Raw genomic sequence first — 60,948 nt, forward strand, 5'->3', positions numbered from 1 at the left:
CTGGTCCTGTCCTGTCCTGAGGCTGCTCCAGTGGCCAGAGAACAAACAAGGGACACACCTGACCCCAAATCCCACTGCAGAACTTCCAACAAACCATCCCTGCTTGGTCTGAAGCCCAGCTGGGTCCACCTGGCCTTGAAGGTTGGAGGAATTGACGGAGAAAAAAAAATCAAAATAGGGCATCACCCCACCCAAATTCTGAGCTCAGAACCCTCCAGTCCTTGTTGCCACCCCCAAAGCTGTCACACCACCTGAGAAATGTCCCAGTTCTTCACCCACACGGGTGAAATTCCACACTGTCCTGCTGCCACCCCTGGCTGACAGGGACATGAACTCCCTTTCCCAGCTCACGCCTGACATTTGCTGCTGGATTTGCTAATTGCAGTAGTCAATGATTTGCCACGCAGGGTTCGCCCGCGCTGTGCCATTATTGACCTGCCACGGCTCAGCAGCTTCCAGGGCTGCAATTAAAACCCAGGAGTTGACTTTAACCTTTTTTCCCTTTCCTGGAAGGATTCTCCTGCTGCCCAGCATCTCCCTGCTGCTCGCACACGCCGCTCACAGCTCCTGCAGGAGGGAAGAGCTGATCCAGCCAGGAGCCAAACAAATCCAGATTGCAGCCTCGCAGCGGGGATTGATTCCATCAAATCCTGATTTCCACGTCAACACTCCGGCCCACGCAGGGCCCCGCACTGTGCAGGGCCTCCTGGCCAGATTGGAGAGGGTTTTGATGGACAAGAGGAATATTTTCTCTGAGATTTGGGGTTGATAATGTGCAGGGAAGCGTGGAGCAGGCGGTGTTTGGAGTAGAGAGCCTGGGATCACCTCAGCACAGATGAAGGGCTGCAGGTTTTAGCTGCACTTTGGGATTAGAAATACACTCAAAAAATGCAATTACCGGGGTGGGCTCTGTCCCATTCCCTGGCCTGGCTTTGGTGTGAGCAGCTTTTCCCAGAAGGGACTCCTGCAGGGATCAAGGACTGTGATCTCCCGGAGTTATTCCGGAGGAAATCACATCCCCCGAGACCCCAGAACAGCCAGGACAGGGAGTGCTCCTTACCTTGACAAGGAGAAGAGCTGCAGGTGCACAAATAACCTTTGAAAAATGTCCTGATAATGGCTTAGCCTGGATTTGCCCCCATGCAGTGACCTCGGTTTGTTGGTGGAGGACAGGAGATAACCAAATCCCTTATCAGTGTCCAGATACAGGGCGCTGCTTGAGATAAACATCACAACACAACATTTCCTGCCTGCCTCAATCGAATTAATTAATCCCTTACTTAGGAACCAGCCCTGTCTCCTGCCTCATCCTTGGAGTGCTGACTGGAGACTTTCTGTAGCTCCACATATCATTAACCCGAGTGCATAAAGGCCTTTCCTGGGGGAAGGAGCATTTGTTTGCTGAGAAGCAGCAGAAACAGGCAGGAAAATCAATTTTACACTGCAAGATTTAGAATTGAATTAAAGAAATCCTTCCTGAAGGCCATGTCAAATAAAGACATCAGCTGTGAGGCAGCTGAGGGAAGTCACGGAGCAGAAATATTCTGCTTCAGGGCTTGGTTTTATGATCTGAGTGCTCGAGTGGCACTACAGGTGCCAAACATGACACACACTCTCCTGAGGGGAAAAAAATTCCAGTCAAGGCTGCAGTTCCACCCCCTGTTCAGAGCAGTGTCTATTTTGGGTATTTTATGGATTTTATTGGCTAACGAAAGAAAAATACTATCAGTGTTTATATTTTGGACAGTTTGTGGCCAAAACAAGTTTCCGATTTTACACCTAAGCTGAGGCAGGTCTCAATTGAGACCTACAAAACATCCACCCCTGATCTCAGATAAATGCCTCTGCACACCCATGGAGGTGCCCAAACATGGATAATTAATTAATATTAATTTACTGCCATTTTTAAAGCTCGTTTGAGACCCAAGAGCAGCATCCACACATTGGTATTTTATGTATAACGAGTCAAATAAACTGAGAAAAACACACCTCATCCATCCTGCACATCAGTGTGATCAGGAAAACAAACTGATGCATGAGCCACAAATAAAAACCTTCATTTATCAGATTGTCTCAAGCCTGAATTTTTTTTTTTTTTCCCCAAGCTACAAATCTTTGCTGAAAAGAAACTTTTGATCATCTGCCTCAAACCAGAAGGGCCCAACTGGCAGTGCCAGCAGCGAAACGGCTCCGGAGGGGCAGCACTTCCAACCCCTCCTGGGTGAAATCCCGGCTGGGACGTGGAGAAGGGAAGGGCTGGGATGTGAAATCTCCCAGCTGGCCTTGGGAAAGAGCCCCATCCATCAGCTGGGATCACCCTGGGGCTTTTTGCTGGGAACCAGAGAGCTGAAAGCGTGTAAAGGCTGAAGCTCTTGGCATCCAGAACCAAAACCGCCTTTCACCCCTCCAAAAGGGGACTTGGAATATGAAAAAACTCCAGGAGATCATCAAAATTTAAGATATAGACTAAATTTCTGGGCAGACAGATTGCCTGTGTGTGTGCCAAGAACCTGTTTAGGGATCATTTATTCCTGGATAAGCGTTCATTTCGGGCAGGCCCAGCTTTAGATCACGCCGTGAACCCTCCCCTTATCTCCCCCAGCTGCTTTTCCATCTCTCCCCAGGATATTGAGCAGGAAGCTGCCAATTGCTGCCACAAGTTACTGTGGGACGATTCAGAACAGGTGAAAAGAAAGTGTTTGTGTAAATCAAAGCAATTTTATTCGACCTCCAGGTGAGCAGGAGGGGCTGGGAGCGATCCTCACCCCGGGAGCAGCTCTGTGGCTGCTCTGCCAGGGCTGTGTCAAGGCTAGCCTTTGGGTAAGTTTGGATTCAGGCTCCAATCCAGTGATTTTGCCCTTGCTCAGTCCTTGTTTAATTAATTACCTGCCATTCACTGAAGCTTGAGTTAAAGCCAAGCCCCTTCTCTGCCCTGCGCACATGTGGAAATCACCAGCTCTAAGCCAAAAGCTCATTAACAACCTGCCAAAAAAGGTCTTTTCCCTTCACCTTTCATCTAGGAAAGAATTTGCTTCTGTTTTCTCAGCTTCCCTTGGAGCCACTGGCCCCAGCCTGGGAAAGTCTTTGACTGATTATTGCATCTCTCTTCCACCATCTTTTAATTTATTAATGTTTGAGTTCTGTCTTGGTAAAGAGAGAAGAAGCTGAGTTAAAGCAGGCAGCAGGAGCTTCCCCGGTGACCTGTGAAGAAAACCTTAATTAACCCTTGGAAAGCCCTCACATCTCTCAGGAAAGCTCAGGCTGCTGCTCCCAGCCCTCCAACAGAGGCTGCCAGCTGAGAGTCAGAGCTGGAATCAGAATTAATGTTTCTGTTCAGAAAGATCCCAACACCCCTTGTGCCCAGGCCGGAGCATTTTCGGGGCTCACATGGGTAGGAACAGAAGTGTTGGGCCAGCAACGTACAGCAGAGAAGCCTCTGGGTGCCGCTGGGCCATGATGAGTTTTTGGTGTTTGAGAAGCCACCGTTTGGCAGGGTGAGTTCTTCCTGGGGGTGGTGAGTCTGTAAATCCCTCATCCTCCGTTCTCCTGCCCCAGAAAGCAGGGATGACCCTCAGCCACGGCCTGGGCACTGCTGGAGCAGGGGCTGGCCTTGTCCCCAGGGTTCCCCCACAAGGTTCTGCAGTCACCAAGCTGGAGATCAGGTTTAGTATTTATCCAGACTCCAAAACTTACACAGGTAATTACATTTATTACACTTTCTACAATTGTTAAAATTGTTTAAAAAGTTTATTACCTTGTTACACTTATTACAATCACATTTGGTAATCCCTGCATTACCCAAGACCCTCAAAACTCCCCCAGACCCTCAGGGATGCTTCCCTGCCCCCAAAATTGCACAGCACTGCCCAAAATCCAGGCTGATTTAAGGGGCTGTAGCTGTTCCCAGGCAACAAACAAGGAAAATCACCTTGGAAAAGCGCAGCCATGCTTCGAGGTGCTGCAGCATCCCCAAAAACCCCAGAGCTCCCTGGATCATTGGAATAAATGAGCTCCCACCCATGCAGAGGGATTAAATACCCTGGAGAAAGGTGGCAGAGGAATAAATGCAGGTGGGAAGGTTGGGTGGGTCAGGACTCCCTGTCCTGGCGCTGGGTTAGAGATAAAAATGGTGAGGTTTGGCTGGAGATGGGGTGGCAGTGAAGAGACTTCAACAAATAAACCCCAAGGAATATCAAGCTCTTCATATGGACGCCTCCAAACTGCTGTGAAACACCAACGTCCTTCAAATATCCTGGAGTCAAAAGTTACATTCCAATCCCGGAGCAGTTTTTTTCCCAAGGTCAGGAGTCCGTGGATGCTCTGAGCCTCCTTTGTTCTCATCTCCACCTCTAATCACTTTTTTTTAAGCTTTCACGGCTCCCTCAGAACACTTGGGGTGTTAAGCCAGCCCAGACAAGAGAGGGGATAAAATAAAACAGCACTGAAGTGACATTCACACAAATAAACAATCGAACAGGGGAGGCTGCATCTGCCTCTCTGCTTTATCTCCTTCAGACTGGTTCAGAAAACCAAACAGACTCGGTCTGGGCACAGCAAAATAGGCTCAGTCTCCTTTCATTCCAACCCATGGATGTCACATCTCCCTTTCTTGCGCTGCTTCCTCGTGGATTTAAACTTGGATACGACAAATCCGCTCCGAGCTGCAGGCTGGGTCTTGGCAGATCAGTTTGATAGCAAAATGCAGGGGTTTGGCTCTCTGCCTGAAGAGCAGGGCAGACAGAGCAGGGGAAGTGTGGTTTTTAGGCTGATTTGCATTTCCACAGCCCTGGAATGAAACGTTTTCAGAGGTGCATTTTCCTGGAGGTGAATAGAGTTACACAGAGTTCATTCCTCGCGTGCTATCTGCGGCTCCTCAGCCGAATTAGGAAGAGTCTGAGTGTTTAAAGACACTGAAATTCAGCTGAAAGTCACCTGGAAAAACAAGTTCAGTGCAAGAAACACTCGAGGCTCTCTGGCAAACCTCACGTTATGGTCGTGGGGTGGCTGGTCTGCCTTTACACTCACCCAAAACAATTAAATCCTGCTTGGGACGAGATTTGGGCTTTATTTTCAAGCAGCCAAAGTGCTCTGCACACACAGCCCCCACCTCTCCCCTCTCCTCTGCTTTTCATCTCTGTTCACTTCCCCTTTATCACCCCCAGAAAAAAGTTCTGAGTCTCACCCCCCAAGCCAGGGATGATTTTTCTCCGGCCCCAAGTTGCCAGGGGTGAATACACCTCACAGAAAGCCCCTGGGCTCCCATTCCAGCTGGATTTGGAGCCAGGCTCCTCAGGTTATCCTAATTCCTCATCTTCCTTCAGCTGTAACTGCAGATTTGTCCCTCTGAAGTGGCAGTGAGGCGGTGAGGGGTATTAATAGAAGCAAATGATTTTACAAGCTTGAAAAAGAGCCATAAATCAACCCCTTGGAGCTGAATGTTCCCAGCAGTCGGGGGCAGCTCCAGCTGAAAATGAACCTTTTTCCTCAATGGATTTGCTCACAGAGGGTGAAATAACAATTCCAGGGCAGAGGCTCTCCAGAGAGAGCTTCAGTGAGGTTTTCTGGCCCTCGAAGTGCAGCCAGGCTCCTGCTTGGAGGCTTCTGTTCTTCCTGGGCTCCAGCTGGCCAAGCTCTGGCCAAATTTGTCACCTGCCAATGCATGGACAAGCTCCTGATGGTGACACCTCCCATGGGCCAGAGCCAGGCCATGAGGGGTTTCTCCCCCTCCAGCGCTAAAAGAGAAGTAATTTCCTTCTTTTTTATGGTATAACTCCCAAATTCCCATCAGGAAAAGGGCATTTGAAGTCCCTGAAGTTGATCTGGTTCGGGGGAAGGGCCCCATGGAAGGGAAGTGACAGCACAGGGGAGCCCACGGATCACCCCAACACAGCCCCAGGATGATCCCGCAGGAAACGCCCGCTGGAATTTGTGCCTCCTGAGCAGGAACAAGCGTCTAAACCCCGATGCTCTCACTTACAACTCAATCTTTAAATGTCCTGTGCGTACTCAAACCCTTCATGTCTAATTTGTCTCCTGAATCCAGCCCCGCAGGCAGGGCAGGAGCTGGGAGATGAATGGCTGGAGCATCCTGGCAGCCTGGAAGCCGTGGAGCTCTTCCCTTCACCTCCACTTCCCGAGGACAGTAAACACATCCCCGTTCCCATCAGGGCCCTGCTGATGCCCCATTAATCACCAGAGGGGTGGGCAGGCACCAGGGAAGCTGATATTCCTGTCCCTGCTGCAGCCACGAGGACAGCAGGGGACAATTGGGAGCTTTTTCCCAAATATTAGAATGCAGCCCGTGGCTGGCTGTCAATTAAAGCTCTAATTCCATCTGAAGGGTAACGAAGCTGAGTCTGAGCAGCAAAGGAGTTGAGCAAATTGAGAAATCAGAGTTCAGCCTGACAGGGGGAGGAGGATGGTTCAGAATCCAAATTTCCACAGCCTGGCTGCGGCTCCCAGGAGTTTAAATCTGCTCATGTGGGAGTTCAGAGCTTCTCATCCCAAAATGTTGCTCAGATAAGGTGGAAAGTTTGCAAATGGATGCACAGGAAGGGGATCTGCCTTCCCTGAGGTCCGGTAACGAACAGAGGATGTCCAGCACCAGGGGCTGCCAGGGCATTTCAGGACGGCCATGGAGAGATTCCAGCTATTTGTGTGGAATTCCTGCTGCTTTAATGGCTTTGAACTGACAGAGAGTGGGTTCAGATGGGATATGGGGCAGAAATTCTTCCTTGTGAGGCACAGGCGTGAAAACCCTTGGCAGGGGGGTTGGAACAGGATGAGCTTTAAGATCCAACCAACCTAAACCATCCCAGAATTCCAGAAAAAAACCCCAACAACAACAACAAAACAAAAAACCCCCACAAAACAAAACCCCAAAAACCCCAAACAAACCCCAAAACAATAAATCTGAGCACTAAGAGAAGAATCCAGGTGTTTCTTGTGTTTCTCATTCCTCCATCATGTCTGGTGTGATGCCAGCTTTCACTTGGCTTCAGAAGAGCCCAAATCCAGTGGCACTAAAGGGCTTGGAAGCTCTGTGACCAGAAGAGCCCAGAAAACAGCACAGAAACCCAGAATTAGGGAACATCCTGAGCTGGGAGGGACCCAAATGAACCATCAACCCCAAGGCAGCAGCGGGGGAAGGTGGGGAAGCTGCGTTTCCTGATGCCCCGGCTGCAGCGCCACTGGCAGCTCCCGGTTTTCTGGCAGCTCCTGGTTTTCTGGCTTTATTTGCCTAAAAAACCTCAAAATCCAGCAGAACGAGCTGTGTTTTGCCTTCAAGGTGTCCCAGTGGCAGGGCTGAGGTGAGCAGTCACCTGGACCGAACATCAGCCCTTCCCGTCAGATTTTCCAGGCAGTTCCTTTCTCTGGAGCTCAGGGATGCTCTGCTCCTGGCCTCTCCCCTCGTCAGGAAATCAGGGATGTTTCTGCACACAAAGGAAAATCAAGGAGCACAAAGCCTGCCTCCAACCCTCTCCAGTGGCTTTATTTTAGAGCAGCTGGAACCCACTGCCTGTGGAAAACACGCTCCCAAGGAGCTCCTTTCTATTATCTCCATTATTTCCATTATCTCCATTATTTCCATTATTTCCATTATTTCCATTTTTTCTCTTATTCCTCTTCTATTTCAGCGGCCTGAAGCACAAAGCTGGAGATGAACAAGTTTCCTCCATTCTCTAATTTTATGGAAGAAATAACAACAAACCCCAAACAGATGCAGGTTTCAAAGCTCAGATCCCGTTTGTCATTGCAGCCCCTGCACTTTCCACCAGCAGAGCCCGAATTAGCTCGGATATTTTGCAAACACATTTATTTTTCCGTGCTTTATGTGCTCCCCATGCTGAGGATTGAAACTTGAATTAATATTTATGAAAAAGCTCTTCTTGATGTCAGAAGTACCTGGACCAAGCACATAATTTCTTGACAAAAGAGGTTTTTTTTCCGGTATTATCCTTTACAAATATGTGGCATAAATAACATAAAGTGGATTAAAGTGTTTACAGCCCCTCAGATAAATTCAGGTTCCTGTGCGCAGGAGCCTGGATAATGAAAAGGAATATTAAAATATGAGCAGCCATTCTGGTGATTAACATTGAGTACCAAATAAAGATTGAGATCGCTGAAGGATGTGGAGTCTAATGGGCAGAGCTGACAGTTAATTTAACCTGCAGGAGAACTGCAAATAAGCTTTCACCTCAAATTTATATTATTTTTTTTTTTACATTTTTACCAGGCACAAGTCCAAGAAGCGAAAATTTAAACCCGAAAAGCAACTCCAATGCCTTGTTTTAAATGGGTTTTATGATAATAAAAAAGAAAACACATTTTGAACAGCAAATCTGGAATGTTGCACTGCGAATGCTTTACAATTATTAATTTACTTGGATCTTTGTGAGCTCTCAGAGAGGTTGCTGGGAGTGAGAATAACTGGGAAATATGGAGATGACGCCTGAGAAGAAAATATCCCATAGAAATCCTTGTGGAATTTTTTTTTAACACATTTTAAGCAGGAAACACGAGATTTAAGGCAAAGCAGAGCATTTTAAAGGATGAAAGCAGACACAGGGAATGGGTCTGGCTGTGCTGCCGCACCCCCAGCACTGGGAGCATCAGGAAAATCTTCCCCAAGGAAATTTCCTTTGGAAGGGAGAGGAGGAAGGGCCTGATCAATATTCTTAGTCATAGCTGGGTTATTTAATTACGTGCAGATGACCTCGGGTTTAACCAGATTTTTTCCAACTCAGGCTATTAAAAAGCTTTTCCTATAAATATCCCCGAGCCCTGGGGGAGGGACCCTGCTCTCCCAACCTCCAATTTCACCCAAATCCATCCCAGCAGGAAGTTCTGGAAGCTTCCCTGGCCCCATCCTGCAGCTCCCGGGATCGCAGGGATCCTTTTGCCCCCCGGGAATGTGCCGGGGTGCCTGGAACGCTGTCAGGAGTCACTTTGGATAATTGAAACCCTGCCTTAAAAGCATCCAGGGTGCGGAGCAGGAACCTAATGCAGGGCCAGGGGTTAATGCAGGGCTGCAGGAGAACATTTCATCTTCACAGAGGGCCAGGGGCAGGCATTGATTTATTTGTTTGTTTATTTGCTTGGTTTGGCCCCTTAAAAGGGAAAAAAAAACCCTGTTCCACAACCAACAGCAGGATGAAAAGGAAAACCCCTCAAATCGCTCTCTCTGTGCAGCTCTGCTCTCCCCGGCGGATCCCTCTGCTCCTCCTGCGTGTCCTGGTGGCACTCCCGGGACAGGGACAGTGGCACAGCCCCAGCCCCGAGCTCGGGGGGTCCCTGGGGGAGCACACCCCAAAAATATCCAGAAATCGGGCCCAAGGGGCCGGGCTGCTCTGAGCTGATCCGAGCCCGCTCCTGCTCCACACAGAGAACTCCCGGCAAGGACACCCCGGGCAGAGACGGAGCGGGGGATGGATGGTGATCCGTCCGCTCGGGAAGGGCTGGGGAGCAGCAGAGCCCTTCAGCAGCGGGAACCTGCTCCTGGGCAGGAGCTGCGGGAGCTGAGGGGACTCTGGGTGAGCTCTGCTGGGTGAGCTCTGCTGGATGAGCTCTGCTGGATGAGCTCTGCTGGATGAGCTCTGGGTGAGCTCTGCTGGGTGAGCTCTGCTGGATGAGCTCTGCTGGGTGAGCTCTGGGTGAGCTCTGCTGGATGAGCTCTGGGTGAGCTCTGGGTGAGCTCTGCTGGGTGAGCTCTGCTGGGTGAGCTCTGCTGGATGAGCTCTGCTGGGTGAGCTCTGGGTGAGCTCTGCTGGGTGAGCTCTGCTGGGTGAGCTCTGCTGGATGAGCTCTGCTGGGTGAGCTCTGGGTGAGCTCTGCTGGATGAGCTCTGGGTGAGCTCTGGGTGAGCTCTGCTGGGTGAGCTCTGCTGGGTGAGCTCTGCTGGATGAGCTCTGCTGGGTGAGCTCTGGGTGAGCTCTGCTGGATGATCTCTGCTGGATGATCTCTGCTGGATGAGCTCTGCTGGATGAGCTCTGCTGGGTGAGCTCTGGGTGAGCTCTGCTGGATGATCTCTGCTGGATGAGCTCTGCTGGGTGAGCTCTGGGTGAGCTCTGCTGGATGATCTCTGCTGGATGAGCTCTGCTGGGTGAGCTCTGGGTGAGCTCTGCTGGATGATCTCTGCTGGATGATCTCTGCTGGATGAGCTCTGCTGGATGAGCTCTGCTGGGTGAGCTCTGGGTGAGCTCTGCTGGATGAGCTCTGCTGGATGAGCTCTGCTGGATGAGCTCTGGGTGAGCTCTGCTGGGTGAGCTCTGCTGGATGAGCTCTGCTGGGTGAGCTCTGCTGGATGAGCTCTGCTGGATGAGCTCTGGATGAGCTCTGGGTGAGCTCTGCTGGGTGAGCTCTGCTGGGTGAGCTCTGCTGGATGAACTCTGGATGAGCTCTGGGTGAGCTCTGGGTGAGCTCTGGGTGAGCTCTGCTGGATGAGCTCTGCTGGATGAACTCTGGATGAGCTCTGCTGGGTGAGCTCTGGGTGAGCTCTGGGTGAGCTCTGCAGGATGAGCTCTGCCCGGGCAGGGACAGCTGAGCAGCGGCTCCCAAGGTTTTCACCCACTGCCTTCTAAAAGTCTCTGCTTTGACCTAAATCTCATGTTTTGTCCTTAAAAACATGTTTTAAAAAAAAATCCACTGGGATTTTTATGGGATGTTTTCTTGTCACGCATCATCTCCATGTTTCCCAGTTTTTCTCACTCCCAGGGACCTCTCTGAAAGCCCACAAAGATCAAAATAAATTAATAAAGCATTCACGGTGCAACATTCTGGATTTCCTGTTCAAAACGTGTTTTCTGTTCTATTATCACAAAACCTGTTTCAAACAAGGCATCGGAGTTGCTCCTAAATGACTTCTCTGCTTTAAATCTTCACTTCATGCCCCAGCCGAGCACCTGCTCCCTCCAGCCAAGAAAGAAACCCACAGATTTCTGCTTTCAGGGAGTCTGACCCGAAACACGTGGGGGACTCCGAGGTGACAGCCGCTCCCTGGGGCCGGGTCCTGCTCCGTCCCCTGCATTCATCTGCGAGCTTTACCTGCTGTGCCCATCTGCTGCCAGCCCGCGCTCCGTGGCAGGCCGCTGCTCTGAGCTCTGCACACAAAGCCCCGCAGTCAGTCAGAAAGTTCCTACGATTGCGTTTTCCCCACCCCTGGGCTGTCCCCGAGCCAGGAGGAAGCCTGGAAGCGCTGGCCTGTCCCTCCTGCACAGCTGCTGTGACAATGGCAGCAGCCCCGGTCCTCTCCTTCGGGACACGGAGCCTGTTCCATCCCGGGAGCACCGGCAAGGGGGGACCCAGGAGGGGGGGGGGTGGAAGGGCAGCTCCCTCAGCCCCTCTGGTTACCGATTCCCCAGGGAAAGACGAGCCCCAGCAGCGCAGCCAGGAGGAATTTTGTCTGATGGAAAAACACCAAAAATTCTGAAGAAAGGAAAAAACGCCTCAGCACCCGGTGGAAAAGGGATGCAGCTGGTCCAGGATGGAAAAGAGACCCAGGAATGCTCTGCTGGTTTGAATTCCATCCTGTCCTTGTTTTATCCTCTCCCCAAACTGGGCATGGATCTGCCCTGGGCACTGCCAGCTCTGTCTGAGACCTGACGCCTACCCACAGCTCCTCATGGTCAGCGGCCGAGGGTGACCCAAACATCTCTGATTTATGGCAGGGAAAAGCTGCTCAAGAAAACACAAAAACCCTGAGCCAGGAGGGGAGTTTGGGCCTGAAACAGGGTGTAAAATCCCAAGTGGGGATAACCTACAGGAATGGGATCTGCTGTAAGCCCTTGTGGAGGGAAGTCATTACAAACCCCAGCAGGACCCAGCTCCTTCCAGGGCACCTGGGCTCCATCGCTCTCATTTCTCCTCCTTAGGAGAGGATTCCTGTGTTGTGCAGGCAGAGATTTTGGGTTTATCCCCAAGAACTCATGGAGCAGAGCAGAGAATGAACCCTCAGCCCCCTAAACCAGAGTTTTATGTCTCTGAGGCTGGGCCTTCCCCGTTCCCACAGGGAGCACAGGAGGTGAGGGAGCTGTGAGCACCCTTCACATCCTCCCCTGCACCTCCTGCGGCCCTTCTCACCCCAGTCATGAGCCCAAAACACGGGGCTGGTGGGGACATGCTCTCCCAGAGATGAGGTGTGGGACAACAGCAGCATCCTGAGGGGATCAGGGCCACCAGATCCTGCAGGACTGAGCAGAGACTGGAGATCCTGTAGGACTGAACAGAGCCAGGAGATCCTGTAGGAAGAGCAGAGCCACCAGATCCTGAGATCTGAGTGTCACCAGACCCTCTTGGATGGGCAGTGTCACCAGCCCCTGCAGGATGAGCAGGGACTGACACCAAGCCAGAGGGGCTGCAGGATGCCTCACAACACCCCCAATTCCCCTTTCCCGACGGCTGTGACCACACCCGAGCTGCCGCCAGGCAGGGCAGCAGCACCGGCTGCCTCCGAGCCCTCCTGCCCCTCTCCTCCCCTGCATTAATGTCATTTATTGATGTCATCGATGTCATTAATGTCATTTTACACCTGCCCGTGTCTGACCGCTGCAAGGATCCCACCACAGACGAGACAAACCCAGTCTCTGCTGCCGGAGCTCCCATCTCTGCTCCTGACGGGAACATTTCCCCGCTGAAAGCCGGGCTCGCCTTCCCCTCGCGGCTCTGGCGGCTCCGTCCTGGCCATTAGCGAGAGGCGGCTCCCACCGATGGATTTCTGCTCAGGATCCTCCCGCATCGATCCCGGAGGGGCCCGGGGGCAGCTGCGCTCCTCAGCTCCGGCCCCGGAGCCTTTGCTGGGGCGGCTGCGGGGGTGTCCGGAGCCGGGCGGGCGCGGGGATGCTCCAGGAGTCGATAAAACCCTCCCAGCCGCCCCCGGCCGGCGCCTGCGGAGGGGAAAGGGGGGATCAGCTGCGCTCTGACCCTCGCGGGGGTCGTTTCTGTCGGGGAGTGAGGCTCGGGGCATGCGGGGCAGGATTCCCAAGGGGAGACAAAGGAGGCTCCCGCAGTTTGAGAGAAAAGGAGCTGAGACAGTTCGCTTTAATAAAACCAAACCAACCAAACAAAAAAACAAACCCAAAAACCAACCAACCAAAACCCCAAACAAACCAACCAAACAACCCCCCCAAAAACCCAGAGGAACCAACAACAACAACAATCATAAGACAAAAAAAAAAATCTCAGAAACCCCCAAAACCCCCCAAAAACCCCCAAAAACCCCCAAAACTCCCCAAACCCCAAAACAAACAAACAAAAAAAACCCAACCACACTTTTGTGGATAGTTTGGTTCTAGAAGTGCCGAAGATAACAGAGGCATTAAACTCACACAGAGAGGCGATGGGGACAGGCTGCCCCCTGCCCACCCCGGAACACTGGGATTTCATTTGATTATTATTATTATTACTATTATTATTATTTATTATTTTATTATTTGTTGTTTATTGTTATTTGCTGTTTGTTATTATTATTTGTTCATTTATTTTTACGCTAAATTTGAAACAGCTCGGAGGGAAACAACTGTGGAAGGAGAAAATTTGGGGATTGAGATTTGGAGGTTAAAACACAGCCCTCGAATATCCCCTAAAGGCACCCACCCATCCCAGCAGCCCCTCAGCCCCGTTCCGAAGGCGCTGCTGGGTGCTCTACCCTCCCCGGGCCCACGGGACACCAGCGCTGCTGCACACGCGATAAAAGCCCCAAGCGCACCCTGGAGGGTATTTATAGCCCGGCAGCGGTGCCAAGGCGAATGTGGGTTACTGTGACATGTGAATCAGCCGCCGCAGAGCCAGCCTGGAAACCCGGAGTGTGACAGAGGGTGGGGGCAGAACGGGGATGAAATCCCGCCTGGAGAGCCGGGCTTTGCCAGCAGCCTCCAGACGGGAGGATGGAGCGTGCGAGGAGCTGTTCCCACCCTGCCGGAGAGGATCTGCCCGAAATTCCCGAGCTAAGCGCCAGCAAAACGCTGCGAACGTGCCAGCACTGACAAGAGAAAGCAGAGCAGCTTCTCTGCTTGGAAAACCCGTGCCTGGTTCCCCACCAAGCAGATGGAAATGTTTCCTGGTGGGCAGGGCACGAGACTCTTTCCTTCCTAATTCTCATTTTTGGTGTGTGTCTGTGGAAGGGGTTTAAGGATATTGGTCCCTCATTTAAATCTCTTCGAGGCTGAGTGAAGAGAAGTGAATAGAGAGAGGTCAGCACCACCAGCAGGGTCAGTGGGCACCAAGAAAAACCCAGAAATTCTGGGGAATTTGGTATTTTAGTTAAACCCACCCCACTGCAGAGGCAGCACCCCCAGGGACCTGGTGCAGGTGAGGCACTGAGGCGTCTGTGCCATTCCAGGGGTTTTATGGTGAATTTGCAAATGAGGTGGTCCTGGGGCTGGCCCTGGGGCTGGCACCTCCTGCCTGGAGCTTTTTTAATTGGCATGGTCAGGAGTGAATGAATGAATGACTAAATAAATACTTACATACATAAATACATAAATAAATAAATGTGTGCTTGCTACCCTCTCCTCTCGGGGTGATTGGGTTTCACACCTGGCAGCTGCAGAGTCCCCTGAGCTCCGAGCATGGAAAAGTGGGGGAGGAGAGGAGAGGAGAGGAGAGGAGAGGAGAGGAGAGGAGAGGAGAGGAGAGGAGAGGAGAGGAGAGGAGAGGAGAGGAGAGGAGAGGAGAGGAGAGGAGAGGAGAGGAGAGGAGAGGAGAGGAGAGGAGAGGAGAGGAGAGGAGAGGAGAGGAGAGGAGAGGAGAGGAGAGGAGAGGAGAGGAGAGGAGAGGAGAGGAGAGGAGAGGAGAGGAGAGGAGAGGAGAGGAGAGGAGAGGAGAGGAGAGGAGAGCACAGGGTGAGTAAAAACAGTGGGAAAAAATGTTGATAAGCAGGGCAGAGCTTCTTTCAGGAGGCAGGAAGGGAGGGGAGAGGTTTCTGTGCTCATGCACCAGAGTGTGGAAGGAGAAGCAGGAAAAGGTCACCGCCTGAGCAAGACTGGCCCAGCCAGAGCATCTCTGAGCGTTCAGAGAGGTAAAGCAGGAATTCTGCAGGAAAACAAGCACCAAGTAAATAACAAACACAGCAAATAAATAACAAACACAGCAAATCAAGCCAGAGGCAGGAACTGGGGCACAAACTCCCCTCCAGAGACACCTCCGAGAAGGGCAGAGCTCGCCCAGGGCTCACTCGGAGCTCTGCGCCTGGATTTGGCATTGTTTGCTGCCAGAGTCTCCCCAGTGCAGAAATCCAGAGATGTGCCCAGAGGAAGGACAGGAGAGGGGAAAAGCTCCTTCCCTCTGGAAGGGAAGGGTAGCTCCAACTTTGATGTCACAGCCCTGTTCCAGCTGCTCTTAGAGGCACTGAAAGAAGATTTTTGCTGCTCTTAGAGGCCTTGAAAGGTTTTCTCTCCTTCCTGGATTCCAAGATGTGGGGCTGCTGCAAACGTTGTGGGTTTGGGCATTTTCCTTGGCACCTTTCCATGACCCAGCCTTTAGCATCAATCCCACTGGAAGGTTTGAGGTACCTCAATTCCTGTTTACCCCAAGGACGTTGTGCCATCAATGCTGCCCTGCCAAGGCTTTAATTAACATTTGCTCTGCAAAACTGAGCTCATCTAATGCTAAACCTGAGCTGTTCCTAATCCCAGCTCAGGCTTTGCTCTTTAGGGTCAGTGCAGGGCGATCTGTAAATGTTAATGGCCAGAAACCATCCATGGAAAGGGAAAGGGTCCAAGGAACTGGATTCAGACACCAGGAAAAAAAGATCTTTATTGTTATTTGCATCACCTGCTTTTCCTGGGCCATTTAATCCTTTCATTATTTACCTTTAATTAATATTTCATTAATTTGTCTGTGGGTTAATAGCAGCTCACCCATCCAGCAGGATCCTCCTCTGTGTTTGGAGGACTCTGCACCCTGTAAGGTCTTTTCCCCACTAGGATTGATGGGGAAAATGAGGAAGAAATGGGATTTTGTGGCCTGCAACAGCTCAGCACAGCAGTAAAAGCACTTTTGGGATCATTGTGGCCGTGAGGGACCAGCACTCAGCACCTGGCTTTCCATTTAAACCCCAAAAATCTCTTCAGCCCTATTTCCAAAGTCCTTCCAGGAATAAACGGGAGCTCTTGCTCAAGGACACAGTCCCTGAAGAGGGGGACAAATCCTTAGCAGCTTTGTTTTTCTCTAAAATAATACTGAAATTAAAATTCTGAAGGTTTCAATACAACAAAAAAACCCCAATTCCTCATAATATCCTCATCAAGCTCTACACCCATTTTTCCCTTTGACAAAATCCCCAGCCCTGCACATTGGGCTGCAAAATTCCGTGTAATGGAATGTTCTCCATAGGAGGGAAATAGCCTGGGATCCAGGTGGGAAATATTCCTGGCAAGCTGCAGTCCATGGCATGATGATGCAGCTGGTGTGGGGTCTGTAGAGGGATCTACAAAGGATCTGCAGAGGGTCTCCCAGAGGATTCCGGGTCTGTCTTCTTCTGGCCGTAACTGGAGGTGGTTGCCTGGGCAGGGGGTTCTGCTGGGAGTTGTGCAATCTCCTGATCTCAGCAGGCCTCCCTCCAGGGCACAGCCTGGGCATACCCCACCACAGCACTTTTGGTGAAGGATCTACATTAATAAACTGATGCCCAAGGAATGCAAAGCAGGGCAGGAAATCGGGGGTTGTGCAGTGGGGCTGGGATTATTTCAGGATCCGGGCACCTGGATCTTTGTGTCTTGGGGAAAGGAGGGTCTGGGAATGTGGCCACTCCTTGTTTTTTTCCCCCTCAGCTCTTTATTTTTGGTTTTATGGTTCTGGCTCAGATCATTTCTGGTGCTGCATTTCAACACAAAACAAAAAGCAATCTTTTCCTCCATATCAGCCACGTGGAAGGAGCAGCCCTCGTTTGTCAGGACGTGAAAAAAATGAGGCCACGCTTTTCCCAGTCGCCACAAGCTCCTCAAGAACCAGGTTTTTCTGCAGCTAAAATGGATAAAATAACTTCAGAGCAACCCTGGTGTCTGGTCCCTGGAGTTTAAAGCTTCATGTCTCGGAAAAAAACAAGGATCTATTTTGGCATCAGCGTCTCAGAACTGTTCTTCGCATTCCATGGAAGTGCTATCCATTACCCATTGCCGCTAATTATGATCCCAGCCCGTCATCCCCCAGACATCCATCAGCACCCAGAGCAGCCTCCACGCCTCTCCCCGATTCCCAGACGCCTCTGGAACGTGCAGCAGCTCCGCTCAGCCGCTCACTCACTCCGGGAGTTCTCCACATTTCCCGAGGATAAAATGCAGAAATCCCCTCCTCCTGCAGCAGGAATTTCAGGAAATCCCCCTCACCCCCAGCACGGCTCTGCCTCCCCTCAGAAATCAGCGTTCCCTGGAATTCCACCGAGGATTTCCCGAGTTCTGCCTGGATTTCCGAGGGTGGAACACGAGAAAAGCCTCGAAGGCAGCGCAGTGGGGGCTCGGAGGGAGGGAGGCAGGGCTGGGCCATGTTTAATTCAGCAGCGGGTTTTGGAAGGAGAAGCCTCGCACAGACGGTGCTGCTGACTCACGAGAGCATTTCAGGCACAGGCTGAAGGGAGAGGGAGGAAAATGATCTTTTTATCCATCCGGAGGGAGAGGGAAAGGGATGATCCCATATCCATCCATAACAAGAGGAGGAGTGACCCCAAAAATGAGAGAGAAAGGAGTGACCCCAGATCCCCCCCAGAGACAGCAGCACCCAGTAACACAGAAAGGAATCAAGGGATTTTATTGCTGTTTAAGCTGTGGCTTAACCTGGGGAAATCCTTTTTTTCCTCCCCTACTCCCCCTCTACAGAGAAAACCAAGTTATTTTTATGTTAAACACAAAGTGCTTTAAAATATCCTGATAGAATGAGGTGGGGAAAACGGGAAATCGACCCCTCACGGAAAGGGAGCTCCTCTAATGCCTCACAGGTGGGGAAATAAAAATTCCCGATCCCAGGAAAAGCTGTTGGGCAAAGCTCAGGTCAGGGCTCGGGGCTGAACCCCTCCCAGGGCAGATTTTTCCTTCATGAACCTCTCTGACTCCTGGATTCATGCAGAACAAGTCATTTGCCAGCACATTAAAATCCTGATTTTCAACCTTAAATACCCAAACTGCTCCAAAATCCCCCAGCCTGAACCAAAGGCAAGAAACCCTCCTGGAGCTGCTCCAGAATTACCTGTGGCAAACGGGGATTGGGGTCTGAGAGGGAAAATAGCCCTGGAAAGGGAAAGGGAACATTCTCAGGAGGGGTTAATAAAGGGGTGGGAAATAGGAATGGGCCCCAAACAAAGCCCAGGGATGAACAGGATCCCTGTCCTGGATTTCACACTTGGCTTTGGTCAATCACTCGTCCCCTGAGATTTCCATGGAGAGCAGGAGATTTTGGGTGTGTAAAGGGAAATATTTCACCTGGGAAATGCATCTCTGAGCACCCTGGGGTGGGAGGGGGCTTTGACAGCACAGGGCCTGATTATCCTGGAAATACAGATATCCTGAAAATGCAGATATCCTGAAAATATAGATATCCTGAAAATACAGATATCCTGAAAATGCAGATATCCTGAAAATACAGGTATCCTGAAAATACAGATATCCTGAAAATGAAGATAACCTGAAAATGCGGATATCCTGAAAAATACAGATATCCTGAAAATACAGGTATCCTGAAAATATGGATATCCTGAAAATGCAGCTATCCTGAAAATATAGATATCCTGGAAATACAGATATCCTGAAAATGCAGATATCCTGAAAATACAGGTATCCTGAAAATACAGGTATCCTGAAAATACAGATATCCTGAAAATGAAGATAACCTGAAAATACAGATATCCTGAAAATGAAGATATCCTGAAAATACAGGTATCCTGAAAATACAGGTGTCCTGAAAGTATAGGTATCCTGAAAATGAAGATATCCTGAAAATACAGATATCCTGAAAATACAGGTGTCCTGAAAATATAGATATCCTGAAAATACAGATATCTTGAAAATTAAGATATCCTGAAAATACAGGTATCCTGAAAATACAGATATCCTGAAAATGAAGATAACCTGAAAATGCGGATATCCTGAAAAATACAGATATCCTGAAAATACAGGTATCCTGAAAATATGGATATCCTGAAAATGCAGCTATCCTGAAAATATAGATATCCTGGAAATACAGGTATCCTGAAATTATACGTATCCTGACCATGTAGATATCCTGAAAGTGAAGATTTCCTGAAAATACGGAATATCCTGAAAACATCCTGAAATCCAGAGAAAAAAAAAAATCCACACTCTCCAGAGGGAGAAATGCGTTGCTTTCCAGCATTAAAGAAAAGGAAGGAGAGCTCAAGGAGAACCTGTCCCAGCCCTGCCAAGGCCAGGGAGGGCGGCAGGGGCTGAAATCTCTGCGGCACCACGGGAGAGCAGAGCTTGGCCGTGGAAAGCAGCGAGGCTGCAGCTGCTGGATCCCGGCACCAGCGCGGAGCTCTCCCCAGCCCCTCTCGGTCCCTGCCGAGCTCCCCCAGGATTTATTTTCACAGAAACATTTCAAAAGCACAGGCAGGGGCTTTGTTTTGGGACCTATTGATTGCTGCTCTGAAAGAGAAATTTGTGCTCACCAATATCCCTGGGCCAGCCCCTCCACAGAGTTCTCTCTGCAGCTGCTCCAGTCCTGCCTCCACTCCCTCCACATTCCACTCCCAGCCTCTTCATCCCAATTAAAAGATATTTTTCGTCTTAAAATCTGCGAGGGAAGATCAGATCTGGCACGTAGAGCGTTTCCTTTCCCTGCTTGAAGGAGGTAGCTCAGCTCCTGTGAGGGGGAAAATAACGACCTGAGAGGATTCCAGCCCTTCCTGCAGATGGGAATGGAAAGAAAAGCTGCTCTTGGCATGCGGATTTTAACGCTAAAAGGGATTTTCTTGGGCTTGGTGTCTGTGTCAGCAAGTTTGGGCTGTGTCAGCACAACTCCAGGCTGGAAGCAGCAGTGGGGTGACCTGGGGGGACGATCCCAGTGGCACCAGGGACAAAGGAAATGTTTAAAACGATCCCACCCAGCTCCTCTTTCTGGATGGAAAAAGGTCTGGGGCTGAGGGGAGCACCAGGGAAAGAAGATGGGGATTCCTCCAGACAATAAATCAACAGTGGTGAGAAGTTTCTTTAAATATTCCTGTAATTAAGGGCAGCAGAGAGCTGGAGAGCATTAAAACCTAATGACTACACCACACAACAAACAAATGATTCTGTTGGGTGCTGAGCAGTGGAATTATCACCTGAGCAGCCCCAGGGGCAGCTGCTGGCCTGGGAACGCAGGAAAATGGAGCAGGAATTCCTTGGGACCGACTTGAAGGTTTCCTGAACTTGGACTTGAAGTGTAAATTTCGTATTTTAAGTATAAATTTTGTATTTTAAGTATAAATTTTCCATGCTGTATATTCTGCTAGGAAGTACCAAGATGTTCATCCCTTCTTCCGAGGGGAGCAGTGGGGGTGATGTAATAAAGTCACCAAAATATTCAGGAGAAGGGAGTTTTGGGGGTTTTTTTTAAACCCAGATTTATTTTAGGGAGCCAGGGGACCCTTAGGAATCATTTTTGTCCTGAGCTGTGGCTGTGCTCAGGGGGTTCCACGACCTCTGCTGCGGGACCCGGCAGGGTCAGAGAGTGGTGCTGGAGGGGTGAGAGAGAAGGGGAATTTCTTCCAAAGAAAAATCACTGGGACTGTGGATTTGCCTGATAAATCCAAAAATAATTGGCTGCTCCATCCCTGGACGTGCCCAAGGCCAGGCTGGAGCACCCTGGAACAGTGGGAGGTGTCCCTGCCCATGGCAGGGGTGGGATGGGATGGGATGGGATGGGATGGGATGGGATGGGATGGAATTTAAGGTCCCTTCCACCCCAAACCGTTCCAGGATTCCCCGACTTTGCTGTGGGGGATGAAGGTGACACCGAGGCACACCCAGAGCCGAGCATTTCACACCCGAGTGGTTTCCACCACTGAGGGGTGATAACAGCGATAAACAGCCCCTCCCTTATCTGGGAGCAGCTCGAATCCATCCCAGCTCCAGCAGGGTCCTTATCTCCACGGGAAATGCTGGGAGATCCAGGGAATGTTGCCACGTTCCAGCTGTGGGACTCCATGGCTGCATTAAAGGTTTTCCTAACAGGGATTGCAGTTACTGAGACGGGAGCTGCTCGGAGAAGAATTCCAAAGTCCCACAGTGCTGCACCGGACACATCAAAAAGAGAATCCCAGAATTCCAGACTGGTTTGGGTGAGAAGGGATTAAAATCCCATCCCATCCTACCCCTGCCATGGGCAGGGACACCTCCCGCTGTCCCAGGCTGCTCCAACCTGGCCTTGGGCACTTCCAGGGATCCAGGGGCACCCACAGCTCCTCTGGGAATTCCATCCCAGCCCCTCCCCACCTTCCCAGGGAAGGATTTCTTCCCAAAATCCCGTCAAAATCTCCAGCTCCAGGCTCTATCCCCAAATAAAGCAAATGTAGGCATCTCCCTGAAATGAGTGCAGCACCACGAATTTTAAATGTGATTTTTTTTTTTTTTTTTTTTAAATTTTTAATTTAATTAGTGAAACGAGGGAAGGAAGCTGGGGAAAGTGTGGTGGGTCCTGGCCAGATCCTCATCCCAGCCTGGCTTGGAAAGGCAGATTCCTTCCTTTCCCTGTCCTCAGGAGGCTGAGAAGCCGCTCCTTCCCTGCCCTCCCGACTCCCCCACCCTGTGCAGGGCTCTCATTTTCCCTCTGCCGGGAGCAGCCCCCCGGAACCTCCTTCCCTCTCCACGGCGGCTCTGCAGAGCCTCACCCCTGCCAAAGGCATCCAGCTGCTCCTGCTTTCCCTGGGATGAGCAGGGAGAGTGTCCCAACCCCAGTGCCAGGCCCATTCCTGACCCGGAATGACGCCTCACTTCCCCTCTGAAGGGGATTTTATCCGGGATTTGCTGCTCCTGCACTCCCCAGGATGAGTGTGTGGGGTTTATTCCACACCTGCCAGCGGGAGCAGGGGAGGGAATTTCATCTGGAAAAGCCCATTATGGAGCCTCATTCATGGCCAGATCTGACTGAGTGCCAGATCCGTCCCACCAGCGGGGAGTTCTGTGGGAAAGGAGCACGAAAATCTCAGGGAAATCCCGGCAGCTGCCCCAGGCTGTATTTGGGGATTCATCCATGGAATTCCAACCAAAGAAGGAGCTGGATAAGGCTGTGCCTGGTCTCTGAGCTGGGTAATCCATAGCTGCTAAGGGGAGCTGGGGATCCAGGGAAAACCGGGATGCAGGGAAAACCGGGATGCAGGGAGAGGGCAGGGATGTGACCAGGGCCACCCGGGTGGGGCGAGCTGTGAGTGCGGCCACAGCACGAGTTCTGTGTCCCTGCTGGAATTGTAACCACGGGACGCAGCTAAAACGGGGAGAAACGGCGACATTTGTGGGGGACTGAGAGGGGAAAGCAGAATCTGGGGGATGGGGGTGGTTTCTGCCACTGGGATCACATCAAAACAGCAGGAAAAGCGGCGTGAGCCACGGGAATGGGTTTGTTCCCATCCTGGCCACTGGTGATGATGGAGAGGTCCCTGCCAGGCAGAGACTCGGGAGGAGGGGATGCAGTGAGGAGCAGATCTCAGAAGAAATGAGATTTATTGGCCAAAGCTTTCCCCCGTTCTCCACAAACGTCCAAAAATTCCACTGGGCATTTGAGACAATCAGGGATCAGTTGGGGCAGTTTTGTTTTGCTTCACTTTGTGATTCTAAACCCCGCACCTGAGAGAATTCCAGCCCCAGCCTGCCCTGGCAAGGCCAGGAGCAGCTCCAGGGACGGTGCAGAGTGTGTTGACCTTGAGATTTACAGTGATAACTTGGAAATTATTTTCTCCAAGTCTTTTCTGGATGCAATTAATTGACAAGGCGTCAGTTAACGAGAGCCAAGGTCGGTCTGAGGCTTGGAATGAAAAAGGAAGGAATGCAGGAAGCTCATCCATGGTCTTGTGGCATCACTCTCAGCACAGCACCCCTGAGGGCCGCCTGGAATTCTGAATACCTGGAGTTCTGGGCTTTGGGGTGTTTTCTACCACGGGAGGTCCTTCCCACACTCCTTTTCCATGGGGATTTTAAGGAATTCTGTGGCGAACGTGCTGGTGGAGGATCCATCACTCAAAGCCAAAAGGAGGCTCCAGGACCGCGGTGAATTTCATCATTTCAGGGAACGTAGAATTGCATTTGATGCTGGCGAATTCAGAAAAGCACATTTTGATGGCCTTTCCTTCCATCCCAAATGGAAAACGAGCTCCTGCTTTATGACAGACGTGGAGTCTCTGAGCTAATCCAATGTGCAGCTGCCCAGAACAGGCACTGATTTAAAAAACAAAAGAATGAGCACTAAAAATTACCTCTGGTTTTGCCATTTTAAAATCAGATTATGGAATCATTTCAGGATTGCCACAGGCAGTTCCCTGTGATCATCCCTCTCCCTCAGGATTTGTGGCTTTCCCAGGCTGTCCTGGGTTTATGTCCTGCATGTTCCAGCTTTGACTTGGTGCAAATTCACACAATTTCTTTTAAATGTATTTAAAATTCTGTTTTTTACCCCATCTGAGGACTCTGAGACAAAAAAGGAAGACTCCCAGCTCCGGCTTAATCAAGACTTGAAGAAGCTGTGTGTGTTTTTTCCTAATAACATGAGTTTAAAAATACATCACTGAAATTATTGATTTTCTTGCTGGGAGTCTCTGCATGATTCGATTTGATTTGTATTTATTGCTTCCCTCCTAATCAGCTTACAGCTACTTTTGCTAAGAATATTCTTTAGATGTTAAGAGAACAAGACTGGAGAAATTGAAGTGAAATTCCAGCCAAAACCAGCTCAGATTTTTGTACAAAGTTTGCCCAGGCTCCTCTGAGCTCTCGGGCCAAAGTGATAATTAATATTATTAAATTCTCTCCTTTTTTTTTTCCCACAATAAGCACGAGGTGAACCCTCCAGGTTCTTCTGCTTGGACAGGCCCTTCTTTCTTAATTTTGCTGCGCAACTTTCTCACCTGCAAAAACCTCTCCAGCTCTGCTCAAGGTTTGCATCGGGAAAATAAACCACATTTATAGGCAGCATCTCCATAAGAACCGAGCCTCAGAGGGCTCAGCAGCAAGGTGGGCTCCTCCTTCTGCACCAATTAAAAAGAAAAATCAGGAGTCCCTGCACCGCGCGGAGCTGTCACCGAGCTGCAGCCTCGCCTTGCTGCCTCCACGCAGATCAATTAAAGCTCCAGCGGGAGGGCAATTAGCCCAGACACAAATGAGACCGGCGGCGGCGATGTTTCCTTCATTGCAGGCAGCAGCGTCACCCACGCTGGAGCGCGTTTCTCCTTCGCTCAGCGAAGGGCAGCAAAGGGGCAGGGGAGGGAGACGGAGCACGGATCCACCTGGAGGGGCTGAGCCCACACAGAAAGCACGGAGAGCTCTCATCCATCACCAGGAGCTGCTGCAGAGCCGGGCTGGGCATCCCAGAAATCCTGGGAGATAGGGAATGATGGAATGTTTGGGTTGGGAGGGACATTAAAGAGCATTTCATCCCAGCGCTGCCGTGGCAGGGACACCTCCCCCTGTCCCAGGTGCTCCAGCCTGGCCTGGGACACTTCCAGGGATCTGGGGGCAGCCTCAGCTCTTTTGGGAATTCCATCCCAGCCCCTCACAGGAAAGGATTTCATCCCATATCCCATCTGGATTTACAGTTCAGGGTCTATTCCCAAATAAAGCGTTTGTAGGCATCTCCCTGAAATGAGGGGAGCACCACAGATCTTAAATTTTGTTTTAAATTTGATTTTCGTGTTGGTTTTAAATTCGATTTTAATTTCGATTTTAAATCCACTTTCAATTTACCCAAGAGCTCCCCAGCCTCCGAGCCTGGACACGACCCAAAGCTCTGAGCTCCATTTACCCCACCAGCAGTTTTACTGTGTTAAAACCCACCGGTCCCAGAGTTTCCAGGATATTCTGAATATTCTGAGCAAGCCAGTCTGGAGAGGAGAGAATTTGGACAAACTGATCACAGATCTCAGGGTTGTTGCACACGAGCCCAGGCAGTGAGATTTCCCCATCCAGGTGCTGCCAATGTATTGAAAAATCGGACTTTTCTCCCAATAATTCCCGTAATTATTGCTGGCGTGACACAAGTGAGCGACGACAAACGTGACAGTTGCTGTTGTTGTGGCTGACTCCCTCTAATTTCCAACCTGAGAATTCATCTCCTTTCTTTCCTGGGAAGCAACGCCCTAAAAACAGCTTTGCCCCATGGCAGCGCCGTCATGGGGGACGCAGAGCTCCAGGAAAAACGGTCAGAAAAGGCACAAGTGTGGCCACTTCTCAAAGGGATATTTTTAGAAAGGGAAGGCTGCAAAAAACCCCTCTGCAAACGCAGTAGGAAGAGCTATTTCTGATCACTCTCTCACCAGAAGATCGCTACCCTGACCTGGATTTGTAATTTTCTGGGAGGCAATTTTCAGCTGGAGACAGCACATGTGGGAAAGGGAGCAGAGAGCCCGGGGGCAGCGAGGGACAAACCCACGCTGCTTCCTCTGCTTCTCATCCAGGCCAGTTAAATCCGAGTTTTCCGTGGCTCAGAGCTGATGCTTGGCAGGGGTTTTGTGCCTGAACGCTGCCGCTGATGGTGCAGAAGAAAGGAAACTGAGGCTCAGGGGATTCCTTGGAGTTCATTCTTTTCCTTGAATAAATGGGAGCTTGTTCTGCCCCTGCAAACTCACCTCCAAACTCTTCCTGCCTGGAAGAGGCTGTTCCAGGCACTCTCATCTCTGCCCTGTCAGGTTTTAGCTTCTCTGACACCGGGATCTACAAAGGAATTCTCTGGTAGGAGCCAAGTTTTCCAATATCTGTCCAGGGAACGTGGCCATTGCTCCAGAAACGTCCCTGAGAAGGGTCACGGGTCATTGGTGTGCTGAACTGGCTCTTTAAGCTGAAGGAGGGCAATTTTAGATTGGATATTGAGGAAGAATTCCTCTCTGTGAAGGTGGGGAGCAGCTGGGATGGAATTCCCAGAGGAGCTGTGGCTGCCCCTGGATCCCTGGCAGTGCCCAAAGCCAGGGTGGGATACCCTGGGATGGTGGGAGGTGCCCCTGGGCATGGCAGGGCTGGGATTAGAGGATTTTAAGGTCCCTTCCCACCCAAAGCATTCCAGGATTCTGTGATTCCATGATTCACATGACAAGTTCATCCCAGTTCTATAATTAATTGGTTAAAGGGCAGTTAAAAGAAGCAGTGGAGAGGAGTTCAACACCCAGTTAAGGAGCACAGACAGAGCTTTTGCTGGCCAAGGATTCCAAAAATTGCTGGAATTTATTGGTGGAAAATCAAAGCCGTGAATATCAGGGAGCTGGAGGCACAAGATCTCCCTGTCCCTGCCACCCTGTCCCTGTTATCCCAAAGAACAGCTCACAAAGCTGCAGGAATCTGCTCGAATACATTTCGGTTATTTCTATTATAATTCAGCAGACTCCAGGCTAAGCCCTTGATGGAATAATTCAGCATCCTGCTCCTCCATGAATTCCTCCAGATTAAAGAAGTGGCCCTTGGAACCACGGCAGGAGGTGGCCAGGAAAGAGAACATCCCAGGAGTTATAAAATCAACGTGCAATGCAGGGCTTCAAAAATGCAGGGAAAACACCCCAGGAAAATGTGGGCGGCCTGGTAAAAGTTTCGTTTTCTGAAGTGAGTAAATGCCTGAAGTGTGTCTGGAGCTGTGAAATTATTCCTGGTGCTGACACTGCAGGAAATTTCAGGGTGAATATTTAACGAAGCCAGGCTGGATGGGGCTTGGAGCCACCTGGGCCGATGGGATGGGATGGGATGGGATGGGATGGGACTGAAGGTCTTTTTCCAACCCAAACCATTCCATTGTTCCACGAACAGCTCTTGCAGCAGATAAATCCAGGAAAGTGAAAGCAACAACGAGCTCAGTGATGATTTGTAGAAATTTGCAAGAAATTTTCCTTCACTGGTCAGTGGAATGACAATTCTGCCTCAGGGCTGGGCTTTCAGGAATATTTCACCCTCAAATGCAACACAGAGCGTTTCTGCATGAAGAAAATAACCCGGGTGTCTGGCAGTGCTTGATTTAAGGTCCTGGAGTACCTCAGCCGGCTCAGAGGGAATGATGAAAAGTGGGCTGCGTTAGGAAAATGCTGCTGTGTTCCAGCTCTGCCCGGAGAGAGTCCAGTTTCGAGCAGAAATAAAATGAACACATCAATTTTTCAGAGCACAGGCGTTGCCCAGCAGGACCTTTGTGTTTGTGCTGGAATATCAAAAAGTGACATCCCCACCGCAGCCCAGGCTCCCCGCCCCCCCCAGCAGTACAGAGGGGAAGTGGAATCCTTGAGTGGTTTGGGTTGGAAAGGACCTTAAAGAGCATCCCATTCCAACCCCAAAATGCCCAGGGCTCAGTCTCTCCCCTCCATCCCCTTCCCTCTTTGCTTCAAACCTCCCTGAGGATGCTGAAGATCTTTTGTGAATGGGAAAATCCATTATCAACCCACTCACCCCAAACCCGATCCTTCAGACCTCAAGATCCTGAAGAAATGACAAGGAAGAAGCAAATGCTGTTAAAATTCCAGGGAGGAGGGAGCAGGAGGACGCCAGCCCTGCTCAGTCCTGGGCTGTCCTGCCCTGTGCTGGGCACTCCTGGGCTTCCTTAGGGATGAAATCCCTTCTCAAGGAGCATCCAACAGTGCAGGACGAGGCTCTTGGTCCATAAATCCCCTTTTTCCTCCCTGGCTGCGGCCGTTTAAATGTCTCAGGACACATCCTCAGCTGGGCTGAAATGTCCGTCCTTGCTCTCCTGGCTCAGCTGGAACCAGACCAATTTCACCCGCTGATGCCCTGGCACGTTACTGCTGGTGAGTTTGGGGTGACCCCACAGGACAGCGGGGGCTGCGGGGGCACAAATGGGTGCAAACCCAGCGGCTTGGAGAGTCACACCCGGTTACATCACTGCGTGGTGGGGAACAAAAATGGACCAAATCCTCATTTCCTGACTCCTTTTCCTCTCTGACAAAATTCCGTCTGATGTCGCTGTTCACCCTCCTTGCACGGGTATCATTAAAACCTATTTAGGCTTGGATTGCTTAAACTTAAACCAGGCTTATGTTAAAAACTGACCAAGACAAACCCCCTTAGAGCTGATAAATAACCTTTAATAGTTCCAACCATGTTGCATTTCCTGCCCTGTGTCTTCTTTCTGCTGCCTCTCAACACCGTAAAAAACCCCGCCCAACCCCCCCTCTTATTCCTCCCGACTGATTCAGTCTGTTTTTAATATATTCAAATTAATTCATTATCATTGGCTATGTTTTGATCTCCTTTCCCCGGGAGCAGCCAGGCTGTTGTGCTGCTCCACCTTCTGTATTCTCCTTCCTTTTTCCTTCTTTTTCAAGGGAGCTGCAGGACTCAGTTTCCCCCTGCCATCCCTGCAGGTTTGTCAATAGTGGGTAATTAGATGAAATCAATGCTGCTGCTCTCCCTTTCCATGGGAGTGTCCCTTCCTCCCCTCCTCCTGCCTCAATCCTGAGGCATCAGCTTTGCTCCGAGGCAGCAGCTCTTGTTTGGTCAACTTTGAGGAGAAAAAAGTTCTCCTTAGGCAGAAATATCAGCCTGAATTCCAAAATCTCCAGAGCGGAGATGGACAGAAAGGGAAGAGGGATTAATTACTCATCAGAAATGAGGGAACATCTCAGACTGATTTCCCTGACTCACTTTATCCTTCAAATCACCTTCAGGATAATGTAGCAGGAGCCCTGTCCCCCTGCATCTGATCAGAGATCAGGAATTCACATGCAAGGCTCTCTTTTCAATCAAAACCATGAATTTTATTTCAGAATTTCTGCACGGAACACCTCTGTGAATGCCAACTTCTCCTCCTCTAAATATCTCGGCTTTTAAAGCAATCCATGTATATATATATGGGATGTATTGTGTTCTAGAGAAGTTTGCATTGCTTGGTATCACTGTTAAAGAAATAAGTCAAACCTAGCCCTGCTTGATTATAAAGCAACAATTTATTTTGCATAGGGGGTAAAAGGATCTCAAACACCGAGGTGTTGAGTGAGAGGGAGCTTTATTACAAAGTTCCATCTGCCACTCCTTGTTTTCAGGAGATTAAAAGGATAATAAAAGCTGCCAAGCACCTCTGTTAACCGTGTGGTTCCTCCTACAGTGAGTTTTCCTCAAGGATAAAACCACGATCTGTTCCCCCCTCACAATCTTTATCATCAGGGGGAAAAAACCTCATTAATAAGCCAGTTTAAAACGCATCTTTTTCCCTAAAAAGAAACAAAATGCAATGCCCCGATAGGCAGGAATTTTATTCTGACTCCCAATGAAATCCGAAGGGGTTTGTGCCCATGGCAAAAACTTTCAGTTCAATTAATGAAGCCGGTTTAGAATCCGTGATTGCTTCATTAGCATAAAATCCTTGTCCTGTGTGGGTAATCTGAAGCTCCAGAGGTGAACCGGTGGCTGGAGCTGCCCGTGTTTGGAAGCCCAACCCGGCAGATCCGTGGCTAAATCCGAGTTCTGCTCTGACTGCAGTGCTGCAGTCCTATGACAGCATCATATTAATGAGCCAGCAGAGAGGTGCGAGGCTCCATGTGCTCGGCAAAGTTTAACCCTGTCCCTCAGACTTCCCCAACTCTCCCCAGCCGCACACACCTCACCAGGAGCTGTCCGGGCAGCCCGGGCTGGAGGCACCCCGGCAGTTTGTGAGGAGGGTTTTGCCTTTCTCGAGATCAGCTGCTTAAAAATTCAGGCTGTGAGCACAGACAGAGCCTTCTCAGCACCTTCTGAGCGAGGAGTTAGCCCTCCCCCCTCAGCATCCCTCTGCTTTTCCATGCGAGCTGTGGCAGGGATTTTTCTAGCACCAGCAGTTTTGGGGTTTGGGGGTTTTTTTGTTGTTTTATTTTTTTTTTCTCTTCGCAGTTTACTAATCCATTTCCAGCTGTAATCCCTCCAAGAGGAGCTCAGAGTCTGGATGGCAGCCAGGCACTGTCATGCAGCCCATACAAAGTCTACTTTCCCCCATAAATGTAATTTCTAATAAGGTTTCAAACAATTTATTATTCATGGTGAGCAATGCACCAAGCGTTAGATCAAAGCGGGCGGGTGGGAGGACAAGAGAAGGGAAGAGAAGAAGGGAGAAAGAGAGGAAGAAAAGCACCAAGAGCAAGGATTTGAGATGCCGGGGGTCTCCCAAACTCTTGCCGACAGCCCGGCTGCTCCAGGGCTTCCCCCCGCTCCTCCCGCAGAGCTCCCGGAGCCGGCGCGGGGAGCGCTCGGTGCCGCAGAGCCCCGGCGAGCGCCGCCTCCCCCGCCCGCTGCGACCTTCACACGCCAGACCCCGCCTGGGGACGGGGGGGGGCAGGGGGATGGACCCTCCCCACCCATCTGCGGGCCCCTCTGCCCCCTGAAACCCCCCCGAGCCCCGCTGAAGGCCGATCCCGACCCTCCCAGCCCGCCCGGCGGGAGCTGTCCGTGGTGATGGAGCCGCTGATCCCCATTCCCGGATCCCGCTCCCGGTTCCCTGTTCCCGGTGCCAGCCCCGGCCCTACCCGGCTCTGCAGCCCCCGGCAGCGGCCCGGGGCCCGCAGCGCGCTCCGCTCTGCCGTGGGCGCTGCGGGAGGAGGGGCTGCGGGAGAGAAAAGGGAGGAAAAGAGGGAAAAGAGTGAAAAGAAATGGAAGAAAGAGGGGAAAGAAATGAAAAGGAAGAACAGAAAAAGAAATAAACAAAAGAAAGGGAAGGGAAGAAAGAATGGGAAGAATGGAAAGTAAGGGAGGAAAAAAGAAAGGAAAGCAAGAATGGAAGGAAGGAAAGAAAGGAAGGAGGGAAAGGAGGAGGGTGCTGGCCTAGGGAAGGGGGGAGAAGGGAGCAGGGCAAGAGAGAAGGAACACGGGAGAGGGAAGAGGGGAGCAGGGGGAAGAAAGGAGGGAGTGGGGGCAGCAATGAAAGAAGAAAGGGGGGAGTGGGTGGGCAACAGGGAGGAGAAGGGAGAGGAGGGGGCAGGGAACAGGGGCAGCAGCGGGGAGTGGGGAAGGGGCACCGGGGAGGCGTCAGGGGCCGGGCAGGGGCAGCCGGGACGAGGCGAGGGACGGCAAGGGAAGGAAGGGGGAGCCGGGGCGGGGCGCGGGGCGGGCCGGGGCCGGGCCGGGGGGAGCCGCCCCCCGCACACGTGTGCGGGGCCGCCCCGCAGCCGCCCGGCGGGGCTATAAAAGGGGCGGCGGCGGCCGGAGCAGCCCCGCACCGCCGCCCCCAGCGCCCCACCATGAGCTACACCATGGAGCCCCTGGGCAACCCCTCGTACCGCCGGGTGACCGAGACCCGGGCTACCTACAGCCGCGCCAGCGCGTCCCCGTCCAGCGGCTTCCGCTCGCAGTCGTGGTCTCGGGGCTCGGGCAGCACCGTGTCCTCGTCCTACAAGCGCCCCAACCTGGGCGGCCCGCGGGCCACCTACGGCTCCACGGTGCTGAGCTCGGCCGAGAGCCTGGACGTGAGCCAGTCCTCGCTGCTCAACGGCGCGGCCGAGCTCAAGCTGAGCCGCTCCAACGAGAAGGAGCAGCTGCAGGGGCTCAACGACCGCTTCGCCGGCTACATCGAGAAGGTGCATTACCTGGAGCAGCAGAACAAGGAGATCGAGGCGGAGCTGGCGGCGCTGCGGCAGAAACACGCCGGGCGGGCGCAGCTGAGCGACGCCTACGAGCAGGAGCTGCGGGAGCTGCGCGGGGCCCTGGAGCAGGTGAGCCACGAGAAGGCGCAGATCCAGCTGGACTCGGAGCACATCGAGGAGGACATCCAGCGCCTGCGGGAGCGCTTCGAGGATGAGGCGCGGCTGCGCGACGAGACGGAGGCGACGATCCGCGCCCTGCGCAAGGAGATGGAGGAGGCCTCGCTGATGCGCGCCGAGCTGGACAAGAAGGTGCAGTCGCTGCAGGACGAGGTGGCCTTCCTGAGGGGCAACCACGAGGAGGAGGTGGCCGAGCTGCTGGCGCAGCTGCAGGCGTCCCACGCCACGGTGGAGAGGAAGGACTACCTGAAGACTGACCTGACGACGGCGCTGAAGGAGATCCGCGCCCAGCTCGAGTGCCAGTCCGACCACAACATGCACCAGGCCGAGGAGTGGTTCAAGTGCCGCTACGCCAAGCTCACCGAGGCGGCCGAGCAGAACAAGGAGGCGATCCGCTCCGCCAAGGAGGAGATCGCCGAGTACCGCCGGCAGCTCCAGTCCAAGAGCATCGAGCTCGAGTCGGTGCGCGGCACCAAGGAGTCGCTGGAGAGGCAGCTCAGCGACATCGAGGAGCGCCACAATAACGACCTCACCACCTATCAGGTACCGGGGAGGCGGCGCGGGGCTGTCCCGAGCCCAGCGGGGGGGTGGCCGGTGCCCGCTCTGGGGAGGGGGATGCGGGAGGTGCCCGGTGCCAGCCTCCGGCGAGGGATGGAGGGATGCGGGGGGTGCCCGGTGCCGGCTGCGCAGCGAGGGATGCAGGGATGCGGAAGGCGGGGAGAGGATGCTGCGGAGGGCGGTAGGAGCGGGTGGGTCCTGCTCTGATGCCGGCCCTGCCTCCCCGAGCGGCGGGAAGAGTTTCTAAAAGTCCCCTCAGAGAAGTTGTGCCCGCTCTGTCCCCGCGTGCAGCGCCTGCCCGTGTCACAGGGGTTTTCTGCGTCTCCCTTGCAGGACACGATTCACCAGCTGGAAAACGAGCTCAGAGGAACGAAGTGGGAAATGGCTCGTCACTTGAGGGAGTACCAGGACCTCCTCAATGTCAAGATGGCCCTGGACATCGAAATTGCTGCGTACAGGTACAGTGGGATCACTGCAGACGTGTCTGGAATATTAATAGCACTGCGGATGCTGCTGGCTCGGGAGGCTTTACCACAGCTAAGAAATATCTGCATGCAGTGAACACGGGTAAAATTAGAGCCAGGCTAAATCACCGCAACCATTAGCCAGCCCAGTTAGAGCCCAGAAGGTCATTAGGGACCCGCTAATCAGTGGTAGAGCTGCCAGCAAGCCCCGCGGGCACAGCACAGCGTGACTCAGTGCGGCGGCTCCCGCGCCGCATTCTGTCCTTGGCCGCACGAGCAGGAGATGCAGCGAAAGACGAGTTTATTTTTAATTCCTGTCTGCTTTGCAGATGCCAGGCATGCAGGGCTTGTCACCAGAGCTCCCTTTCATCGCCTGGGAGAGACAGGGAATTTGCTTGATCATGATTTGAGGCAGCGAGTGCTGATCTGCCTGTCACAAACACTTTTGCTTTTCTTGCTCAACTTTCCTTCAGAGGCACCCGCTCTAATCTGGAGCTGAGCGTTGCTTGCTGTTGCCATCACCTGGCAGGTTTTTTTAGTCTCCTCTGTATCACTTCAGAACTCACTGGAGATCTCCTGATTTTTCTGGGTCACAGGCTCAGATGAAAAACATTTGAATAAAAGAAAAGTAAAAACAACAAAAAACCACCCCCATCTCCAGATCTGTTGAAATTCCTGAGGTTGTTCAGACCCACAGACACCCCGGGGGCTGTAGCTGGCTGCTGCCAAAGTCAGCTGAAATCTCCAGTTCTCGTATTCCCACAAAAAAAGGTGGATGCCCAAATTACCAAATTAGAACATGTGCTCTAATCAGCTGTGACTGCCTCAGACACAATATTTGATTTGGGTCTCTTGGCTGTGTCAAATTCTGTTTGCCTAAGTCGTAATGAATCCTATGAAATTAATTAGTTTGTCCTAATCCCTGCTGATTTATGCCATAATGGAGCTTTCTGACATTAAAGATGAATTTTAACTGATCACTGACGTGTCACACCTGCCACAGGCAAACCAAGCTAAAAACTGCTGGATGTGAGTTTTGCAAAAGAGCGGATTCAAGGAAAGCTGGGCTGGGGCTGTGAGCCGTGGATGGCACTGGGCAGTTCCAGCACATTCCACAGCAAACTGTTCTGTCCTGCTGGCAGGGGAACAGTACAGCAGGGACTGTGATAGAATCCTGGAATGGTTTGGGTTGGAAGAGACCTTAAAGCTCATCCCAAAGCAGGGACACCTTCCACTATCCCAGGTTGCTCCACGCCCTGTCCAGCCTGGCCTTGGACACTTCCAGGGATGGGACAGCCACAATTATTCCAACAACTGTCCCTTATTTTGGTTTTTTATGCTCATTTTCTTTTTTTCTCTCCTCCTGATTCCCTCAGGAAGCTGCTGGAGGGTGAAGAGACAAGATTCAGTGCCTTCTCTGGAAGCATTACTGGTCCCATATTCACACACAGACCACCATCTGTCACAATAGCATCCACCAAAATCCAGAAAACGAAAATCGAACCACCAAAGCTGAAGGTCCAGCACAAGTTTGTAGAAGAAATCATTGAAGAGACGAAGGTGGAGGATGAAAAGTCTGAGATGGAAGATGCCCTGGCAGCCATTGCAGAAGAAATGGCAGCCAAGGCACAGCAGGAAGAACAGGAGGAAGAAAAAGCAGAAGAAGCTGCAGAGGAAGAAGTTGCTGAGAAGGCTCCTGCAGAAGAAGCTGCACCTGAGGAGGAAGAGAAGGAGGAAGAGGAAGCAGAGGAGGAAGAAGCTGCAAAATCTGACGCCGCAGAAGAAGGTGGCTCTGAAAAAGAAGAAATTGAGGAAAAGGAAGAAGAGGAGGAAGCTGAGGAAGAGGAGGAAAAACCTGAGGCCAAGGGCAAAGCTGAAGAGGTACCAGCAAAGGCAGAGAAGGTCAAAACCCCTCCCGCAAAGTCCCCCCCGAAATCGCCCCCAAAATCGCCCCCAAAATCCCCCGTAACAGAGCCGGCCAAGGCCGCCCCGAAAGAAAAAGCTGCGGAAGCAGTGAAAGAACAGAAGGTGGAGAAAGCAGAGAAGGCGGCCAAGGAGGAGGAGAAAGCAGCGTCTCCAGAGAAACCTGCCACGCCAAAGGTGACCTCCCCGGAGAAGGCTGCGACCCCGGAGAAGGCTGCGACCCCGGAGAAGGCTGCGACCCCGGAGAAGGCTGCGACCCCAGAGAAGGCTGCAACGCCGGAGAAGGCTGCGACCCCGGAGAAGGCGCGCTCCCCTGAAAAGCCGGCGAGCCCCGAGAAGCCGCGCACTCCTGAGAAGCCCGTGACTCCTGAGAAGCCCCGGTCCCCAGAGAAGCCTCCCTCCCCGGTCAAGGATGCCAAGGCTGTGGTGGAGGAGACCATCACCGTCACCAAGGTAACAAAAGTGAGCGCTGAGGCCGAGAAGGAGTCCAGGAAAGAGGACATCGCAATCAACGGGGAGGTGGAGGAGAAAAAGGAGGAATCCAAAGAGAAGGAGGAGGAAGACAAGGGAGTGGTGACCAACGGCCTCGATGTGAGCCCTGTGGATGACAAGGCTGAGAAAATCGTGGTAACCAAAAAAGTAGAGAAAATCACAGGGGAGGGTGGGGACAGCGGGACCACGTTTATCACGAAGTCGGTGACCGTCACTCAGAAGGTGGAGGAGCACGAAGAAAGCTTCGAGGAGAAATTGGTGTCCACCAAGAAAGTGGAGAAAGTCACTTCACACGCCGTAGTAAAGGAGATTAAAGAGAGCGAATAAAACCAACCATAGCTAAAATTCAAACCAATTCAAGAGCTTGGGTCGGTGCAAAAGGTTAAGCCATAGACAGCTGCAAAATGCATGTGGGTGACGGCTTCAAAGCAGATCGGGTTCTCTCACGGAGGCTCCAGACACACAGTATTTTACTTTTTCGTGCAATATAGGGAAGGGGGGGGGAATGCATGCAGGCTCAAGATGTACTCCCTCCACAGAGCTTGGGGATCTACAAAAAAATACTACTACTACTAGTGCATGAGATGAAATGTGCAGAGGAAGCTTTTCTGAATTTCCTGAGCTGTTGGAGGGATGTATCTGAGGAACAAGTTCAGATGTATTATGCGAAGAACCAACTGAGCCAAAACCAAACTGAAAACAGTAATAGAGTATTCATGAGAACCAGAACTCTCCTAGCCTTAAAAAAAAAATAAAAAAAGCTACTTATAACTAATTATGTTTACCTCACTGGTGCAATTAGGGTGGACTTTTGCTCCTGGGAGAACCTTGTTGACATGCACAGTACGCAACCTTTTGTTGTTTGATGTAAAACAGTCACAGCAGTTCTTGCTCAATAAAGGTCAATATGAAAACATGACTTGTTCTGGTGATTTGTCCCAATTTAAACCCTTTCCTAGGCTGGATGCTCTTTCCTGAAAGGGGATGGAAAATTGCTTGAGGGGGTTTTTTCGAAGCGTCCTCGTTTAGGAGCTGGGCTTTGGTGGTCCTTGGGGGTCCCATCCTACCTGGGGTGTTCTGTGGTTTGGGAATTGGCTATGATGGAGAAATTTCCTGTACCAGCCCAAAGGCTGGATTAAGAAAGTAAGAGCCACATCCCATATTTTCTAGGGGAAAGAGGAATCCATTGAGCACTTCTGGCTGGCCTTGAGGTGCTTAGAGGGGTTGCAGTTCCTTTTCATAGGAAGGGGAAGGTCTCTAAGCCCTCAATGCTGCTTGTACTGAGCCAAAAAGTGTTAAAACCTTCTGTAAGCATCGTTTTCCTCCTTACACCCCAACACCCACACATAAAGAGAGCCAATTTCCAAAGAATTCCTTGGTTTTTCTGGGAGAGAAGCTGCATGAACCACAGCTGGGTGTGGCACCTTCAGTTTGTCAGTTAATTGAGCAAAAACCCATTTAGGGGACTCAACCAAGCCACCACAAGGTCCTCAAAATGGGCTTGGTTCTGGTTATTTTAACCCCTCTTGCTTTAATTGTATGGGAACCTCCTTATCAATTCTCTGGCTCGAATGATCAAGAGGTTCAATCTGCCTCTAAACACAAAATTCTAAACTCAAAGCCAAGGGATATAAACTTGACATTTTTAAATCTTCAACGGCAAGACCTCCTAAGTGGTGGCCTCTTCCAGAGGAATCAAAAATTCCTCTACCTGGAAAAATAAATGGAGAGGAATGAAGCAAAGGGAAGAAGATAAAGGCTCCAACTCCAATGTGGGAATTAATTTTAAGATTAATTTCGTGTTTATTCCCCATTTCAAAAGGAAAGCGAAGAATGCAGCTTCTGCCCCACCTTCCATAACTCACGAAGAAATGCAAATAATTCTAAAGCCTGGATTTAGGCTGTGGACTGCCCTGAAATCTGTTGCCTAACTGAGGCTCTGATCAAAAGCTGTGGTTTCCATGTGCCTTCGATTCTTCACCCCATCAGTAATTGAAGATCAAGGAGTTTTTAATTGGAAGGGTCCAGCGTGTTCCTCACGGGAGAAGTGGCGGGGAGCCCACAGCAGATAAGGCTTTCAAACCAATCTGGGTGCCTTTGTGGAGCAAATCACTGGGTGGGAATCTGGGCTCCCAGCTCGGCTGCTGAGTGATGCTTAATTAAAGCAGAGCTAGCAAATTAAATGGCAGCTTCTCTGGAGTCACGTGTGGGTGTGACACAAAAATAACTTTACCTTCAGGAATGAGGAGTTAAGCACTCCCCTATTTTTGGTGTCTGCACCAAAGGTTTGGGAGCACTGAAGGCGTTTTCCCCTTGGATTTAAACAAAATTTCCAAGAGAACACCATAGCTCAACCCCAATTAACACGAGATTATGTTTGTATGCTTTCAGTTAAGTTCTAGGAGTCACTAAAATGTCCCAAACTGCAAAATCCACCCCTCGGAGTGGAAGGTTGGGAATATTCAGCAGGGAGAGGAAGGGTCACCTTGCACGGTGGATTAAATGTTGGTGTCAGCAGGAGACTCGGGAACATTTAACGTGTGCAGGTGGGATCCCAGCCTGGCTATTTCTCATGCTGGGCTTCTTTTCCAGCTGCTTTCTCTTCAGGCCTGGTAGGACACAGCTCCAGGGACCCCAAAATCATCATTTGTGTTGGTTTGCACTCTGGCAATCCACGATTGCAGCTCCTGAGATGAGGAGTTTGCACCAACCCCTCTGCCCGGGGTACATCCATTCCCTGCATGGTTTTGGGAGGCAAACAAGCCCTTGGCATGATGTGTTCCACAACATCCTCATTTTCCTCCTTTTCTCACCCAAAATGTGCCACAGCTTTTAGTTATTACCCAGAACTGTATCCCCCCCCTCTCTCACACACCAAATTTGTGAATTTAGCCCATTTCCCACTGCAGATGTTCCCAGCAAATCCTAAGAGGAACAAGCAAGTGGTTAACACATTTCTAAATGTTTATAAAACTGTAAGAACTGATTAATATTTCATGGTGCCAAGAGGGTTTTGTCTACTGACATCTGCAATCAAACAGTTTCAAAGGAGAGCACAATTCCCGGGCAGAGAGGCATAAATAGGATGTTATTTGCCTGTTCTGCACCAATTACTCCTCCAGACTGCACAGAACCAGCGAAGGGAATAATTATTTTCAGACAGAGAAGTTCATTAAACAATAAAAAAAATCCAGGAAGGGAAAAACACTAATTAAAGGAATTGACAGTGAGAATTTGTGTATCTTTTTTAAGGTGGGATATCGAGACCACCGTGGCTTCAGGAGCTGGAGGGCTCTAAACCAGGATCTTCCTACTATGCTGGGTTGTGGAGGTGCCACAGATATTCTTCAGCATCCAGAACAAAATTCCAGGTGGGAACAAACTGGGCAGCGTTACAAAACACAAACAGGTTGCATTTGCCAGGGAGCTGAGTCAGGCACCAGAATTTTCTCCAGTCATCAGGGTTTGTGTGCTCCCTGTTCACATGTGGGCTCTATTCCTGCTTTTTTTTCAGGATTAAAGTATCCTCAGCTAATCTGGGAAGGCAGCAAATGATGAGCTGTTAATTATTTAGTTACTAGAAGGTGAATTTCTGGACCCGGGATGTTCTGTACAGGTGCTCTCCGTGCTGAGGGGAGGGGGTGTGTGTGCATCTCAGGGAAAGCACCCAGCACCTCCCTGGGTGTTCCCTGGGATGAGACCTCAGGCTGAACCAGACCCAAAGAGCAGGAAAAAACCCCCAGGACACTCCTGGCTTTTCTTGCAGCTGCAACTCGGGGGAAAGTTTCTCCTGAGCCTCCCTCTGCCAGCTCTTACTGCATTGCGTCAAAGCCAGCGCCTGGATTTTCCAAGGTAAAGCGAGTGCTGGCTGCAGGATCCATCCCACAGCCCTGGGAGCAGCTGGGAACACACAGATCCAGCCCAGCCTCCCTCCCACCAGTTTGGGCAGCGGGGCAGGACTGGGGCCCAGCCCGGGCGGTCACTGCAGAGTCAGCCCTGCTGCAGCTCCTGCTGGGGCTGACTCACAGAGCCCGGCGGAGCTGCAATGCAATAAAAGGAACAGAGGGAGCAGGGAGCAGCCTGGGAACGGCAGCAGGAGAGAGGGGAGAGCTGCTGGAGCTCTGGATGTGCTGCTCTGGAGCAGCCCTGGCTGCACAGGGAGCTTTGCTTTCCAGAACAGAGACGGGTGCAAAGGGCTGAGGGAAGGAGGAGTTTGTCAGCAAGGAAAAGTCATGGAAGAGGAAGTAAAATGGGGTTTTGAAGAGTTAAAAGGAGCTCAGAGTGCTGGATAAAGGCAGGATTTAATTTGTCATGGAATGGTTTGGGTGGGAAGGGACCTTAAAACCCATCCAGTGCCACCCCTGCCATGGGCAGGGACACCTCCCACTGTCCCAGGCTGCTCCCAGCCCCTCCAGCCTGGCCTTGGGCATTTCCAGGGATCCAGGGGCAGCCACAGCTGCTCTGGGAATTCCATCCCAGCCCCTCAAGGTCCTCTGAATAAAGAATTCCTTCCCAATATCCCATCTAAACCTCCTCCCTATCAGTTTGAAGCTGTTCCCCCCTGTCCTGTCCCTCCTTCCCTTGGCAATGCTCTCTCCAGCCGAGCTGCCCAGCTCTGCTCTGGCTTTGATGATCCTGATGGGCTCTGCCCAGGGCTGGAACAGGTTTTTTCTCCTCAGGGGCAGCCCCTCTCTCCCAGCTGAGTGCAGGCATCACTTCCTGCTGCAGCACTCAGGGGAGTTCCTGAGAACCAGCTCTGATTTCTGAGAAGCAGCTCCTGCTCCTTATCTCCGAGCAGCAGCCCCGCAGTCTGCTGGGGGAGCTGGAGGCATCGCACCCCAGGGGGAGCAGGTCCCCTCCATCCCCCCAGCAGCTGTAAAAGCACTCCATAAAGAGCACTGCAAGTTCCCCCAGTTCTCCTCACCACTGGCCTGGAGAGGGAAAATGAGATCTGCTTTGTAACAACAGCTCTGATAAAAGCAGGGAGGAAAATAAAGCAGGAGGGAAATGGAAAAAGAAATATTTAAGAGGTGTTGTTGAAGAAAGTGAAAATTATTTTACCTCTTTTCCTTCTGGTTCTCAAAAGCATCAAACTCCCAGGAAAGTAGGGAAAAAAATTTGGGGAATGATACTGGAACTCCCTGAGTTACCGGAATTACTGCTTCTCCAAATGGCTTGACCAAGCTTCCTTTTCTTTCTCCTGCTGCTTTTCTTGGGGGTGGGAAAGAAAATAATAATTTTAAGTGCTTACTTCAGCCAGTACAAGCTCTTTTATCACCCTTTAAACACTGAAAAGGGAGATGCTTTTGGAACACTCCTAAAATTTGTATAGAAAAAGAGATTTCCTTTCTCTCTGAACAAAGCCGTTGAGGAGAACCAACCGATACCACATCCCCAGTACAAAAAATGAAAAGCTACCCCAAAATCCTGTGCAGAAATTCATCCAGCCACATCTGTCTGTAAAGCTTAAGGCAGCCATTAATGCCTATTTGAACTCAGATTTCCATGGGTTTAGTTTATTTAAACAGGTTTAATTTGCAGCATTAGCCCAGTGCTTGCCCTTACAAGGTTTAATTTCATGTCGCAGCTGTAGGCAAGTGGAAGTTAAACAGGCTCAGAGCACAGCACAGTGCTTAGGCAGCACCAGGCTGTGCTGCTGTTGGATGCTCCATTTCTGTGCCTTTTTTAGCTCAGGCAAAACTTTAAAAATCCCTGAAAAATTCTCAGGATGAGCCTCTGCAGCCCAGAGAGGGTTGAGTTCTGCAGCTGGGAGAGAAAGGCAGCTCCTTCCCCCACACCATCCATCCCTCTAACTGCTCATCATGTTCTGATTTTAAGGTCATTTTTGAAGATGTTTGCTCCAAGCCGCACCTACACCCTCAGTCGCTCTTCCATCCCTGACCCACCAGACACTGAGCAACTTCCTGCCACCACTGAGCAGCCACATTTGCATTTCCCCTCTGTATTGGTTTGGCCAAATTCCCACTTTTCAGGAGGCAGCTCCTGCTTGTTGCACCCCCGAGCCCGTGAGACCCATGCCTGCCCCCAGCACACCCCAGGGTGTTTTTGTCAAATGTGTGAAATTTTACACCCCCAAGAGATTTTCCCCACTGCTCATCCACAGGGTGAGTGTGATAAACCCCTTTATCAACCTTTTAGGGGCATCAGGGACACAGGACACGCACGAGGAATCCGTGTAAGCATTTCTGAACTTTATTGACTGCTTTATTGCACGTACTTAATGAAGCCTCCATCACTTCCCCCACCCACCGTTTCCATAATTATTTTAAATGCAAGATAAATGTAACCTTTCATTCCCACCACTTATTTTCCCCCCATTTTAAATGTTAAGGTTCTGGGTCACCCAGGGAAGACAGAAGCCCTGAACTCATACGTGGAACCATGCGGCACTCGGGGAGCAAGCCTTGGGTGCTCTGCAAGCAAACTCAGACTCTGCACAGGGAGAAACATCATAATCATGAACTTGGAACCTCAGTGGTCACTGAATTAAATAGGTGAGACTGCAGCTGGAGCTCAGTCAGCCGTTGGCTCTGATGGAAAGCTGCCCTTGGATCAAGCCTTCTTCTTGCCTTCGCTCTCTTCCTTTCCTGCTGCTTCCTTCTCTTCCTTCTCCTCCTTCTCCTCCTCAGCAGCTTCCTCAGCAGCTTCCTGGGACTCCTCCCCTTCTTCTGCTGCTGTTTCTTCCCCTTCTCCTTCTCCTTCCTCTTCCTCACCCTCTTTGGCTTCTTCTGATTCCTCCTTAGCACCTTTGAAGGACAGAAAGGTATTTCACATCCGGGTCCAATTCCTGATCCCAGTTCAGTGGGATCCTCCCTCAACCCCACACATTCTGGCAGCCAGCTACAGCAAAACTGCACAACCAATTTATCCTGGATTTCAGGGGGACTGAAACACTTGATAAAAACAAATCATGGCTGTGAAAAATCTCAATTCTGGACTCACTGCTTAAAGCAAAGACTTGAAGAATCTGTCACTGCTCTCTGATTGGCTCTTTGGCTGTAATTTCCCTATAATTAAACTTTACACTAACGAACCCCTCATAGTTCCACGGCCACCAATGCACTGCAGAGATGTGACACTGCCGTGCACTGAACACAGTAATTCCAGCCCCAGACGTCAGCTGATGTTCCCATTGTCTCGGGCTGCTCTCTGGGAATTCATATTCAGCTCAGGATGTCCTTGGTCCTTCTTTTTGAGGATATCCCTCATAACTAAATGCTGCTTGCTGCAACCTGAACATTATCATTGAGGGTTTTGGAAACCTATCATCAGCCTGACTGAACATTTCACCTGATCTTGCATTCAATATTCAGACTTCCCTGCTTGAATTCCATGCACTTAATCCCACCATCCTTTGGCTCATGGAAGTAGAAAAGGAAAGAGTTTTAATCATTAGATTTAATCATTGGGATTTCTGGGGTTTATCCCATATGAACAGGGACTAATATATTTCATGAAACACGAAAAAAAGGGATTTAGAAGTAACTCTAAGTACCTTCCTCCTCTTCTTCAGCCTCTTCTCCCACTTCCTCCTCGCCTTCCTCTTTCTCTTCCTCCTCACCCTCTTCTGCAGGAGCTGCCTTGGCTTCTCCTGCTTTGGCAGCCTCGATGGTTTCCTCGATTTCAATCTGCTCCTCCTGGACGTGGCTGGAGTAGTAGGTGGGGAAGGAGCGAGTGGTCATCAGGTAGGAGCTGGACTGGAGGCCGCTGTAGGCGGACCTGCCGAAGGTGGGGGCACTCTGGCTGTAGCCACTGGTGATGCTGCCGACACTGGTGAAGCTGAGCCGGGTCTCTTCCCCTTCCAGCAGTTTCCTAGCAGGGAAAAACAAAAGCAAAGAGAAAGGAATTGGTTGTGCTGCAGCAGGATCCAGCATCACAAGCCCCGGAGATATCTGGTTGTTAATTAAGGGCTGGTTTTGCACCATGTGCCAGTGCTACCCTATTTTCTTGGAATAATCTCTTTCAGATGTGTCTATTGCAGGTGAATTAATAATTTTCCTTGTTGGAAGGAACAGGAAAACCCCTCTAGAACCAGGTTCCTCTAGCAGGTGAAGCTGGAGGTGTATTTTGCCACCCTGCAGCTCGCACAGACTGGCACAGCTGTAACAATTTGCTGCTGAGATGTCAGACAACGTTTGGAGCTGCTCTCTCAGTATTCCCCCTTGTGGCTTCCACAGAAATTCTGCTCCAGCATCGGAATCTCTCAGTATCTGGGACAAAACATCACAGTTATTTAGCAACAATTCTGCTGGAAAATATTTAATTTGTAGATTTGCAAGTCAGAAACAAACCCGGTTCTTGAGGGCACTTGAGGGATTTCCCATTTTGAAAATGAACCATTTTTATTGAGGAATTCCACTGACACAAAATCTCTCCCCCAAGTACAGAACAGGTATTTTTATCTGTCAGGATGGAGAACTGAGATCATTTATTGCCACGCTAAAAATTCTGTGTGCACATAGAGAGGAGCTGATTAAACTCTGCTACAAATCTATGAAGATTTTTGCTGGGGCAATGATCAATAACCTGAATTCTCCTGAAGAGAATGGGAACTGCTCCGAGTTCTGGCTCATTAAAATATCCCCCGCCATACCTATAGGCTGCAATTTCGATGTCCAGGGCCATTTTCACATTGAGCAGGTCCTGATATTCCTTCAAGTACCGAGCCATCTCACTCTTTGTGGTTCTCAGCTCGTTCTCCAATTTGTTGATTGTATCCTGTTGGATGGAACAATATTGACAGCATAAAACTCCCATTTCTCCCAAGTCTAGCAATAATCACAAGGAATTTCTCCAATCCTTTTCACTTAATCTTGCTCTGGCAGACAGAAACTGCACAGCTCCCACTCCACCCTCAGCCAAAAAGCCTCATTTAACACCTTGCCTGGCAGGTTTTCTACAGCACATTATTCCAGCCCTATTTGACACACAGAGCCAAATTTTCTGGTACCCAAGTGCCAAAGCATCCACAAAATTTGTGTGTTGTTTCATTTTGAATTTGGCCTCTGTGTGCTTTTTCTAATTTTAGCTTTGGGATATCCACTGATGATCCTTGCAGGTCCCTTCCAGCTCGGGATATTCAGTGATTCCATGATTTTTTGGTGCAGAACGGTTCAGGCTGTATCAGTACATGGACACATGAATTTGTGCTTTATCAGGGGCGTTCTGCGTTATGATTTTGTAACACCTCACACTTCAGAGAAGCAATACCAGAGTGTCCCCATCTCTGGGATGATTTTGGTAATTCAGATCCTGATTGGGGTCTGTATTTCCACACCACATCCTGCTTTACAGCTCCGTGTTATTTTGCACTGGCATTTTAGGATGCCTTACCTGCAACACAGGCACAGCACAAACCAGGAGTGATGCTGCCAACAACTTCTCCCTGCAAACCCTGATCCCCTCATCTGTGAGGCTCTGCAGACCCCAACTCCCCTCACCCGCAGAGCCCAGCAAACCCTGATCCCCACACCTGCAGAATCCCTCAAATCCCTACATCCATCCCTTCAACTGCAGAGCCCAGAAAACCCTGAACGCCCTCACCGCCAGGGAACCTGCACATCTTTATCCCCCTCACAGGCAGGGACCCCGCAAATCCCAAAACCCCTCACCTTCAGAACTCTTCAAGCCCTAACATCTCTTCACCTGCAGAGCCTGCAAACCCCGACCCCTGGCACCTGCAGAGCCCTTCAAAGCCCATCATCCCCTCCCCTGCAGAGCCCTGCAAACCCCATCATCCCTTCACCTGCGGGACCCCGACCCTCCTCCTCTGCAGGGACCCTTCCAGCCCCCACCCCCTCACCTGCAGCGCGGAGATATCCGCGCTCTGCTTCTCTTCCAGCTCCTGCAGCTGCTTCTCCAGCGCCTCGTTCATGCCGCGGGTGGCCTCGATCTCCAGCGTCTTGGCCTTGAGCAGGCGGCGGCTCTCGGACACCTCGTCCTTGGCGGCGCGCACGGCGTCCGTGTTCTTGGCCGCGCTCTCGCTGAGCACGGTGAAGCGGCTGCGGAACCACTCCTCGGCGTTCTGCATGTTGCGCGCCGCCAGCTTCTCGTACTGCGCGCGGATGTCGCGCAGCGCGGCCGACAGGTCGGGCTTGGCCGACACGTCCATCTCCACGGACAGGTGCGCGTACTGGATCTGCGCCTGCAGCTCGGCCAGCTCCTCCTCGTGCACCTTCTTGAGGAAGGCCAGCTCGTCCAGCAGGCTGTCCACGCGCTTCTCCAGCTCCGCCCGCGCCAGCGCCGCCTCGTCCGCGCCCTTGCGCACCTCGAGCAGCCGCGCCTCCGCGTCCTCGCGGCTCAGCACCTCCTCCTCGTAGCGCGCCTGGAGCCCGCGCAGCGTCTCCTCCAGGCTCTCCCGCTCGCCCTGCAGCGCCTGCTTCTCGCTCGTCGCCTCCTCCGCGGCCAAGCGCAGCTCGCGGATCTCCTGCTCGTACAGCGCGCGGAAGCGGGAGGGCTCGGCGTGCTTCTGCCGCAGCACCAGCAGCTCGGCCTCCAGCACCTTGTTCTGCTGCTCCAGCTCGTGCACGCGCTCGATGAAGCAGGCGAAGCGGTCGTTGAGGTCCTGCAGCTGCGCTCGCTCCTGGCTGCGGATGGACTTGAGGTCGTTGCTGATGGCGGCCACCTGGCTCAGGTCCAGGCTGTCCACCGAGTGCAGCAGCGAGCCCGAGGCGCTGGAGGTGGCGTAGCTGCGGCGCACGGACACGGAGGACACGGGCGCGGACAGGCTGGAGTACGCGGAGCGCGCCGAGCCGAAGCCGCCGCCGCTGCGCACCGACACATGGATGCGCGGGCTCTCCGCGTAGCGCCGCTTGTAGGACGGGAAGAACGGGTCGTAGCCGTACGAGCTCATGGCTGCGGGGGCTCCGGCGACTGCTCTGCGGCGGGCGCCGCCCGCACCCCGATATTTATGCGCGGGGAGGGCGGGCGGAGCGGCCTCCGGGCGGGGACGGGGCGGGGCGCGGCGCGGCGGCATCGCCGCGGTGAGGTGACGCCCGGAGCTGTCCAGGCATTCCCTCACTGCTGTGATGGCCTGAGCGGCACGGGCCGGACATCACCGCGATGGTGCCGGGCATCACAGCAGTGAAGGGATGCCTGGACAGCTCCGGGCATCACAGCGGTGAAGGGATGCAGTGGGGGCTGTGGCCGGCCCGCTCTGGAACGGCCCCGGCTCGGCCCTGCTTCACCGTCTCAGCCCTGCTTCACCGTCTCAGCCCTGCTTCACCGTCTCAGCCCTGTCTCGGCCCTCCTTGGGCACAGCCTCGGACCTGCCTGCGGCATCTCTCAGCGTCCCTCCGAGCCCACCTCTGGCCCTTTCAGATCCAGCTCCCCTCAGGTCTAGGTGCAGCCCCCAACACGCCCAGGCTGTGTTGAACACCTCCCTCGGCTTCCCCACAGCTGCCCTGGCAGAAGCCTCGAGGATGTGCTGCAAACCCCAGGCTGTGGCTGAGGTCCCCTCGGTGAGGTTGGGGAATACCCAGCCCTGGCTGCACCTCAGAACCCCCAGACACGTGTAAATAGGATATTTTTTTTCCTTCAGTTTGCAGTTTTCACAAGGCATGAGTGCTCTGCGAGCCCTTGCACCCTCACCATGTCCTTTGTTACAAGTGGTCCCTAATAACCAGGTAACTTAGGATCATGGAATCATGGAATTGAGTTGGAGGGACCTTAAAGCCACCCAGTGCCACCCCTGCCATGGGCAGGGACACCTCCCACTGTCCCAGGGTGCTCCAAGCCCTGTCCAACCTGGCCTTGGACACTTCAGGGGAAGCCTGGCAGTGTTACTTGTCCTTTGATTACACGAAAGAAGCAGCAGACACAGGGCGGTTCTCAGTCCTGGCAGAATACCCTGATACCTGGTTCCTTGAGACTCCCTGGAGCCAAAGTCTGTCTGAGACACCGATCACAGGGACAGGATATTTATCCTTGCCTAATCTGGCTAATTCAGAGATTAAACTGGACATCTGCATTGCAGCTACCTCTGGGCCAGGTTATTAGCACTGCTTGATTAGAGCAGTATTTACGTAGCAGAGATTTATCAGAGGTAAATTAGAGATGTATTGGGCACAAACTGCATGGGAGGCTCAAAAAGACAACGAGAATTCACCTCCCCGAGTCAGAAGGGCAAATATAACACGAAACAAACTCTTCAAAGGTTTCTCAAGGAAGGAATAAAAGCCAGTACAGCTTGGGGGACATTTATTAGACAGATACGACAAAAATGCTGAGATGCTTCCCAAAGAAAGGGGAAGGGCTCAGTGATGTGAATGAATGTGCCTGTCACTAATTGCAATGGTAATCGGGTATTTCTGGCACAAGTGAGTGTTTGTTTAACACCAGCCATTTAGGAAGGGGAGAGCAGGGTGGATTTAATGCATTTCCCACTGTTTTCCAGTGACCTCACACAGAACAACACCTGTTGTGTGGCAGCTTTTCCAGAAATTTCAGGGCATTTAAATATGAGGATCACTGAGCTGTGAAGGGCAACGGCCTCTCAGAGGTACAAAGCTGCAGTCCCTGCTCATCTGAGCTTATTCTGGATGGAATGAACTGCACCAAGAGCTCATAAAGGCTTAAGTGTCACTCATATCCCAGCAGAGCTGCTGGGAGACTTTATTCTGCAAATCTACAGAGTCCTCCTGGAGATCAGTGGAGCTGCTCTCAATTTGCCAGCACTGCAAGCCCGGCTTCTGCCTTGATTTTTATTCCCAATTTGTTGTTTAAATTCGAGTTGTGGCTGCATTCATGCATGTCAGAGTAGCCATTCATTATTCAGAATATGCAAAGGAGAGCAGCACAGGTAGAGCTTCCTGTGCTAATCCATTTTAGGTTTAGCAGAGATTGGGCTTGAAAGGGGAAGAAATGAGGAGTAGAGACATCATAGGGAGGAGGATTCCCAGCAGGTTGGTCGGGGATTCAGTGAGCTGATATATTCTGGGCTATTCAGCTCCTGCAAACTGAAATACCTTGTTTCATGCCAATGGATTTATGCTAATCTTCCCTACAGCAACCCGAGCACAAGATTTAATTATTAATGCTATCATTTATTATGCCATGTATTAATAGAGGAATGTAGCTCAGCTTGTAAAAACCACTGCGCTTCAGATCCCAGCAAAACAGGCTGTGTAACTGTAGGCTGTTAATATTCCTTCTCACCTTTTCTTTGAGTGGAAAACCCTTTGCTGTGTGCCAGGAGGATGGGGAGTGCGTCTGCAGCCAGCCTTGCAGTGTGGAACTTCCACGGGACTCGGGGTGAGGATGGAGCTTTGGAAAGGAAAGCCACTCCTGAAGGCATCCTGCTCCCAAAACTGGTATTTCCAGGCACAGGGGAGTGCTGGTGGATTCCCCCATTCCCTCTGTGTCCCTTTTGCTGCTTTCTGCCATAATGCAGAGGATAATCAAGCCCCCGGATGTGTTACTGTTAGAAAAATCAATACAGTGAGCAGAGCAAGGGAATAAAGCACGGCTGGTTCCGGCCAGGATGGAGTGGCCTGGGCCACTTGTCTCACCTGTAGCAGCTCAGCATTGTCCCCCTTCCCCCTGATGGAGCTGAAGCTGCTCCCTTACTGGTTTAACTGGGTGTGAGTGTCCCCAGCCCATCAACACTTCAGGCAGAGGATCCCAAGCCCAGGTTCACCCCTTGCAGACCTCCCCTGGGTGACCTAAATAAAGCAAATTATTCTGAGGGATGGTGCAGGAATGAAAAGGCAGCGGTGCCTCATCCCTGGAAGAGTCCAAGGCCAGGCTGGAGCAGCCTGGGATGGTGGGAGGTGTCCCTGCCCATGGTCCCTCCCAACCCAAACCATTCCATGATCCAAATTCCACTGCTGCCCAAGGAAAAACAACAACTCCATGACAGAACATTCCTGTTCCTTCCTTCTCCTCTGCTGCATCCAGAATTAACACATCCCAACCTGCAACTGGCATTTCCTGAATTCATCAGCCCTGAGCCCGGTGCTGGGGCCTCACTGAGCACCAAGAAATTACCTGAATGCACCCCGTGATCTCTAGGGGGGTTTGCCTTTTTTCCTTTTTTAAGCGAAGAATTTCCCCATCAGAAACTGCGACAGGGACATTTCGGGCGGAGCCTGCAGTGGCTGCTGCGGCTGCTGCTTTTGTTGCAGAAGCAGAGAAGGAGCTGTGCCTGCTTAGTTGGGATTTACACAGAAATCAAGCAGTCCTGAGTAAAAGAAAAAAGCAACAACACTGGTTTTCCTTTTTAAAAAACTGATTTTTACTTCATAAAAGCCCAGCTCTGAGGGAGTGGGGAATCAGGCACTCCCACTGCTAAAAACATTCAATAGCTCTGATATCAGGTCTTATGGATTTGTCTAAAATTATATCAAAGTCTCTGAATGAGTTGAATTAAAACAGGCAAAAGAAAATGCTCTGATCTACTTTGATGAATTGAAGCAAAACCTCACATTTTAGGAATTCCTCTTCCTATATTCCAAACAGTCCTTTTAATACGAGGCAACACTCAAAGGAATTTCCAAAGCAAAGCAGAATTTTGTCTGCAAGGACTGAGCTACAGTCTCTGGGAGACTCAGAAGAAATGCAAAGAAGGGTTTAATTTCTTTCCTTTGAACCACTGTTTGCTTTGTTGGTGCCAGACATAGCAAGTGCCTGGGCAGCTTTCATGATTTTATTATTACTTACACCAATTTCTGCTCACAGTAACAGCAATTTGCTCACTTTGAGTTTGCTCTGTCTCTTGATTACAGGAGCTGGAGGAAGCAGGCAGCCAATTCTTTCATCTGAGCTCTATCAGGGAGAGCTTAATTAGAAGATTCATTAATTAGCTTTGTTTACTTGTTGGATCAGGCCTTCAAACTAGGCCGCAACATCCGATGGCAGATCCCAGGGTTGGTTCTTATCTCCCAGAATCAATTAAAGGGATGTTCTGCTTTTGGTTCCAGCAATTAGACATCAACTGAGAGGGTTTTGGGCCAAATCCCAGGTTTGGCTGGAAAGGGACCTCAAAAAGCATCTTTTGCCACCTCCTGCCATGGGCAGGGCACCCTCGCCTGGATCAGGCTGCTCCAGCCTGGCTGTGGGAACTTCCATGGACAAATAAAACTCCTGAAAAACCCCTCCCAGCCTATTTGGAATGAGACAACTTCTTAATTTGCAAAGTTTCATTGCTTTAATTGGGTCTTTTCCAATGTGAGGAGCAAGGGTTGGACCCAAGAGCCCCAGGGCCACACCAGGAGCTGGGTTTAAGCTGGCCCTGGCTTTAGGCTTCACTGGAGTCCCCCCACTTAAGGCCACCTGACGATCTGAGTTGAGCTGAGCTTTGTTGTGCTCGAAAAAGCTGCTCTGGGAACCAGCTCCACCCCTGCTGCAAAGATTTAAGGGGTCTCTAATAACAATTCCATTTTTGCGGTGCTGGTTGAGGGCTGGGTGCTGAAGGAACAAGTGCTTGAACCAGTGCATCTGGTAATAACAGGAGAAATTCAACATCTCTCAGGTTTTGGGAGCTGAATCCTCATAGCAGCAGCAATATCCAGGGGGAAGCAGTGGGACTATTTCCCTATTTTCCCTTTTTTTTGCTGTGCCAGCTTGAGAAAGTCCTGTTGGTGACAGGGCAAAGAGAGAAAACTGCATTTACAACACAGCTGAGAGCACATGGAAGCTCATAATGCAGCCAGAGACTCCATTTCCTTCCTCAAATTTTCCAGTATGAATGAAAATAAAGATAAAACATGGGTCCAAAAGATCATTTATTTGTGGGCTGCACGGGCAATTAAAAAGCAGAGAGATTTTACCGTTGTGGTTTTATCTGCAGGGAGCTGAAGCACAGAATTCCAGGATGTTCTTCCTTTGGTCACAGAGAGGGATGAACAGCTGAGGAATGCTTTCCCTAACATTCAGTTATTTCAATCTTTGGGATATTTTTTCCCCGTGCTGCAGAGGCAGCAATAAAATCCACCTTTGAGTGAGTGAATCATCTCCCCACACGTACAAGTGCAAAGCATTTCTTGGGAAGATGTAAAAATCCCTTTATTTCCCAGTCTGGCACGAGCTGCTGCCCATAAACCACAGATCCAGGGAGCAATAGAGCTGGGAGAGCTCTGCTGCAGTGAGGCAGCTCGAGGCAGCTGAATGTGCTCAGCTCTGCAGTCTGTGAATAAAAATCCCTGAATTCTGCAGCCAGAGCACCTCTCCTCCCACGCCAGAGCTCCCTGCAGGCAGCACATTCCCGGCGGTGTCCTTAGGGATGGGAGTCCAGGATTTCTGTGGGATGGAATAGGAATCACCTCCAGCACTCTGGGTTTATTTTAATATCACTTAATTGAAAGGTTTGCAGAGGTCTGCAAATACTCATCTCCATTTCAGCTCTTTCATCCCTGGCACTTCTCCTCCTGGAGAGAAAAGGGCTTTGCACCATTCTGAGGCAGAGATTAAATTATAAATTACCCAGCCTGGATGAGAGGCTCTCACAGCAGAGGTTACTGGGAGAGTCAGGGCATTTATTGGCACTAAGTGAAGATAAGGAGTTGCTGGTTTTAATTGTTGGAATTTTTTTGTGGGAAATATTTTTGTATATTTTTTGGTGCAATTTTTTTGGATAAATATTTCACTGCCATTAAACTGCAGTTGGGTTTTCCCTTTTTTAACATCTCCATCTCTTAGCCCTTTCTATGACTCTCGATAAAACCTTAAATGGTAAAAACTTGAGTATTAAAACTTCCGTTTCAGATTGTTTTTTGTATCTTTTAATCATGTTCACATGAATAAATCTTTACCAAATCTTTTCAGTTGGCTTGATCATCATAATCATATTTTTCTTGTTTGTTAAATGTACATTTATCATTCTTCCCACAATCTTATCCTCAGTCCAATCCCAGTCCCAGGGTGTGTTTCCTCTAGACTTAATTGATGCCAGAAGGAGTTAAGAGCCTGTTTTTCTGGAGAAGACCTTAAGGATATTCAGTATTTTTTAGTATCCAGCACTTACTCTGTGACTATTTTAGACCCTTTAAAAGCTCTCAGGTTGGTGGAAATTCACAGCATCCATTTGGCTTTTATAGAAAAGAAAGGTATTATTGAAATAACAATGTCCTTTGGCCCCAGTAATTAACCAACAGGGAGGTGGGACATTAATTGTGGGACACTTCCCAGGCTGGCCCATTGCAGTGGGGTGAAATTCCCCCAGCAGTGCAAGGGCTGCAGTTTTGAGGCCTCCACAGCAAAAAAAAAAAAAAAGAGAGATAAATCTTCAAGGCTCTGCTGATTCCCAAACAGGGCCCTCAGAACTGCCTGGAAATGGCTTTAACTCTGCTTTTCCAGGAGAAGAACCTTGAACTCTGCTTTTCCAGGAGAAGAACCTTGAACTCTGCTTTTCCAGGAGAACAACCTGGCCATTTGTCCTGAGGCAGGACAAGGCACCTGAGCCGGGGCTGCAGAGAACAGGCAGGGGATTGGGAAGGAGGAGGAGATTTCTCCTTTATTTCCCATTTTCCTGCTTCTCCTCATGGGGTCCGTGAGAGGCTGTTTGTGAAGCTAAGAAAGGACATTGCAGAGGCTGAAGGAAGCGGGGAAGGTCCTGTTTCACCTTTCAACACGGGATAAAGCAGCTGGGCAGCGCTGGTGGTTTGCAGGGGAGGGTTTTGGGGTGGATTCTCCCTGGTTTGTGCCTGGTGCAGCTGGAATCATCTTTGGGAAAGCTGGGAGAGCTCCCTGACGCACAGCACTGTGTGGCTCCATGCCCTGGAAAAAAGCTCTTTTTGTGGGACACAGGCACCAAAGCGATAAAATGATGGGAGCAAGAAATAACCAGGAGAGAGGAGAGGGTAGCAAAGGGTTTGCAAGTGAGGAATTCACTGAACCGTGCAACCAGGAGTGTTCTGTGCCACGGTTTGTGTCGCTACACGTGCATTATAGATCCAGCCAAGGTTCTCTCTCCCAGTTCCGTGCTTTGGGCTGGAATTCCTGGAAATCTGCAGTTTGTAGAGGATAAAACACTTTAAGTTCTCTGTGTTACTCCTTTGTGGCCTGAAGGAGAGGTTTGCTGGGGGAAGGGTCATGAGCTGGCTCTGTGTTAAAGGAAAATCCTGCGTGGCTTTGGGAAAGGTTTCCTTGGTGCTCAGAGGCTGTTCAGAGGCTCTCATATTCCCAACAAAGCAGATTGAAGTCCACAAACACCCCAAAAATGGTTGGTACCAGATTGGAGGATCTGGGTGAGTCAGTCACTCCTCACACGCCTTCACAGTGGCTCTGGAAAGCAGCAGCTTTGGCATCTCAGATTTCTGGTGAACATTTCCCCTTCCCAGCTTTTGTTTCCCTAATCCCACCCCAGGCTCTCTCGGAATTTACACCCTCGCAGTACCCACACGGCTGACGTGGCTCTCCAACGTGTGGCAATAACAATAAACCATGGAAATGGCACCTCACGGCCACTTGGGACAGAGGTTCGTCCTCCTGAGGGGAGATGTGCTTTGAAAGGTTTCAGGGAAGGTTTTGTACAAGCTGCAATTTTGAGCTACTGGGGAAAAGATTTCAAAATAGCTTTTTTATGATTTCAAGCCAAATTTGTAGATTTCAGGAGAAGATGCTTTGCTTTTTATGCCCGTTGCACATCCTGGAAAGCAGCTTCTTGAATACTTTTGGGGTGGTTTGTTTTGTTTCGTTTTTTTAGTTTGGCTACAAGCAACTTGTTTTCCACATCCCTTTTTCTTTTGTGTGTGCACATGAGGAGAGCAAAGAGGAAACTGTCCCATTCCCCAGGGACGTCTCAGCGAGGCTGGGATGCTCCTTCTGCTGGATTTGCTGATTTGGGAGTGTGGCAGTGCTGGTTCCCTCTAATCTGAGCACACAAGTGGCACAACCTGGGCTGTTCCTGTCACTAAAATCACCTTTAATTTGGTAACACCTCAGTATTTGTTTTAAGACCACAAAGCCGGGGGATGCTCTGACTCTGCAGATTTGGCTGCAGGAGTGGGAGGTGTTTTGGCAGCTCCTGAACAGCCAGGAGGGAGCAAAGGCCCAGCACAGGCAAGTTCGGGTGCATTTTGGGGCTGTTTCCCCCAGGGGTGTGTGTGGAACAGCTGGGGGTGAGCAAAAGGGAAGGGAGGAGTTATTCCTGACAGAAATGCAGCTGGTGAATAAAACAGGAGGCAGCCACTGAGCCTCAGAGGAGGGAAAAAAAACCCAAGCAAAAACTTCCTGCAGATTTCATTTGGGCTGGGCAAGAGCATCCAAATGTGGAGTTGCCATCCCTCTCTTCTGAGCCAAATCATCCCTCGGGAGCTTGTCTCGCCTGGAGCAGCCTGCACGGAGCTGGGAGATGCTGTGGGAGAGGAAGGAAAAGGGTGCAGCAAGGGTTAATCCTGGATTTGCAGGTCCCTGGGCGAAAACTGGGAAAAATTCGGGGCTCCTCCAGCGCCTCCTTCTGGGAATTCGCCCCCGGGCAGCTGCGGTTTGGGGGATAAGGGAGGGCAGAGAGGGAGCAGAAGCTCCTTTCGCTGGACTTTTTGAGGGAGAAACCTCCTGCAGGAGCTCCAGGGTGTCGGGAGAGCACCAGAGGCAGCTGCAGCCCCAGGGCAAACCTGAGGCCGAGTGTCTCTGCATCCTTAGGGAGGAATGGCACGTGGGAAAGAGGGATTTGGCCTTTTTCCAGTGGAAAAGGAGGGGAACGTCTGCTGCAGGAGCCTTTGGCAGTGCCCTCTGCTTTGTCCAAACGCGGTGGTGGGACCTGAGCTGCAGCCAGGGATTTATGGATGTCCTGAGGAAGAGGGGGAAGGGGTTGTCTGAGCCCTGCGGTCAGGAGGAGCCCAGGGAGAGCATTTGCTCCCTCTGCCTGCTCCCTGCTCCCTCCTCCCTCTGGAAAGCTGCTGCTGCAGCAAGTCCAGTTCTGGCAAAAGTTCAACGCTGCACCAGCCCGAAAGGGAGAGGAGAAGGGAGGGAGAGAGGAGGAGAGTCCCGCAAAAAGGAGGAGCTCCGGAGCTCCGGGCCGCCTTTGGCCGGCAGCAGAACTGCTGCAAGCCGGGGAAGCGCTGCAAAGAGCCCGTTTCCCTTTTCCATCAGCGATTCCTGCCGTGCTCCAGCTTCCAGAGGGTTAAACAGGCTTTTAGCACCTCCAGGCCTCACCCCGAGAGCTGCAGTTTGTGTTTTATACCACATAAAACTCACCCCAAGTACCAAAAATGCCGCAGCGAGGGGATTGGGATGTCCATGGGAGCAGAACAGTTTTGTCCCAGGGAAGGTGGTTTGGGTTTTAGTGAGAGAAGGGGCCAGGTAAAATTGGGTGAGGGGAGAAAAATGTCCATTTACAGCCCAAATCAACAACACTCAGGAGGAAGGTGTTAAATGAGGAGTAGAGAGGTAGGATGGGAACAGATGGAAAATCAAGAGTGGGTTTTGTACCAGCCTTGGGGCTGTTCTCCCTCGTTCCTGACACCCTTCCCAAGCACTGACACACACGGCAGAGCCTGTGGACACCAAGTGCTGCTCCACGCCACGACCAGGCTGCAGGAACTGGGCCCAGTCCTGCAGTGGCAGTGGGAAGAGCCCGGTTCCCCACTGTGGGATGGAGTTCCCCACTGTGGGATGGAGTTCCCCACCTGCCCTCACACCCCTGACAAAACAATCCCAGCAAAACTCCTCCTGCTGCAGGGGAGCAGCCTCAGCCCTGTGCGGCTGCGAATTCATCCCATTTCCCCCTTTTTTTGCTCCCATGCCAGTTCTTAAACCAATTACACTCCTGTCAGAATTTGGAGGGGTGCAGGACAGGAGGGATCGGCTGCTCCTGAGGAGTGGAAGGTGAAATGGCAGAGCGGGAGCGAAGAGCAGCTCCTGCGGATCCCGGGGAGTGTGGAGGGAGCAGGGAATCCCTCTGGATTGCAGAGGGAGCTGGGAACACCCCGGCCCTGCCGATGCTCTCCCTGCAGCCGGGCCCCGGGGAAGGGGCTCTGTGGTTTTGGGGTGGCTTTGGCGGGCGCTGGTTTTGGCAGGGAGATTTTGGGGCAGGGGTCCGGCGTGGCCGGGGGTCTCTCCCGCAGGGATTGCCGCTGGAGAAGGGCAGGAGCTGTGCCGGCAGCCGGGCAGGGCTGTGCCGAGGATGGATGGATGGATGGATGGATGGATGGATGGATGGATGGATGGAGGGATGGATGGATGGATGGATGGATGGATGGATGGATGGATGGATGGATGGATGGAGGGATGGATGGATGGATGGATGGATGGATGGATGGATGGATGGATGCTGAGTCACTCCCGCAGCTCCTCCGCCCGAACTCCCCAGCCTTTCCCGCAGTGAAAAGGATGGAGGCAGCTCATTCTTCTCCCCCAGCCTGACTTTTGTTTCTCTTTCCTCTCTCCTTCTCTCGTTTTTTCCCCCTTCCCGAGTCCCAGTCAAAAGGAATCATTGCTTTAAAATAAAGATCTACGGCTGCGGCTGCCATGAGGGGCGGCTGAATCCTTTCTCCTTTGCTAATGGATCTTCCCGTTCCTCGGGAGAGCAGCAATAATCTTTGATGCACACAGAGAATGCTGCAGCAATTTTCGTCTTTAAAGGAGCCCTCCCGGGCACTCAGTGAGTCAGCACCGATTCTCCATCACTGGCACTTCTTGGAAGAAGGGCTGGGCTAGGGAAAACTTGATTTTTTTTTTTTTCATTTCTTGCAGAAATTGGCAGCAATAAAAAGCTCTCTGCTGCTGCTTTGCACTGCCTGCTGTACAAGCTACTCCTTTAACCTCTTTTTCCTCTGGGATTGCTGCAGAAGAGCTCAGTAAAACTCAGAAATTGCCCAGTGTGCAGCTTTGGGGAAAATGGGAAGGGGAAAGATGCACCGAGGCCAGGCAGGGTGGAGCAGCCTGGTCAGGGGAAGGATCCTGCCCGTGGCAGGGCTGGAATGAGGTGGGATTTCAGGTCCCTTCCAACCCAAGCCAGCCTGGGATTCTGTGGATCATTCATTGCCTCCAGCTCTATTTTTAAAATCCTACTTTCATTTGTTCAGAACTTTTATGCAGAATTTTAAAAAGAAGAAAAAAAAAAAAAAACACCAAGCCCAACTTTTGCTTTAGAATCTCTTTTGCCTTCCCATATTTTATTTTGAAGTGCAATAATGGAGGTGCATTTTAATATAAAGATAAATATTTTAATAGTAATATTAATTTTATAATAACTGTGCATTTTTAATTCGAAGAGCATTATTGCACTGTTGTGTCTTGTTTCCTTATGACGAAGTTTTTTAATTAAATGATAATGTGCCATTTTTTCCAGAGCACTTGTAGATTTATACAGTGAACTGAAGTTTAAATATTAGCATTTTATCCTCTTTCTGTAGTGTTTAACCCCATGTAGTGTTGAGAAAATTCTGCATGTAACACCTTTTGTTTTTAGGGTTTTTTTCCATGATGATCACACTGTAAATAATTGTAAAATGCATAAAATGGTGAAAGAGATGCAAAAAAGAAACATTTTACTATTTGAGAAACCATTAAAATCCAGTTTCTCCTCCATTTCAGGACCAGCCAAAGCCAGGTGTGGGTAGTCCCAGAATAAATCTGCCTCATTAACAATTCCTGGCCTGAAATCTCCCAACAAAAATGAAAATACCCATGGGAGCAGCAGGGCACCACGGCTGCACATGAAAAACCCTGATCCCTGCTCTGCCATTTATAACTCTGGCTTTTATTTCAGTTTGGAGGCCACAAATCCAAATGTCACCCGTTATCCTTGGCCCTAAATCTCACCCAGCCCAACTCCTGACTCCTTTGGGAACATGACTTCCAGAATTTTCTACAAGGACAGAACTTGAACATTTGTTCCTGAGCTCTGAAATTCTGGCTTTTCATGAGCTGCTTGTGAGGTGCAGCAAAAACCTTCTCCCTGCTCCTTGGAATCTGCTCACCTAGTTCTTGCTCCCTCTTTTAAATCTGTTTTTGGCTCAGCTGCTCGGCTGGGGGGGATGCAGTGGTGGAGGGTGAATGTTGGAGTTCAGAGCTGCAGTGGGGGCTTGGAATTAGGAAATCCTTTTTCTCCAGCCCTGTAATTTCCATCTGGCTGTTTCTCCAGCCAGAATTGTCTGTGTGACATCAGGTACGGCAGGATTTGATCCGAGCAGCCTGCAGGGGATGGATCAAATCACCAAGGAGTGTGTGTGGGAAGGTGCAGGTCCTCCCCTCTCTCTGTGTCTCTGCCTTCCTCCCACACTCCTCAGCAAAGTCTGCAGGGCTCATAAACTCCTTGGGAACATTTGGAACTGAGCCCTCGGAGCCTTCTCTGGGAGCAGCTCGTTCCTGCCACACTTTGTGCAGCTCCAAAAGGAGCATTAAAGCCCAGGCTCCTGAAATGTAAGGGTTCTTCAAAGAAATCAAATTAAAGGATGGAGGAAAATGAAGAGCAGAGGAAGCCCCAAGGTTTTCCCAGTGATTGGACTTCAGTGGGTGTTTCTGTGTATGACAGTAACAGAGGGAAACCTTGTCTTGTTCTGGAGCTTTTCATCTGCAGATCTCAAGATGCATCCCAGATTGGAATCAGCTTCAAAGCAGGTTTGGATTGTCCTGGCCAAATGTTGAGTGAAGATCCTTTCGGTGGCCCTGGCAATGGTTTCCATTGATGTTCCTGTTGCATTTGCTCATTAAAAACACCACAGGCACCCAGTGGCTCCTCATGAGCTGCTCCAAAATTAGCCCTCTGCCAAATGAACCCCAAATGGGGCCATTTCTCCCAGTGCCTTTCGTTCATGGATTTGGTTATTGATCCCACTGCGGAATCCGAGCTGTGCCCTGCCAAAGGGCAACGCTGTGTGTCCTGCCCTGTGCCAACCTCTGCAGTGACCTGTGTGTGTCCTGCCCTGTGCCAGCCTCTGCAGTGACCCCTGGATGTGTCCTGCCCTGTGCCAACCTCTGCAGTGACCCCTGTGTGTGTCCTGCCCTGTGCCAACCTCTGCAGTGACCCCTGTGTGTGTGTCCTGCCCTGTGCCAACCTCTGCAGTGACCCCTGTGTGTGTCCTGCCCTGTGCCAACCTCTGCAGTGACCCCTGTGTGTGTGTCCTGCCCTGTGCCAGCCTCTGCAGTGACCTGTGTGTGTGTCCTGCCCTGTGCCAACCTCTGCAGTGACCCCTGTGTGTGTCCTGCCCTGTGCCAACCTCTGCAGTGACCCCTGGATGTGTCCTGCCCTGTGCCAGCCTCTGCAGTGACCCCTGTGTGTGTCCTGCCCTGTGCCAGCCTCTGCAGTGACCCCTGTGTGTGTCCTGCCCTGTGCCAGCCTCTGCAGTGACCCCTGTGTGTGTCCTGCCCTGTGCCAACCTCTGCAGTGACCCCTGTGTGTGTCCTGCCCTGTGCCAGCCTCTGCAGTGACCCGGGCACAACCCAGCTCTGGCTGACAGCACACACACAGCCCTGGCTGCTGACAGGAGCGATTCACACAACAGGGCACAGAACCGCTTTCCATGCTGGGATCACTGGGATTGGGTCACTGGGATGCAGATCTGCCACCTGGGCCTCCCTGCTTCAGCCACTGCTGCACACCCTGGGAGCCTGGGCTGGGCTGGGGGGAAAATTCTCCCATGGACAGACCAAAGTGGGCACTGGGGAGCTGCAGATGGGTCCCAGTTAAAGCCCTGAGCATTCCCAGTGCCCTTCATGGGGAGCAGGAGGTGGAGCAGGCCCTGTTTATTCCAGCCTCTGTCAGCCCAATTTAGAAAAAGCTTTATATTCTCTTTTCCCTTTATAGTTCTCTTTTATATTCTCAGGGTGTTTTGTGTACGGGTTATCAATGGTGAGTTTATTAGTGGAATGATTATTAATGGAATAATTGGTTAATTACTGCACTGGGAAGGAGGGAGCATGGACTGAAATACAGAGTTAGGGCCTGGCTATCAGAATGTTAAAGAACATTCATTTATTAACATTGAAGGGCACCTCTGTATTATGGATATGCCACTGTCTGTCATTACCTGGGCCTTGCTCAGGGCTATTTTATTTTAAAACAAAATCCCTGGCAGTTTCAAGGTGTCAGAGCAAGGGAATGGACTTGGTCCCAAGGCTGGTGTCGTTGGGGATTTATTTCTCTGGATCAGGCCCTCCCTGATCAGTGTTACAGCTCTGACACAGGAGCAAATCTTCCCCCATTCCAGAAAATCCAGGCATGAGCAGTTTTAGGAGCAGCACCAGAGATGTCCGTAGGTGATTTCCTGAGCGCACCAGGAGCAGGGCAGGGACCAGAATTCAGCCCCACTGTCACCCCAGAAACGCCCTGTTCTCGTGGCACAGAAATAACGACTCCAGTAAAAAATGAGAGAGGCCCAAAGCTGCCCAACTGCAGCCCCAGAGAGCCCAGGTTTGGGATTCCTCTGGGTTTATACCTGGCTGTGGTGCACAGCAGGGCTTGTCTCATCCGCTGCCCTAAACGTGCAGCCCTTTGTGAGGCACCTGCCTAGAACAACCAGGAATAAAGGAATAAATTAGGCTGCTAAGGAGCCTGGAGAGTCTATTCCACGTGCAGCTGCTGTAACGTTTTAAATTCAATTTATTAAAGGATATAGACATCAGCTCCATTAAATTACCTGCCCATGAGGAAGGGGGGATGGAGGGACCATTAGCAAATGCCATTTGCTGACCTCAGCCTTGGCCACGGGGGGAGATGAATTATGAACAAAGACACATCCCCCCTTTGTGGTTATCCCAGAAGGAAGAGGCTGA

General features: G+C 51.0%; 2 protein-coding genes across 2 annotated transcripts; one reads left to right on the forward strand and one right to left on the reverse strand.

Moving 5' to 3' along the window:
- Nucleotides 1-31,318: 31,318 nt before the first annotated feature.
- Nucleotides 31,319-35,601, forward strand: NEFM (neurofilament medium chain; the record flags this gene model as incomplete). Its single annotated transcript, XM_082298401.1, has 3 exons — nucleotides 31,319-32,380; nucleotides 32,729-32,853; nucleotides 34,236-35,601. 3 exons carry the CDS (start codon nucleotides 31,319-31,321, stop codon nucleotides 35,599-35,601), a joined length of 2,553 nt encoding a protein of 850 aa, XP_082154527.1.
- Nucleotides 35,602-41,847: 6,246 nt separating this feature from the next.
- NEFL (neurofilament light chain) lies at nucleotides 41,848-46,147 on the reverse strand (the record flags this gene model as incomplete). Its single annotated transcript, XM_082298194.1, has 4 exons — nucleotides 41,848-42,041; nucleotides 42,791-43,107; nucleotides 43,889-44,013; nucleotides 45,098-46,147. The coding sequence occupies 4 exons, from the start codon at nucleotides 46,145-46,147 to the stop codon at nucleotides 41,848-41,850; spliced, it is 1,686 nt and encodes a 561-aa protein (XP_082154320.1).
- Nucleotides 46,148-60,948: the final 14,801 nt, after the last annotated feature.

This window comes from Coloeus monedula, assembly GCF_965178545.1.
Source record: "Coloeus monedula genome assembly, chromosome: 28".
In the NCBI taxonomy this organism is placed as follows: domain Eukaryota; kingdom Metazoa; phylum Chordata; class Aves; order Passeriformes; family Corvidae; genus Coloeus; species Coloeus monedula.